The 71,672-nt window shown below is 39.2% G+C and overlaps 2 protein-coding genes across 7 annotated transcripts; one reads left to right on the top strand and one right to left on the bottom strand.

Moving 5' to 3' along the window:
• Positions 1 to 19,714: 19,714 nt before the first annotated feature.
• On the top strand, positions 19,715 to 31,585 carry LOC113025487 (uncharacterized). Of its 4 annotated transcripts, XM_026173279.1 has the most exons (6): positions 19,715 to 19,921; positions 26,971 to 27,881; positions 28,150 to 28,246; positions 28,610 to 28,720; positions 29,169 to 29,335; positions 29,668 to 31,585. In XM_026173279.1, exons 2-6 carry the CDS (start codon positions 27,004 to 27,006, stop codon positions 30,482 to 30,484), a joined length of 2,070 nt encoding a protein of 689 aa, XP_026029064.1. In that variant the 5' UTR covers positions 19,715 to 19,921; positions 26,971 to 27,003; the 3' UTR covers positions 30,485 to 31,585. The 4 variants fall into 4 exon arrangements, with proteins under 4 accessions (XP_026029064.1, XP_026029067.1, XP_026029065.1 ...); XM_026173282.1 differs by lacking the exon at positions 26,971 to 27,881; XM_026173280.1 differs by lacking the exon at positions 26,971 to 27,881 and having other exon boundaries at positions 28,150 to 28,720.
• Positions 31,586 to 32,178: 593 nt separating this feature from the next.
• On the bottom strand, positions 32,179 to 35,883 carry LOC113025488 (uncharacterized). 3 transcript variants are annotated; one of them, XM_026173284.1, is made up of 11 exons: positions 35,738 to 35,798; positions 35,343 to 35,428; positions 35,162 to 35,194; positions 34,976 to 35,065; positions 34,493 to 34,564; positions 34,225 to 34,327; positions 34,093 to 34,145; positions 33,907 to 33,985; positions 33,213 to 33,685; positions 32,820 to 33,013; positions 32,179 to 32,711 (listed from the first exon to the last, which is right to left on the bottom strand). In XM_026173284.1, the coding sequence occupies exons 1-11, from the start codon at positions 35,781 to 35,783 to the stop codon at positions 32,567 to 32,569; spliced, it is 1,374 nt and encodes a 457-aa protein (XP_026029069.1). In that variant the 5' UTR covers positions 35,784 to 35,798; the 3' UTR covers positions 32,179 to 32,566. The 3 variants fall into 3 exon arrangements, with proteins under 3 accessions (XP_026029069.1, XP_026029070.1, XP_026029068.1); XM_026173285.1 differs by lacking the exon at positions 35,343 to 35,428 and having other exon boundaries at positions 35,738 to 35,883; XM_026173283.1 differs by having other exon boundaries at positions 35,343 to 35,805.
• Positions 35,884 to 71,672: the final 35,789 nt, after the last annotated feature.

A 71,672-nucleotide genomic window follows, 5' to 3' on the forward strand; every position in this document is an offset into this window, starting at 1 on the left:
ATCCCCATATCCCTTTACAAGATAATAACGACTTTAGTTAAATCTTGAGTTAGTTGACATCATGAAGTCCTTTTAAAAAATATATTTGGAAGATCTTTATCATGTGTTTACTCATTTACAGTGGAATGTTAACAGTTTATTATCCTATATTTTTGGGGATAATATGTAGAATGTAAATGTTTTAGTGTTAAAAAATGACTTCCATTTTTTTTGACTTCCAAACTTTGTAATTCTTTTTTTTAATGTTATTTTTGTTTTCTTTCCCTTCATGCTATTAATACTCTTTGTTTTTGTTTGCTTGGATACAGATAGGGATTGATTGATTACAATGCTATGCTTCATTGCTATAGAAATGTAAATATTTAGACAGTTGTCTCGGGGTAGATGTTTCAGTGATTTAAATACTGACCAGTAAATAAAATATAACAGAACTTGTCGTTCGTAAGGTTAAAAATAAAAGTAATATTTTCTCCCAGTGGCTCCAACACTTCACATTATTATTCTCAAATACAAAAATGGAGAAACCAGATTGAATCTGCACTTTGTATTCACTGATTCACTTTTACTTTAAAAGTAGACATTTAGACAAGAGCTACAATAATCCAGCTACACCTTTTCTCTGAATATATAGTGATAGAACTGGGAGTTGTAATGTAGAAAATAAGCTAGTATTTACTAGGTCTAGCTCAGGCTCCTTCCCCACCAGAGAGGTGACGTTCCATGTCCCAATCGCTAGTTTCAGTAACCAGTGCATCCAGGGGTCCACCAGGGTCTCCACCTCTGCAGTCACCCAGTAAATGTTGGGCCTACAGGAGGATGCCCATGTCCCTTTTTTGGGCTGTGCCCTGCCGGGACCCAAGGACTAAGACACGGCCACCAGGTGCTCGTCCTCGGGCTCCCTCTCCTGGCCTGGCTCCAGGGTGGGGCACCGGTAACCCTTTCCCAGGCAGGGTGAACTTTTCATTCATAGGGGTGTTTGAATCACTCTTTGTCTGTCTCACCAGGACCAGTTTGCTATGGGAGACCCTAACAGCAACATAGGTGCTGAGACCCATAAGCCCCTCCACCATGATAAGGTCGCAGTTGGTATACAAATATATATATAAAAAAAAAAAAAACATTACATAAAGGATTACATAATTCCCCCTTACAGAATAACTGGACTTCTGTATTAAATGCAATTTTTTTTAAATTAACTTCTGTTGAAACAAGAGTGCTGACAGCATGTAAATGCTAAGCTAGCCAAAAACCTAGAGTGATGCTAAAGCTGAGTAAATGCCAATTACACTGTCAAGTGAGCATTTGTGAGTTGTGGTGAAGCTCGCCGCTGCTGAACTTCATCAGGTAACAAAAAAATAAGCAGTCAGGCTGTATCCTTCGTTTCTACCTGTTGAGGTTTGTGTTTGTGATCGCCCTGAAGTGTCTGACTGCTGGTTTTCTCCTTGGGCTAATTAATTACCGTACTTAAAGGTTTTCTGTGTGATATGTGTAATAGATTACTTTGAGAAATGACCCAACACTGATCACAACAGAGAGAGGAAATACATCCAACATGCACAAACATTTGAGCACACAGTGCGCAAGTAATTTGCACCAATGTAATGCTTTGATATGCTACTTAGTGATGGTGATAACTCTCAAAGCGGAGCTAGTGAGAACCCAATGAGAATGAATAAAAGAACTAATAAGGAATCAAATCGACAAGTAATATCGATAATGGAATTTAATCGCTAAATTCTTATCAATTCCCGTTCCTAGTGGTGATCCTCAACATCGTTCTTAAATGAAAATGTTTTGGCCCTTTTCCCTCATGAATTGCAGCACTTTTAGACACTCAACAGAATGCACAGGTTCTTTTTTTTGTAACGTAATACTTTAGGGAAGCTGGAAGACGGGCTCAAACTTTCTATATGAAGTGAAAATGAAAGCACAGAGAGTCACTTATTTGGCCAAGCAATCTGAGCCATAAAGATCACATTCCCAGGTCCTGGGTTTCTGTCCCTCCCCTGTCAGTAAATACAACAGTAAGTATAACATTTCACACTAACAGAAATTAGGACCAAGGAGAAAAGTAAACATAGGAGAATTTGGGAGCTGGGTATTTTGGAAAAGAAATCCTGTGTTTGTATTAATATTTCACCTCTGGGAAAACTTCTGTCACTGACAATTTAAAGGGCATACAGCCAACATTATGTCAATTTGCCGTTACGCTGGTATTTATGACTTTATTGAATTAGGGCAGAAAGTCTGCGGTGGGTCGAGATGTTTGGGGCAGGAGGGGAGAAGAGGGGGAGGAGAAAAATAATAGAAAGAAAGCAAGTGACCAGTTATGAGTGAAGATGGAAATTCATGACTTATTTTTGTTTCAAATGTGTTTCCATCCACATATGGTCCTTGTTTTGGCCTATATACCCAGAATATCAGAGGTGACCCATGACCCGGCTTCTCAGACTGACATGATTTTGCCTGTCTCGCTCTGAGGTCTCTGTGACCCCCGTGTCCCTGAAGTTCAGGGGTCACCTCCAGGGAGCAGCAAATTAACCCAATGTGTCAGACCTGGTATGACACCATGTTCACCCGAGCCCTGTTGTTTTAATATTCTATTCTGTAACACTTGTATTTGATGTTAACTCGTCCTACTCTGGGACCATTTCCCCTCTTTTAATCTTGCTCATCCCACCCCACCACACAGCAATCAGTTTCTTCTAATTCTTTTCTCTCTTTCTTTTTGCCCTTCTCTGACATCTTCCTTTCTGCTGAAAAGGATCTCTCTGTCTGATCTCCCTCTCCCACCATTACTTTCTCAAACCAAATCCTTCTCTCCCTCTCTGTCTCTCTCTCTGTCTCTCTCTCTGTCTCTCTCTCTGTCTCCCTGCGGTTAAAGACGTTTCAGTTCAGCTGTCACAAATTATGTTCGCCTGCCCAGCTGTCAAAACAGGGGGGTGTCCCTTTCATTCCACCTCACATACTACGAAAGGAGATGGGAGGGAGGAGGGCTTTAATGCTTGTGTTTGGACACAAGCAATTATCTCTAATTATTGTTTTTCTTTTCAGTTTCCCTGTCCCAATGGAGGTCCGACGAGACGAACACGCAATAATCCACTCCAGTCGTCCGGGATCAGTGGGCCTTCGGAGTCCGGGCTCGGTCCTGGGACTCTGTGGCTTTCATCTCAATGTGAGTCAGGAATTGATTCAAACATGGAGTGAAGGGAGAATTAACCCCTGGGACCCAGCTTTCAATGGGCTCAGCTAAGAGATTATATGTGTTGATGGCAGGCTTTTATATGCACTGGCCTTTCAAAACTTCAGCTGTTAAATCAAGGCACCACAGTCAGGATCTTCACCTTTACATCTTCAGTGTATCCATGCCCGCCCCCCTTTCCAACCTGGCACCTTGTACTTCATCTACAAACTGTGTGTGTGTGTGTGTGTGTGTGTGTGTGTGTGTGTGTGTGTGTGTGTGTGTGTGTGTGTAAGAGAGAGAAAGAGGGGATAACGCCTCCAATGACAGCACCTGCAACTTTCGCAAACTATACTGTACATGTTCTCAGCCAAAGGGCTCTCGTCAGACTGCCACTGGGAGTTTATATTCAATGTGCAGCTTCAGATTCCCATGACCATGGAGCCTTTGGGAGTCGAGCTCTTTTTCAGTGTATGTGAAGTTATGCAGAGTACCGCTTAAAAGTAAATGCACACAAACATGACGAGAGGCTCAGAAACACGCATCATCATCCCTGAGATTGTAATTCCTTTGCGTTTGGAGCTGACATCTTTGGTGGTCCACGCAAGCTTCTAAAGGACGGCGAAGGGGGGGGGTTGAAAAACAAGGAAAATCCTGTCCTTCTTCACAGACTCTTGCAACATGTTGCATGCATCCTTTCATTTCAACATGCATGCCAAACCCCAAAGGATGTTTTTGGCAAAACAGAAAACCGCAGGTCTCGAATATGACTGACATATAGGAACGTCAAGCTGAGGAAGAAAACAAATGGTGAGAAAACAAATGAGTTAAAGCAACAGATCGCTGTAAATAACACAAGGTCAAAAATAGCAAGTCTGGACTTATTACCCTTATTTTGCGCATGACCTTTGTCACGTGGTATTGCTCACAATCCGCCAAACACTCCCTGCTGAGACGGTTTGTATGCATACAAAGTGACAAATTAAAGGAAAAACAACTGATGGAAGTCTTGGAAGTCTGCTGGTGGAATGGAATGATAAATGTGAAAAGATGTTCCCTATCTGGTGCTAACTTGTTCGTCCAAATATCTCCCTTTGGTACTCAGACTTGTTGAAATCTGGTGATTTCAAAGGCCAAAACACAGGAGTTACATCATTTTCAGCCTCATCAAACCCGTTAATAACCCTTTGGGAATTTTCATCCAGGAGAAGCAATCACTCCCATCAGGACCAAAGTTATTCATCACAGGAAAAAGATGATTGTTCAGGACTTTGTATTGATCTGAAGTTACTATTCCCTCTTAAGGGAACAAGTGGATGTAACTCATGGCAGTAAATTGCCCTGAAGTGGGTAACAGAGACATCACACTGTACACAATCACACCAGCATCTAAGAGTTTCAGTTGTGTGCCATTTCAGAGCAATGACATGCAGTGTCAAAGTAAAGCCATTCCCATTTCTTTTACACTGAGATAAACATTGCACTTCATTATAGATAATGTTGACCAGAAGACATAAAGCTAGACACTCTAAAGAGCAATTGTTTGAGTTGTTTGTGGCTTTTGATACTGCATTAGGTAGCTACTGCAGTTCACCAACGACACTTATGAGTTGGCCCTGCATCACAAAGCCACTGGCACAGATTTCTATATGAAAAAATTGTAAAAGCTAAATTAAATATGAAATTCTGGCTTAATTCTACACTGGTTGCAATCCATGTTTCTGTACACATAGATTAGGGCTCCACAGTGTGGCGTTAACAGTGATTATGTTATGATATGGTTAATAACAATAATAATGTTTTCTCATATCATTGGATTTCTATATGCCAGTATAAAAACCATATCATTTTCTGCCATGGTTACTGGTGCAGTGTCAAGTACTAGAGTTTTGGTTCTTGCTTTGATTGATAAGAATTGATATCATTTATCATGTTTCTAAGTGTTCACATTGCCTCCGTGTCTCCTCTGTTTTGTTTCTGCATTAGCTTCCATGTCTTCTCTCGTCCTTTCTTATCTATCCCTCACTTGAGGTCTCTCTCCTATTTAACGATAACATTTCATCATTAATTTGTTCCACTTTTATGCACACAATTAATATCTTTACATGTAGTATGTGCTAGTATTGCTAGTATTTGAAACACGACTTGCTTGAAATTTCTGAATTGACAGAAGTATGGGTTTCTATCTCAGATTACTCTATAAAGACAGAAGGTTATGCTGTATCTAAAAACTATGATGACAAACCCAAACCTCTGGATTTGGCCACAGTATTATGTAAATGTCCAAATGTAATGTATATTAACAGACCACCAACGTAAGTATATACTGTGTATTTGCACATGTAGGAGTGAACGCTGCTTTTAGTGTGGAATAATTTTGCCTGTGAAAGTCATCTGTATTACTGGAAACCACTAAAGTGAGCTCGACCTCATCAAGATATGAGCTTTCCATGTGTTTTATAGACTGAGACCCAAATCCATCCGTTGGGTTTTTCCTTGCTGAGCAAAATTGACATTCATGGAGCGAATGGCTGATAGACACTTATGAGGCAACAAATTTTTTGATGAAATTCTCTCCTTTTTTATGTAGATCCTGATAAATCATGCTTTTTTTTTAGTGGCTACTTTGGGGAAGTAGGAAAAAAGTGACAAAAGAAAATGCAGTCTGTGATCGCCTTATTAAGGTTATATGCTAAACATGCTCACAAACACAGCCTATTGACACATTCCACACACAGAGCAATATTAACTTTGACTTTAAGTCATATTTGTCGCAACCCCATTAGCTTAAGCAATAACTCTACATTTCGAGGCCAAAAGCAAGACAAGTGTTACAGACATTTATGTTAAAATTCCAAATTTTATACCAGGAAGTAAAGTGCTATTAATTTTTTTTTCTTTCTAAAGCTTAGCATTTGCATTATTAGGAATATATCCTCACAGTAGGACACCTATGCAGGCTGCCCTATTTGGTAGCTTTAAGCTAAGCTTCACCCTTTTTCTGCTGTCATTTATTCTACTCATTCAAGACATTTGCACTCTATTTTTGAGAGTGAAATTTAAATATTTTATTTGTATGTTAGGTAACACTACTTAGCAGGTATCCATATCTAGGAGATGCACCTATAATATGAATCTACTTTGCAAGCGAGGCCTGTTAGCATTAGCCGATAAGTTAGCACTCCACCTTCTTATAACAGTTCTAAGATTACCCTTGGCTTTGAAAAAACAAAGAAAGAAACCACCAGTATGTTCAGTTTCAAGGCTTCTTAATGCGATATGACGTTCCAATTGGTTATGCCACAGAGACAATGTTCATCTTTTATATACAGTCTATAGAGAACATTTGACTTTATCAAATTTTAGTGTAGCTACTGCTCTTTGATGTTGCTAAGATAGAGGCAGTGGGTTTGTCTTTTTTCTTTTGCTGAGAAAAAAAAGATGTAAAACTGTGTAGAGCTGAAGGAATCTGCACTGCTTGAAAGGGGAACAACTGAGGATTCTTTTTTTCATGTTTGCCAATCAAGATGCCTCACACATATGGCCGTTCCTTAAGGTCATAATTGACCCATGTGATTCTGAGGTTGGTGCTGTTATGTCCCCCCCACCCCACCCTCCACCCACGTCATCACATTGTTCCAAAGGTGGCACCTCTTGGCCAGTGTCACATCCACCCCCCTTGCCTCTCCCTCCTCTAATTCTTCTCTCCTATGGTCTGATCCACTCTTTTTTTGTGTCCCCTGTCTATAGCACAGACATTACATGGCAAATCTCTATTGTCCGGCCTCGGGCTCTGTGTAATCTCTCTTGTCAAAGGGAATATTCAGCGATTAGTCCCCTGCGAATTACAAGGGGCGATCAGCATGTCTGTTTAGCCCTCATTAACTGCAAACAGGGCTTCATCAGAACCACCCACATTACAAGGACCTTCAACCTCTCACCCCTGACACCTGGAACTTTCACATCTTAGCTCCCAGACCGTAGATTTCTTTCTGACACTCTTCTTTTTTTGTGTCTTCTTGAGGCATCAGTGTGAGACGGTGCAATTGGCAGTTTGAAAGGAGATAAAAGTTCCTTCTGCCAAAGACCTGCATCCTTCCAGAAACTGGCATCTAAGTGGCATCATGAAGAAACGAGCAGGTTGTGCCTGTAGTTGCAACACTAGCAGCCGTTTCCCCCCCTTTTAGAACTGCTTTGACAGTGTTATGAGAACACTAGGTAAAGTGTCATTCAGCAACTTGACATAAGGGCTCCGTGTCGTGTTATCTCAGGACCACCCATCCTTGACATATGTTGGACAAACAGAAGAGTTTTATAGGAGTAATATCTAGCAGATGGGGGTCAGCCACTGAGGAGGGCACATCAGAATGGGGTCACCTATGATGCTGGTCAACTGGTCATTTCTCCCATTCCATTAACCACCTGCGATCGGTATGTTTTGTCAGCTTTTCCCAAGTTTTAGGTTTCAATTGCTGTGCTTTGAAATCAAACACGCCCACCCCACACACACCCAGAAACAAAGCTTTCTCTGACAAACACATATAAACATTGTGCATGTGTGTGTACAATGAAGCCCACGCTCATACATACGCACACACACTTATACACACAGACTGCAAAAAATATTTTTCATGCATTAAACACATCATTAATGCAAAATTTGCAACCTAGTAGTAAACTAGTATAAAACCTACTGATAAGACAGTCATTGATAAGTACTTTGTAGTCATGATAGTAGAATGAGTGCAAGTAGTACAGATTATACACAACATATATAAACAGGAGATAAAGGATATAAAAAGGTCCAAAGGAGGACTCTAACTTTAATTAATATTTCACCTTCCAGTAAAACCTTTCTAAGAGATGACGTAGCATGCAGTTTGGATCCCTTGACTTTTAATTTGTAGCACCATAAGTTAAGCAACAGTTGATAGCATCAGCAATTAGATTACCATAAAATATTGATACAGACATTAATTTCTTCCTCAAAGAGCACAGGCAGGACGTTTGTACTTTTCTTACTACTGAGAAACTGTGATTTAGTTGAGTCTATGGCCTGATCAGAGTCTATGCAGGCCGCACACATGAAAGCTACAGTACTTGCTTGCAGTGAATTCACAAGACAATTACCTGCAGTATTCTCCCACAGGTGCAATTGAACATTTTAAAGTATTTTCACTAGTATAATTAACAGTAAAGCAGGTTATCACTACCATCAGGAAGTATCTTAAACAGTCTCGTGCTCCCGTGCTTGTGTAGCTACAGTGTTTTGGTTGCAATTTAAATAATGTCCTGACATTAACATTTAGTGCAAAGCCCCATTGTGTCTAAGCACAGCTTTAGTGAGAGCTTCTAGCATAGCTGTACACTCTTGTGACATTCTTATCTTAGAAACATTATCTTTCAAAAGCATCTCTTTTTGATGGAACTAAAAAGTTTGTAATTTCCTTCTGAAACAATCTTTTCTGGTGGAAAAGATTTCTTTTACTGAAAGCCTGTAAAAAGACTGTAACACAATGCAGAACAATGTATTTCTGGTCAATGTATAAAACGATACCCTTCACTTGTCAGGTTTTATACAGTGCTGGCATTTTGTTTTCAAATTTTGAGTGAAGACAAGAGAAATGTACCTAGAAATTAAAAATTTACAAGGTTAACATTAAGATCATTCTATATAAACCTACTCTAAACCTCAATGTGATGATCTCCTTTGCGCAAGCACTTGGTGATAGTGGGAAGGAAAAACTCCCTTTTAACAGGAAGACATTTCTGGCAGAACCAGGCTCAGCGATGGAGTCAGTCTTAAATGTTCTAACATTCTAGTCTCAGTTTTAGCTACATTCAGTTGTGTTTTTTCTTAAATACGTACAGATATTACTTCAACAAAATGATTCACTGAGACTTTTGTTAGAATTAACTGAACTGCTTTTCATTATGCTTTCACTGATGAGTTTAAGTGGAGGGCGTAAAATTTATTCCAAGTTTGTTCTTGTAAATGCCACTAACAATGCCAACATTTAATCTTTCATGCTGAAGATATTAATTTGCTGTCAGCAAGCATGGGGCCATCTGCCCCTGCTGCTTCATTATGTAATACTCTTTAAAAAGAAAAAGCCATTTTCAGCATGTTCCTTTAATTATGGGTTTCTTTGTTGCGATGTCCTCAGCGGAGATGAAACCGTATCAGGGAACAACCAATCAATAAAAATCCCTTGGTTACTATTAAAGTGACTAGTAGTGCTTAATCCATATGCACATGTCAGTAGGTCTTTTACTCTTATTTTTGCGGTCTTAACCAAACTTAAAGGTTAGAGCTTTTAAACAATTGGAGGCTTTGCTGTAACAAATTGAAACAGAGGCTACTGAGCAACTTATATTTCTCTGGTGCCAAACACAACAGTTAACATTCATCAGATTACGTTTGATTAATTGCATATAGTTTGTATTTATTTTGTATGGCTATGATTATTGCTGCTCTAACCTTCTGTGCGTATGACGAGCAGAATTAATGTGCGAGCAAGATGATGCTTTTGCTGCACTCATTGAGCATGTCAGCACATTTGGCTTGTTTGTGTTGGTTTACTAACTTTTGACTGGTCCAACTGGAGTTTTTTTGCATACTAGTAGCTGATACAATGGCTGGAAAAAAGGGTATCCAGGTCTTAAACTCTCTCCATGACACTGCTGCAATTTTCCAAAATGTTTTTATCCCTTCCATCTGTCCATAATTGTAGCTTTCGTACATGTATACCGAACAAACTAGTAAGCCCTGGATTTATTCTGATGACAATAACCAATAAAGTTATCTTGAGTTTTTCCATGTCCTTGTTCAAATGACTCACAGCAAAGTTGTTGATGCCTTTAGTAGATAGATAAGGTTGTGAAATATTCGAAGCCCCAATCAGTGTCATCTCTTGGCTCGGAAACATCTTCATCTGCATCACAGTTGCAGTACTGTGTGATGAATGATATCACCTTTGGCTTGGTTAATCTTCTGGAGCTCATTTTTTGAGAATGTCTCTCAGAAACATGTTGCACATAAAAAATTTGAAAAACAGCTTCTGAAGTAGAAGAATTTATAACCGCCCATCTGCTTTACACACACATATGTGCTCGAAAACACTTGGCCGTGTTACAACTGCATCTGGGGGTTTTTCACAGTTGTTGTATTTACAGAGCATCACTTTTTCGCCATAGCTATAGATCATGTTCTTCGCAACCTGCTCTCCCAATTCATCACATACTGATGTTTTGTTAGGACTTGTAGACATCCCATTGTAGCTCACTGGTTATCCTTTTTTACAAGAGATTTTCAATATGTTGAGCAGTCTGATAGAGTCAATTTGAGGCTAAAAGAAATAGCATGAGACCATGGGCAGGTTTACTGTCACTGTAATTAAAGGGGCATAGGTAAAGTTTACCTTTTCATGTATGCTAAATGTGTAAAGATTGTGTACTTAAACCTAAAACTTAATTTTCCCTTCAAACCTAACTAATCAAAGAGCTGGAAAAAAGGCAAAGTCAACATTGAAAACAATGTGCTGTTAGGTAGGGTTTTCTGAACAAGCAGCCATGAAAGAATTTGAGTCTAGGTTTTCAGGACAGACTGTATATAAAAGGTGTATGAAGCCCCTATGTTGTCTTTGAATGATTTAAGGCGCCTGGTTCTGAAGCCTCAAGTTGAGCAGTTTGAGTGTCATCATCTTGTTGAAACTTGACGAGACGAGCAAGACGAAGCCAACAACTTCTCGCTCTTATTGTGATTTCTCAGTCATAACCCTAAAGCATACTCTGATTTACTGTCTGTTTTACAATAAACTGGGCCATAATTTACTAAATGAATGCCATGCTGTGTTAAACAGGACTTGAAACTAAAGATTCAGAAAATAAATTCACCAGGATTGAGTTTACTGGAGTCATAAATCAAGTTTATAGTAGGCTTATTTTCTCATAGACAGCTATACAATCTAACTTCTACAACCACAGGAGTCGACCCCTGCTGGACACTAGATAAAATACAGATTTAAGGCACTTGCACAGTGGCCTGAATTTTCACAACTGAAGGTTCACACACACACACACACACACACACACACACACACACACACACACACACACACACACACACACACACAGTTACAATAACAGTATATATGTATCTATATATTTTTTTCAAAATTGTGATGTAATAAATGTAGCACATCTGTCATGAAACATGCAACAGATTGTATCAGCACTGTACACACAATTCAGATTAAAATGTTTACATTTATGATACACAAAAATTTAAAATGCTGAATTTTCTCAAAGCAATCTGCAGCATGAGTGATTAGCAGGCAACATAATGAAAGCAAAGAGTCACCTATTCTGATACGCAACAGTATGAAGCGTATACGATTTTTTTCATCAGAGAAAACAAAAATCTGTGTCAGTATTTATCTACGTGTGTGGCTGGGTTAAAAGCCGATTGCAACAATTTGGGTGCTCTGCTCATGAGAACTTAGTTGAGAACCATAGCCTCACTGCGTGCATCGCATGTAAGACCACACTTGAAGCCCTTGCCCCAGCCCAAATCTCTGCTCTGCTCTATATCGATTATTCCCATAAAATGTTATTATGACGCTAATTGTCCTCCTGTACTTCACATCAGGTTTCCAGCATATGAAAGTCAATAAAATGTGGTATTTGTGGGCTTGAGGATAAATCCACTTCAATATAAATGATCTAACATCCCCTTCATTTATTACCTAGATTGTACGGTGTTCACTACTGAAATATCAGCATGATTTGTGTGAACATTTTAAAGCCTTCTGGCTTAAAAAATGATCGATTTTACCCCCATAGCAAGGGCGTGTGAGAGTCTCTTTAAGCCAAATGCGCGCAAAGTAATGGTTGTGGTGCAGCATAAGTAGTTAATGCTCACTTATCTGAGCACGATAAAAGTAGATAAAAGTGTCGATTATTATGTCGAAGTATTATTTAAAAGGCAGCATGCAGGCGTATGGTGAGTGGCTAAAAAGATAAAAGTAATAATCACTAAGAACTATCATCTGTTTGATTAACGGTGAAAGTACTACACTAACTTATTGAAGAATTTTGCAACATCCTTTGTTGAAAAAACTGAACGTTTTAGTATTTAGGAAGCCAGATCTGCTGTGTGCCTCCCTGATCAAGACATTGGATGGTAAACAGTTCCAGCCTCGTCCCGGAGCTCAAGATTGTTGCAGTAAAAATGGCACGGAGAATGTGAGCTGTGAGCGCCCCAGCTGAGAGCCACTGTAGATGAGAGATGTCAGATGTAGGGCGCAAACCGCAGAGTGTGGGACCATGTGGGGCAGACCACCCATGAGCGTGCCTCCCCCATTTTCCCCTGGCTGCATCTGGAAGAGACACAATGCCGGAGCATGGGAATCCAGCTCCTGCCATTAGCCGTGGAACTGGTCCTTAAACTGTGGGGATATATTTGGTTTAGCACATGAGGAGAGGCTGCCTCGACTTTCGGCGTGCACACTGGGTTTTAGGTTGTACTTGTGTTTAATGCCGCTCTGAGCCTTTATTTGTTGAAGGAAAGTCCCCTGAGAGTTGGTGGCATGTGATATTGAGACTGATGCAACCTTGAAGACAGATAGGAGGTAAAATATTACTGGTTTTAGGACAAAAATGCCCGAGTTAAATGAGAGAGCTTTAATTCTAAATGTGATTGGCACTACTGCTTACTACTCTAACCCTTGCACGTTAGACCTCAGCACCGAGTTACACATTTGAATCAAATGTTTTAAACGTGAGCTTTATCGAGTAACCAGATGACATAAATAGATAGCAAATGATTTGCTGCAACCGAACCTTTATCATCCTCACCTAGCACCACTTTCAGCTGTGTTTAAGAAAAAAAAGAAGACTTTTGTTAAACACTTTGGAACACAAACCTGAAGCATTCGGCTGGGATGTTTAGGTTAAGTAACCCCCTGGGTTAATAAACTAAACAAAGGTAAACCGTGCAAAATGGCTGCAATGAAAGCCAGGCTAAGTAAACGAAGCAGAGTTTACAAGATACAAGAGGCTGGGACTGCATGCGTGAAACGTTAACGCGAAACAGGTGATGAATGTGTTTTTACTCTAATAAAGAGACTCCGAGGGAGAATCCGGGTGAAGAAAAGATTATTGGGGGAAAAAAATCACATCATAAACCCACGTGTAGGGATGTTTTTATGCACTTGTAGCATATCCACATGTCCTGCCCTGGACTAATATTTCAATAATAGCCCGTAGATGTTATCTGTGCCATATCATTTCATCAAATACTAAAGCTTTTGGTGTAAGTCTGGGTTCAGTTTTGCGGATTACTTTATGTCCGATCGCTAAATTGCTCACTAAGTCTCAGATGGGCATTTGGAGCATGAAGTGTCCAGGCACAACTTCTGGGAGCCGCTCTCAGTAAAAAGCTTGCAGCTGGTAGTTTTTTCCTTGATTTATATCTTATCTGAGAGATTATCTGTCAAGTCTTTGGAGAGTTTGTCTTCACTTTAGTTGAGTTATTGCGTTCAGGTTTTATCCTTTTTCAGTTTCGGTTGCCGAGGGGGGTGGGGGCAAATACAGAGCGTGGAGCAACTCCAGAAAAAATATGAACCCCAAGAACAACAAAAGGGTTCTTTTTAACTTCTTCAAACCACATCTCCCAATAAAAGCTGAACAAACATACCCTGCCACTTGCGAGCGGCTGCTGTCCAGCGAGTTTCACAGGAGAAAAAAAAAAAAGGGGGGGGGGGCTCGCTTTCCAAAGGAGGGGGCTTATGGGTCTAATGAAAACTTCACCTTAACTGAAATAATAAAAAGCACACCACCCAAACACTGATGATTTGTTCTTTTTTTTCTGTAGTGTTTTCTCTGGGCCTCCGCTCATCACTCTCAAAGCAAGTTTAAACATTTTCGTTTTAGCCCGTGTTTTGTGGTCTGTTGATTCTTTGAGGGGAATACCGTGATGTCCATTTAGAAGATGTCGATTGCGCCACGAGCTACAGTAAACCGCATTTGTTGTCGGATGACTGATGGCTGCGAGAGGGGCTCAAAGCCTTGGAACAAACCGGGGACAGCTATCCCCCGAGCGCCTCCTTGGGAAGACAAAGCGGGTTTAGCGGAGGTATGAAACGGAGTGGGCTGTGAATGGTTACTGTTCAATTTGTATTTGGTTCCCCGCTGGTCACAGAGCTGAGATCAGAGCCGAAAGTGAAAACACATGGCGAGGGTCAGGGATCAGAGGACCGCCACACACAAGGCAGAAAAGAAGGGAAAAGGCAATGGGAACTTGTGTGAAGAAATGGATTGAATAAACAGAGTCTACAATCGCCTGCACCATATTATCCTATAATTTACACTGCATGGGAGCTTGGAAAACGTGGGCTGTTAAAGACGACCGTTGGTTTTCCACTGAAAAGTGGCATTCTGCGCCTCACGCCAATCAAAAAGCCAGGCATTATAGTCCCAGACAGGTTTTGAGTTCTTTTAGGCCTAATGTGTTTGTTTTCAATATCCCAGGGAAATGATTGCATCAGCAGAAAGCAATGCCTTCAGAAGTATCCGGCCTTTTGAAGTATCCAGCAGCAAAGCATACATTTAATTACATAATAACTCTGGAAATTGTATTTGTGCAATAAATAGTGCAGATTAAATATGGAAATAGAGATTTGGCTACAAAAAAAAGACCATACCATGACAAAACAAACTTCGGAGAGTGGCAAGGCCAAGAAAATAAGTAGAGATGAAGAATTAGACTGTTACTTTGGCCCAGGACTCAGCATCAGCTTTCCTCCCTCGACCCTGATGAATGTCAGCTCACTTCTTCCACCTCGCTTTAATTACTCTCCCCGCACCCTCCGTCCCCCCCCCCCAACATAGCACAGAACGAGCTCAGCAGGCAGTGAAAACAGTTCTCGAGTCTCTTGAAAGATGTCCTATTTTTTTCTTTTTTTCTGGAAGAACGCTGTTGCCAATTATTGCACATCAAAGCGCTTTTGCTCTGAATGCAATCATTCATCTTTCGGCCAACAGCTGGCCAAGAAGAACACATTATCACAGTTCAAGATCCTCTATATGGCAAAAAAGGCTGAGCAGAACGAAACGTGACGTCAGTGTTTGCAAAGAAACAGCTCGTCTGCTTTTATTAACCCTTGGAGATCCTTAAAAAAGACATCCACCTTGGTCCCTAATGGACATAAATGTCCCTAAGGACCTCTGAGGGTTAATTGTTGTGATTTAATTGCGCGGACAGAAAGAGGGAAACTCGCATTAGATGGCCAAACATTGGGCTTGCGCTGAGGCCTGGATGAAAAGGGAGTGTTGAGAAATGTTAGCAAAATATCATTAAACAATAGAAGAAAATCAGTTATTCTGCCACGCATTTTTGCATTCTGTGCTATTTAAGGCAGATCAACAATGTCCCCTTTATATTTCCTTTTTCCAAATTTCCACCCTCTCCACTGTGGAACTAGTTCAAAATGCTAATTGGAGACAGTGATGTCCTGTTTGAGGATGGAGCAGATTATTATGGCCTCTCATCTGTTTGGTTTGATGGGCATTGGTGGAGGTTATCCAGCCTTTGAATCTCACTGCTTATTTATCCAACAGCTGGGCAAATACCCACAGCCCTTCTGCATTAGGGCTCATTTTTAAACATTTATAGAAGACAGGGTCCAGTGTTTATGCCTCCATCTTCCTTCACATCTGCACTTAATATTATTTTGCAGACTTTGCGCAGAACAAGGGCTCAATCCTTTGTTATGACAGGAAGATATTTTGAACTTTTTGAGGATTAATACTGTTTGCTTTCCTGTTCACTCCCCTCAAAACAGCTCCAGGGTTCCAATAGGTTAGAGCCGAAATCCGTAACTGAATTTGGCAAGCCCAGCCGATGGGATATTGTTTTCAATTCATCTGCCACTTGCATTACTCAGCTGGGATACATTGCCTCTTTTTATCAGTCCCTTTTCTTCATTTTCCCTCCATCATGCTTATATTTTCCAGTTCACGTTCAGTGGAAATATGCATAGTTCCAGCTACGAGCAAATTTAGTGTCCATTTATAACTATAATGAAATCTACTTAGTCTCTTTCATAATCCGATCAATTTGTCATTATTGAAATTTATACTCCAGATGTTAACCTTTTCTTAGAAACAACTCTAGTTCCTGTTTTATTTTATAATGCACACAATCCATAGAAGGAGTTCAGTGAACACATAACCTTTGCACTGGGATAACTTGATAGTTTTAAATTATTTCTCACATGGAAACAGGAAGCAAATACAGCCCTACCATATCGTCGCTCTGAGGTCATCATCAGTGACAGCATCAAGCCTAGCCCTGAACCCTAACCCTAAGCGTATGTTTTAAAGACAAGCAACAACTTTTTTTTTTAAAGAAACACTGTAAATAGATTTTGATGTGTGTCATTTAGAAAGAATATTTTCTGTGCCCCATTTTTGTTTATTGCCAAGACCTGAAAGAGCATTTTATTTTTAAAGAAAAAAAAAGACATATACTCTGATAGGATTTATCACTGATGATGACTTGAACCCGAGAGATTAAAAATTGTATGTTTGGCTGACCTGCTCATCTACCCCGACCTCCTCCCTGAGCAGACGGTCACCTTGTAAAAACTTTGACACTTCAGACACTTGCTAAAATGACTAAGCATAATTAACATTTCACAAAAACATAAATTAATATGAAAGTAGAAATACTTGGACGACCTAAAGAGCTGATCAGAGCTTGATTGATTAAACTGAACTTCAGCTGTGAGCTAATAACTGCAGTTTTCTTGGCGTCTAATGTGCCACTGGGCGCGCCACTGAAATAGCTACACTGATACAGTGTAGCAGTAGTAAGAGAGAGAGAGGCTGACTGAAAACACTGGAAAATATTAAATATTAAGCCTTGACTCTTTCGAAACAGAAAAATACATTGAGAAACCTGAGGACTGGATATTTATATATTTTACTCAAAATGGGGCCATGAATTACATAATGAATATAAATCTCTACTGAAGAACTGAACCCATAGATGTCATAATCACAGGACAGACTGGCACAAAAGCAGTGAGCGAAGTTGAGAGAGAGAGAGAGAGAGAGAGAGAGGAAGCACAAGACAGCAGGCCTGTGAGGACTATGACAATAAATAGGTATAAATAAATCAAGTAAGTAGGATCCTTTTTCATGAACTTCTATGTAAAGAAATCATCCTCTGCTGGCCATAAGAAAAAAAGCGCTTTCATATCACTTTCTCAAGTCTGTACTTTAAGTCCAACTGCCAGTGTTACATGTTTTTGGATGTTACTCCCACATTGATGGGTGCATCATACATCCAGCTTGCTTACCTGCTTCTCATGCAATTCATTTTTTGCAAAACTTTTTCTTAAGTATGAAATGCATTTTCTTTGTAAGAAAGCAGTAGAAACACAACCGGTAAATAAACAATCAGCAAGTGCAAAATGGATGTAAAATATGAAATAAGGTCACTGGCAGTGGCAATCCAGTTTCACCCCGCTTGTTTGAGTGTTTGTTTTAGTCCACTGTCATTGCTCTGATGAGAGTCCTTTCTAGCAGAAAGCTAAATGTTTTCATTTAGCAGCCCACTGTACGCCACTTTCCGAGTATCACCTGGTGGATATCAAATTGAAGCTAACAGCAGTGTCAGCACTGGCTTTACACTTGTTAAGAGGAACATGACTCAAAATGAATGCTGCTGTTTAAAAAGACCTATTAGGTTCATGATGATCTTATGGAAATGCTGATATGTTGCTGTTTCGATATATTACAGTAACGTGTGGCACTGGATGCTCTTTTTTTTAACATTATGGATGACAGGCCTACATTTAGTTGGCATCTATCATAGCAGAGCACCTTGCACAAACACCAACCAGAGGCCAAAATAACTGGCAACAGATATAACTGCATCAGAGGGAGAGGTACAAACTTTGATGACCCACTTGGTTGTTTTTTTTCTGGGTCAGTATTCACGATGGAGTGTTTCAGCACATGGCAACAGTGATTTAAAACCCATGTGGTAGCGGTGGGCTCTGACTCTTTCAGCAGGGACCAATCACAAAGATGCCGTACTCATTTTGATATGGTTAATTCAAAACATTGTTTAGCTGTAAAACTGAACTGACGATTTATCAGTTTTATTGAACTTTAATTCTTTTTTCTTTAATGAGTGGGGCTGGCTCTCATTTTGAGGTTGCACACACTTAACATGAAAATTTGGAATAATTCTGTGGAGAAAGAGAGAATTTGGGGAGGAAGAACTGAGAAACCAGTTTAAACTCTTGGCTGGAGGAACCATGGAAGCTGCAACTGTAGCTCAACTGTACATCTTTTTATAGTCCAGGGCTGGAGGAGTGCACTCCATGGTGATGTGTTAATTTTCCTTCATTCAAAGCAACACAACAATTATACATATAAAGTTGATTTGCTTTGTGCAGCTGAGGACTAACAAAAACACCTTTGTTAATTCTGGCCTTTAACCTTTTCAAGACCAAACTTATTACTCCAGACCTGAAACGCTTTTTCCAGTCGTCCCAGTTGTCCAACACTTGGAATGTGAGTAAAATAACGGGGCTTGCTAGATGAAAACCTTTTTCTGATTTAGAGATAGCAAATGAAAATTTGTTAAAGTACAGGTGAAAGAATTCTGTGACAAAATACCCGATCGGAGTAATTATTTCGGAAATGTGGGTGAGATAGCTCATAAAATATGGAAGCATGCAAGGAAATATGATGCCTAGAAGGATGAGGCTCATTTAGCAGTCTTTGTAAAGCTAGCGTATTTAACATGCCAAAATCCAAAGGAGCAGTTGAGTTCAAAATGCCCTTCTTGTATTTAGAAGAGCAATTGTCCTAAAGCTAAGGCATATTTAAAGCCCACACCACTACAGCATCTCAGCTAAGGCTAACTGCTAACCTACTGGAGCAGTCAATACATGCAAAAGAGGGGAAGTGTGGCTAACCAGAAAGCTAACGGGTAAAGCTACAGACCAAAGCTGGAGTAGTAACATTAGGCCTGGTTTTCTTGAGTCAGAATAACTTTTCAGAATAACTTGACAAACTTTTTTCTGTCTGTTTTGTGCCACTAAAGCTAAAACCCATTACCTGCCACTTAGGATTTATATATTTAAAGTAAAATAACAGATATATACTGTATTCTCTATAAAAACTTGATCATCGCTATAGTGTTTTAGCAAATGTTACTTAAACCAGAGTAACCACTGGGGCTACTTTCAGCCTCGGGATTTGATTTCAGCATACCTCTGAGATCCACAAAAAGAGAACTCCAGGCCTGTGATTGTAGAAATTAAGATCTATGTAACCGTGACTGGTAGTGTGCCTAATATACGTTTTTATTCTTTTTTTTGGCACAGAGCAAAAGGTAAAGCTTTCGACACAGGGATTCAGTGCATTGAAGGGATACACTGATATATCCTTTAACTTCAGGACATGAATATTTCTTAAACCACTGTGAACATTTTGGACGATCTGATTTCCTCGTGTCAGCATTGTTCCTACATCATCATAATTAATGTTGTTCCAGGTTCAACATTGCAAGTGACCAATCACCTTCTTGTGACGTCATTCCTTTGCGACTTCGAAATACCCGCCTTCGAGTATTTCGAAATACAAGTGAAGAAGCGAAAAACCGCCGCCTGTCCGCCGAATTTGAAGTCAATTTAGGATACTTTCCTTTAATAAACGGTAAGCATTATACATATGTTCCTCACTTGGCTTGCTGTTTGCTTGCTAGCGATAGGCTACTTGACCACAGCATTAGCTAACCAGTGTTCTCTAGACCAGCGTTCCCCAACTTTACTGGTGTCAAGCCAGCCTCCAATTCGAGACTTGCAGTCAAGCCAGCCTCCAGTTTGTTTTACGTTCCCTGTGTATTCAAAGTATTACGGGAATGGATGTGGAAACCGGATTTCAAAATAAAAGCCAACTTCGAGTGAATTAACAGATATGTTAAGAACATAATAACATATAATTTAGGCTTTTTTTTTTTTTTTACAAACTCTAATGTTAGATCTATATGACACAGCCTTGTACCCTAATTGTGCCCTGTCACTATCAAGGCCATCTTATTTTGGATTTCAAAGTAAAAGCCCTGTGAATCTTCATTTTTGAACTACTCTTTCAATGACTTAATAATGCTCTTAAAAGCAAAAGTCGTATTTCCAAATACTATTTGAACTTTATATCAACACTTTCCAACCACAGTCTTTTTACAGTGATACCATATCAATATCAAGTCAGTCTGATTTTGCCTTTCATAGTAATGGCCCTTTGAAATTGTCCATAATTGACTTAATCTTCTAACGATTCAAAATGCTCTAAAATGAAAAATTCTTGTTTCCACAGGGTAATTCCACCTTAGATCAACAGTATACAGCCCCACAGTGATACCATATCAATATCAAGTCATTCTGATTATGCCTTCCAAAATAAAAGCCTTTTTAAATTGTCCATAATTGACCTAACTTTCAGTGATTTCAAAATGTTTTAAAATGGAAATTTCCTGTTTCCACAGGGTAATTCCACTCCAGATCAACAGTATACAACCTCACGATGTTACCATATCAATATCAAAACATTCTGATATTGCTTTAAAAAATAAAAGCATTTTCAAACTGCCCATATCTGAGTTGCTCCTGGAACAATTTCAAAATGCTCTAAAATGGCACATTCCTGTTTCCACAGGGTAATTCCACTTTAGATCAACAGTATACAGCCCCACAGTGATACCATATCAATATCAAGTCATTCTGATTTTGCTCTCAAAAATAAAAGCCTTTTCAAATTGTCCATAATTGACTTAACTTTCAGTGATTTCAAAATGCTCTAAAAAGGAAAATTCCTGTTTCCACAGGGTAATTCCACCTTAGATCAACAGTATACAGCCCCACAGTGATACCATATCAATGTCAAGTCATTCTGATTTTGCCTTCCAAAGTAAAAGCCTTTTGAAATTGTCCACAATTGACCTAACTTTCAGTGATTTCAAAATGCTCTAAAATGGAAAATTCCTGTTTCCACAGGGTAATTCCACCTTAGATCAACAGTATACAGCCCCACAGTGATACCATATCAATATCAAGTCATTCTGATTATGCCTTCCAAAATAAATGCCCTTTCAAATTGAGCATATATACGACCTACTTTTTTTAACGATTTCAAAATGTTCTTAAAAAGAATTTTGCTGTTTCCACAGGATAATTTCACTTTAGTTCAACAGTATACAACCTCACGATGTTACCATATCAATATCAAGTCATTCTGATTTTGCTTTCAAAAATAAAAGCATTTTCAAACTGCCCATATCTGACTTGATCCTGGAACAATTTCAAAATGCTCTAAAATGGAAATTTCCTGTTTCCACAGGATAATTCCACCTTAGATCAACAGTATACAGCCCCACAGTGATACCATATCAATATCAAGTCATTCTGATTATGCCTTCCAAAATAAATGCCCTTTCAAATTGAGCATATATACGACCTACTTTTTTAACGATTTCAAAATGTTCTTAAACAGAATTTTGCTGTTTCCACAGGATAATTTCACTTTAGTTCAACAGTATACAACCTCACGATGTTACCATATCAATATCAAGTCATTCTGATTTTGCTTTCAAAAATAAAAGCATTTTCAAACTGCCCATATCTGACTTGATCCTGGAACAATTTCAAAATGCTCTAAAATGGAAAATTCCTGTTTCCACAGGGTAATTCCACCTTAGATCAACAGTATACAGCCCCACAGTGATACCATATCAATATCAAGTCATTCTGATTATGCCTTCCAAAATAAATGCCCTTTCAAATTGAGCATATATACGACCTACTTTTTTAACGATTTCAAAATGTTCTTAAAAAGAATTTTGCTGTTTCCACAGGATAATTTCACTTTAGGTCAACAGTATACAACCTCACGATGTTACCATATCAATATCAAGTCATTCTGATTATGCCTTCCAAAATAAAAGACTTTTCAAATTGCCAAGATACGACCTACTCTTTTAAAGATTTCAAAATGCTCTAAAAGTGAAAATTGCTGTTTCCACAGGATAATTTCACTTTAGGTCAACAGTATACAACCTCACGATGTTACCACATCAATATCAAGTCATTCTGATTTTGCTTTCAAAAATAAAAGCATTTTCAAACTGCCCATATCTGACTTGATCCTGGAACAATTTCAAAATGCTCTAAAATGGAAATTTCCTGTTTCCACAGGGTAATTCCACTTTAGATCAACAGTATACAGCCCCACAGTGATACCATATTAATATCAAGTCATTCTGATTTTGCCTTCCAAAGTAAAAGCCTTTTCAAATTGTCCACAATTGACCTAACTTTCAGTGATTTCAAAATGCTCTAAAATGGAAATTTCGTGTTTCCACAGGATAATTCCACTCCAGATCAACAGTATACAGCCCCACAGTGATACCATATTAATATCAAGTCATTCTGATTATGCCTTCCAAAATAAAAGACTTTTCAAATTGCCAAGATACGACCTACTCTTTTAAAGATTTCAAAATGCTCTAAAAGTGAAAATTGCTGTTTCCACAGGATAATTTCACTTTAGGTCAACAGTATACAACCTGACGATGTTACCACATCAATATCAAGTCATTCTGATTTTGCCTTCCAAAATAAAAGACTTTTCAAATTGCCAAGATACGACCTACTCTTTTAAAGATTTCAAAATGCTCTAAAAGTGAAAATTGCTGTTTCCACAGGATAATTTCACTTTAGGTCAACAGTATACAACCTCACGATGTTACCATATCAATTTCAAGTAATTCTGATTATGCCTTCCAAAATAATGGCCTGTTGAAAATGCCCATAATTTACCTAACTTTCAGTGATTTCAGAATGCTCTAAAAAGGAAGATTTCAGTTTCCACAGGGTAATTCCACTTTAGATCAACAGTATACAACCTCACGATGTTACCATGTGAATTTCAAGTCAGTCTGATTTTGCTTTTCAAAATAAAAGCTTTTTCAATTTGCCCATATATGACTTACTCATGGAGCGAATTCAAAATGCTCTAAGATGGAAAATTGCTGTTTCCACAGCATAATTCCACTTTAGATCAATAGTATCCAACCCCACAGTGATACCATATCAATATCAAATCAGTCTGATGTTGCCTTCCAAAATAAAAGACTTTTCAAATTGCCGATATACGACCTACTCTTTTAAAGAATTCAGAACGCTCTAAAAATGAAACTTGCTCTTTCCACAGGATGAATCCATGTTAGATCAAAAGTGTACATCCACACCATGGTACTACTTCAATTTCAAGTCACTCTGATTTTGCCTTCCAAAATAAAAGTATTTTCAAATTGCCCGTAGACGACCTACTCGTTTAACGATTTCAAAATGCTCTTAAATTGAAAGATGCTGTTTCCACAGACTTAAAATATAAACGTACTATCAATTACAACCTAGTGGCAATTTCAGCTTCCTTTTACATCATCTTTATGATTCAATTCTGTCATAATCAATTGAGTCTGATTTTGCTTTTCAAAATGAAAACCCAATATGTGTTGAAACAGCAATTTTCATTTTTAAAACATTCTGAAATAATTGAAAGAGTATATCACATATGGACAAATTCGACGGGCCATTAATTTGAAAGGCGAAATCAGACCAACATGAAATTTACATGGTTTTACTGTCGGGTTGGATACTGTTGATCTAAAGTGGAATTATCCTGTGGAAACAGCATCTTTCAATTTAAGAGCATTTTGAAATCGTTAAACGAGTAGGTCGTCTACGGGCAATTTGAAAATACTTTTATTTTGGAAGGCAAAATCAGAGTGACTTGATCTTAACATCGTATCTCTGTGGGGTTGTATACTGTTGATTTAAAGTGAAATTATTCTGTGGAAACAGAAAATTTCCTTTTTAGAGCATTCCGAAATCACTGAAAGTTAGGTAAGTTATTGGCATTTTCAACAGGCCATTATTTTGGAAGGCAAAATCAGAATGACTTGAAATTGAAGTAGTACCATGGTGTGGATGTACACTTTTGATCTAACATGGATTCATCCTGTGGAAAGAGCAAGTTTCATTTTTAGAGCGTTCTGAATTCTTTAAAAGAGTAGGTCGTATATCGGCAATTTGAAAAGTCTTTTATTTTGGAAGGCAACATCAGACTGATTTGATATTGATATGGTATCACTGTGGGGTTGGATACTATTGATCTAAAGTGGAATTATGCTGTGGAAACAGCAATTTTCCATCTTAGAGCATTTTGAATTCGCTCCAAGAGTAAGTCATATATGGGCAAATTGAAAAAGCTTTTATTTTGAAAAGCAAAATCAGACTGACTTGAAATTGACATGGTAACATCGTGAGGTTGTATACTGTTGATCTAAAGTGGAATTACCCTGTGGAAACTGAAATCTTCCTTTTTAGAGCATTCTGAAATCACTGAAAGTTAGGTAAATTATGGGCATTTTCAACAGGCCATTATTTTGGAAGGCATAATCAGAATTACTTGAAATTGATATGGTAACATCGTGAGGTTGTATACTGTTGACCTAAAGTGAAATTATCCTGTGGAAACAGCAATTTTCACTTTTAGAGCATTTTGAAATCTTTAAAAGAGTAGGTCGTATCTTGGCAATTTGAAAAGTCTTTTATTTTGGAAGGCAAAATCAGAATGACTTGATATTGATATGGTATCACTGTGGGGCTGTATACTGTTGATCTGGAGTAGAATTATCCTGTGGAAACACGAAATTTCCATTTTAGAGCATTTTGAAATCACTGAAAGTTAGGTCAATTGTGGACAATTTGAAAAGGCTTTTACTTTGGAAGGCAAAATCAGAATGACTTGATATTAATATGGTATCACTGTGGGGCTGTATACTGTTGATCTAAAGTGGAATTACCCTGTGGAAACAGGAAATTTCCATTTTAGAGCATTTTGAAATCACTGAAAGTTAGGTCAATTATGGACAATTTAAAAAGTCTTTTATTTTGGAAGGCATAATCAGAATGACTTGATATTGATATGGTATCACTGTGGGGCTGTATACTGTTGATCTAAGGTGGAGTTACCCTGTGGAAACAAGAATTTTTCATTTTAGAGCATTTTGAATCGTTAGAAGATTAAGTCAATTATGGACAATTTCAAAGGGCCATTACTATGAAAGGCAAAATCAGACTGACTTGATATTGATATGGTATCACTGTAAAAAGACTGTGGTTGGAAAGTGTTGATATAAAGTTCAAATAGTATTTGGAAATACGACTTTTGCTTTTAAGAGCATTATTAAGTCATTGAAAGAGTAGTTCAAAAATGAAGATTCACAGGGCTTTTACTTTGAAATCCAAAATAAGATGGCCTTGATAGTGACAGGGCACAATTAGGGTACAAGGCTGTGTCATATAGATCTAACATTAGAGTTTGTAAAAAAAAAAAAAAGCCTAAATTATATGTTATTATGTTCTTAACATATCTGTTAATTCACTCGAAGTTGGCTTTTATTTTGAAATCCGGTTTCCACATCCATTCCCGTACTACTTTGAATACACAGGGAACGTAAAACAAACTGGAGGCTGGCTTGACTGCAAGTCTCGAATTGGAGGCTGGCTTGACACAAGTCCAACTTTTTGGGTGTTTCGTGGCCCGGGGGTTGGGTCAGGCAAAATTGCAGTAGCTTCCCTGATCATTTTACAAACATAAGTGAAGAGAATCTGGACTAAAAGGCCTAGACTTATGGTTGTGTGCTGAATCTATGAATCAAACTATCACCTGGAAACATAATTAACTGGTCCATAGCTGTGAAACTGGACATGAGTTCTTGATTCTATGGAGATTAACAGTAATCCAGAAATTTACAAATTTGTCCTGGTACATCGCGTAAATGTTGTCCCTGAGACATCGCGTAAATGTTGTCCCTGAGACATCGCGTAAATGTTGTCCCTGAGACATCGCGTAAATGTTGTCCCTGGGACATCGCGTAAATGTTGTCCCTGGGACATCGCGTAAATGTTGTCCCAGGGACATCGCGTAGATGTTGTCCCTGGGACATCGCGTAAATGTTGTCCCTGAGACATCGCGTAAATGTTGTCCCAGGGACATCGCGTAGATGTTGTCCCTGGGACATCGCGTAAATGTTGTCCCTGAGACATCGCGTAAATGTTGTCCCTGGGACATCGCGTAAATGTTGTCCCTGGGACATCGCGTAAATGTTGTCCCTGAGACATCGCGTAAATGTTGTCCCAGGGACATCGCGTAGATGTTGTCCCTGGGACATCGCGTAAATGTTGTCCCTGAGACATCGCGTAAATGTTGTCCCTGGGACATCGCGTAAATGTTGTCCCAGGGACATCGCGTAGATGTTGTCCCTGAGACATCGCGTAGATGTTGTCCCTGGGACATCGCGTAAATGTTGTCCCTGAGACATCGCGTAGATGTTGTCCCTGGGACATCGCGTAAATGTTGTCCCTGAGACATCGCGTAAATGTTGTCCCTGGGACATCGCGTAAATGTTGTCCCTGGGACATCGTGTAGATGTTGTCCCTGGGACATCATGTTAAAGTTGCCAGAGACATACCATATGAAAGTTTAGCTTCTTTTAGCCCCTGTTTGTTTTATATTATTTTATATATATTTTTTTTTTAATATTATATTTAATATTTACATTGTATTGCAAAAAACCCCACAACAAGTTAAAATGAATTAATGAATATTGACTAATTAAACCTTCGTTATTTTTCCACCAGAAATGGACGACATAATTAGAAGAAGTGTTCTGAATGACGAAAAAAAAAAGAACTGGAAAAGACACACAACTTTGTGTGCATGTGTCACAATGCCAGGAGGACCCATTCAGTGTTGTGTTAGAAAAATTGAACTCATTAACCCTTCATGGACATTATAAATGTTTAAATGTTGCCTCAGGTAAAGACAGGAAAAGAGACTATTACAAATTCAACTGCATCAGAGCTGGGAAAAAAAGTCGAAACAGCTACAGAGCAGTGGGCTGTAAGGCCTATGTTTCATTTAAAGTACTCAAATGTTGGAAAGACCACACAGTCATCGTGCAGCGTACATATGATAAGCATGATGGGCATGATCCTTCGGACCCAAAAGACGCACATTTCAACAATATTTCCAGTGATTTGAGGAGGAAGATTGAGGAACTGCTTTCCCTTGGAACTAAGCCAGCCATCATACTAACCGAATGTCATAAATGGGCCAAAGAACATGGACACAGAGATCTTCACAACAGAGAGCATTTTGTCACACCACGTGACATTGACAGTGTTAGAACCTGCATGATGAGGAAGAAGCACTTTAACTGTGGACACAGTCAAAGTGTACATACCTTACTTAATGGAAAACATCAAGAACATGTTCTCTTCTATCAACCATACACATCTGACCAAGAACTAATGATTGTTTTGCAGACACCTGTAATGAAATCAAACATGGAGAACTATGCAAAACAGTTAGTATTTGTTGACACCACGCACTGCGTTAACCAGTATTCATTTCCCTTATTCACACTTGTTGTAAGAGATGATCATGGGCATGGAGTCCCTGTGGCCTATGCTATTGTCAGCAACGAAAGTCAGAAAACCCTGGAAACTGTTCTTGGAATAGTTTGTGAGCATTTCCCAACTTCCCCGAGGTAAATAATACATTGACAGCTATTGATTTTGAAATAATTCCTTTTCAAAAAAGTTATAACATGCCAGAATCTAATGCTATAGCTGCAGCATGGGCTGCAAAAAACTTTCCTTTCCAGTTGTTAAAGTTATTCCTATAGGTTGTATGCAGTATTTTATATATCTACTTGTGAGTTGAAATGTTTAATTTGGCATTGAAGTGGTGCTTTGAGATAGCAAAAACATTTTCATACTGTTTAATCTCATTTAGTGTTTTCTTTTTTTCTGTAGAGCATTTATGGTTGACAAAGACTTTGCGGAAATAAATGCTTTGCAGAAGGTTTTTCCAGAGTCAGCTATCCTTCTATGCTGGTACCATGTCTTGCAGGTAAACCACATTGTTTTCTTTTCACGTTGTCTAAGATGCACCTGAAACACATTTTTACAACAGGGTCCTGTTGTCATGATTTGCCTCATTGTGATATTCACCTACTCAGGTTAATGAATATAAAGGGATAAAATGTTGAGTGACTATGTCCATCCATTTAAGACCACAGTGCACTCATCTTCTGGTGGCTGCTTCCCAAAGCTCTTTTTGACATTTAAAAATATGTTTGCCTGGTTGATTTCTGTAATGCACAGGTCCTCTTGTCCAGTGTTATTTTTGGACGTCAGCTTTCTTTTATGCTTTTTGTACAGCTGCTCCTCTGTCTCTCTCTCCAGATTAACTTTTTTTCTCTTACATTCACAGGCTGTTAATCGATGGCTTTCAAAATCAGAGTCCGGGGTCCATGGGCTTTCTAACACCCAAAAGAGAAATGAAATCATTTCTTTCTTTTGTAAGCTGAAAGCTTGCACATCTGTAAGTGTAATTTGTCTATTTCACATTTTGATTTCTTGATTACACTAAGAGCATAATAACTTTCAGTTGCTAAAAAAAGTTACAGAGAGATACAAAATAGATTTTTGAAACAATTTCTAAAACTGGCTTCTTATCTTGCTTATCAAAACAAGTACTTAAGCTGTGCAGAACATCATTGTGTCACCCACTGTGCAGTAGAACTTGTGAGTGGGATTCTTTCACAGACAGATGCTGAAACCAAATATGCTTATAGGTTTAGTGTTCCTTCTTAGCCATTGTAAGGGAAGAAATAATTGCTTCTTAATACAAAAACACGACATATTATTAATAACTTAAAATTCTTAATGTTATTCAATAAAAGGAAAAGGGCTTCAATACATAATATTAAAGATTTCAATAGGTCTGTTAAATGGATTGAAATATATTCTGTTGCATCCAATTCTCTTAGGAGGACGACTTTAAAGCCACATCAGCAGAGTTCTGCCAGACATTTAAGCAATACCCTTTGGTGTGCCAGTATTTTCAGAAGCACTGGGAAGGCATTGGCCACATGTGGTGTGACTACGGCCGTCGCTTCAGTCACGCTCGTTCTGAAACAAACAATGTGATTGAAAGGTATGATTTATTATTTTGACCTCATTCAATTGTATTGCTGAAAAAAAGATATTATGCTTTAATCCAAGAGGCTAAACTGAGTAGGTTCGTCATGTCATTGCCAGAACAGGTTTTAGGCAAATCCTTTAAATTCTAGCAGCGTTTTTTATGTTATCACAACAAAAAACAGAGTAGGTGGATTTGCCTAAATCAGCTAAACCGGCATAGAGCATTCCTTTATAAAAGACGTGTGCAATAGGTATTCCAATTTTTAAAAAAATAATACAGTCTTGATTAAAACTTTAAATTCCTTCAATTACAGTTACTAATCATTTCAAATAACTGTTTTTCAGATTTTTCCACCGCCTGAAATACCAGTTTTTATCTGGCTACAAGAATAGGCGTCTGGATGATCTGATTGAAGTGCTCCTAGGGAAGGCCGACGACTACTTGTCAGTCATAAAAACCCTGCAAGATGTGGGCCGCATGAAAAACAGGTTTGCTGACACCTTGTCTCAAGTTTCAGACTCTGCTTCAAGACTGATGGAAAGTGGTTGGGCTCTTAAAATTACAGTCAAGAACAGCCATGGAGTTAATGCATATCAAGTCCCATCTGAGTCAAGAGAAGACATGGTGTATGATGTCTGCCCTGTTGAGTCCTACTGCAACTGTACATATGGCTTACGAGGACTTCTTTGCAAGCATCTAGTGTTACTTGCAAAATTAGCAGAGGCTGACAATGACATCTATCCAAACATGGAAACAGACATTTCTACCTTGGCAAGAATTGCAGTGAAAGAAAGGCATTACTTTGTACACTGTGAGGACTTGAAAGTGATAAAAATGCCAAGTTTGTTTGGAAATCTGTGTTTTTTTGCATCGGCTGCGACACTTCAGTGCACTTGTTGTACGTTCTCTCACTATAACACATGTGCTTGCCTGAAGGTGGCTTGTAGCCATTTTAAACAAATGAAAAACTCTCTGAAAAGTCCTCTATCAACTTTGAATGACACTCCTGTAGTTGAAAGCACAGACAAAAAATGCACAGAAGATGCAGTTGGAAAACTAAATGCTGTTTTAGACACAGTTAAACAGTGGGCATTCATTCCAGAGGGTATTACTCCAATGATAGATGAACTGCATACAAATATCTTAAAAGTAGGCAAGTAGGCAAAAGTATATGCCAGTACGAAATAAAGACGACAGATAATGCACGCAAAATTAGGCCATTGTATTCTAGCAAGAAACGTTCGGCCAGCATCGACATTCCAACAGTCTGTGAAAATGAATGTGAACAGTCGATAACCACTGAAAGAGAGACATCCTCTGGAGAAAATGAAAACCTTTTGGAATACAAAACAAAAAAGAGAAGAGTTAAAGCTAAGTATATGCACAAGTAGACTTTTGTGTGACATTTCAAAGGGACTGCATCCATTACTTCTGTTTATTGAAACCTAAAGCTGAATAGCTGTCTTAACTTTCTGCCAAGGAACAGTTGAAAAGAAATTGTTTGGTCTCTCAAGCAGTTGTTATTTATGTGTGTTATTCATTACTTTGGCTTGGTTGCTGTTTTTGATACAAATTCATCTGTGCCCATTGTAATATTTTCATATGTTACTATTTTTATATTGCTATGCATTATAAATAAAGGATTACTTATTACTATTAAAGGTCTGCATTTGTAATTGTTGGTATTATTTATAAAATATGCGCTCTTAAGTTTTTTGCTCCATAAAACGATACCTGTCACTTTTTGGACATAGAGTATCAGCTGTTGAGAATCCTGGCTCATACAAAATAGAAGTAAAAGGTTTCAACATCCAGCCTTTTTATGATTAAATACAAAGTGTAATAACAGAGTTATTGGGGTGTGATTTTGTTAATAGTTAGTCTTAAGTATAAGTTTAATAGTAATGAGTAAGAAAATATAGCCAGAATAATGGAATGAGACTAACACCTGACCTCACACTGAGATTTGGTATGAAGTGGCATGTTTGTGCTAATGCTGACATTGGGGCTCAGAGTTCCTCTGTGTGTATATATTTGTGAACGTTAACTTGGCTAATGTCCAAGGGTTTGACTGCTTTCCTGTTGGATTGTATCACAAAGAACAGGGATAAGAGCACCAGTGGCCGTGCACACCCTCATCTCTCTCCTTCACCCGATCATTAGTGTTGGAAACCGGCATTAGCTCAGAGTAGATTAGACTTCAGTATAGTGCAAGTGATTTGATTTTATGATTATTTGATTCAGTTTTTTCTGTGTTCAAGCTCAATTACTTTAATAAAATATGTTGAATTCAAACAAATAAATAAACAAATAAACTGTGGACATTACCCTTTTAAACCTTTCTGAAACAAGACAGGTAAAAACCAGTGTATAAAAGTTTACATAGGTATAAATAGCTCTAACACTTTACTCCAGCCTGGCGTCCACACATGTGGACATCACATTTTGGGTTATTTAGACCAAAATACTAAATCTTGATCAACAAGTGCCTGATATACAGTTATGAGGACATTATACTGCAACTGTTCTATCGAAATTTCAAATTAATGTCCTCATATGTGGCTCTCATTTTTCTCAGAAACAAAAATTAGGTAAAAAAAACAAAACCTGGTAATTCTTTCTTTTTACATTCATCGGGTTCCAATCGGCCCAAATATCAAAGAGAAATTAAAAATGCATGCCATGGAAGATTTCGGGTCTTAGGGGGTTAAAATGACCAGACCCCTCCGGCCTGTTTTCCAGGCCACTAAATTAAACCCAGTCAATTACCAATTGAACAGAATAAAAACCTACGAGGTCCAATAATAGTCCAAAAGTCCAAATCTTTAATAGAAAAGACAGGCAGAATTCAAACAAACAATAATCCAAACGAGGAGCATATATACACACTGGAAAGTAAATAATTATAAGTTATTAAATCAGACTAATTAAATACAGTAAAACTAATAAGGGAAGACGAACACACGGGAAATAAAAATAACAGTGTAAACATACCAAAACTCAAAATAAAACAGGAAAGCTACTACAAACCGAGTGTGACACAATTACATTCATATTGAAACATATGTGATAATTTTCTTTCTTTGTAGCATTTTTAAGATATGTGTTAGAACAGTCATTATGCTGTTTGGATTAGGAACCAATCATTTTTGCCAAATAGTTAACACAAACTTAGAACAACAATGAACAATTTTCAAGATTCTGATTTACAGAACAAACAAAAGTCACAAAAGGTTTCATTATTTAAGAAACAAGATCAAGTTTTTCACACAGGAATGAAATGACAGAATCCAGTGCAGCGGGGCCAAAGGTGTGTGTCAGCAAACTGAAGGTTGAGGAATCAGTCAGCTCATGTTTAAGATTGTGTTGGATTTTGAGAAGAGTCTGTCTGTTATTAGAAAGTAAGATTAACAATGTTACACCAATAACCCAAATACGGGGAAATGACAAATAATACCAAAAAAGATACAACTTTCATATTGTTTTACTAACTTACTTTGTCATATCAGCACTTGAATGGTCGATGCCTTTACAGACCATGTCTGTTGTGACATCGCAGGCCAATCTTCCGGCAAACCCGAGGGCTAGCTCCCCAGCCTCCTCTTCACTCAGAACACTAAACACTGTTACTTTAGTTTTGGCCTTCTTAGGCCTGTCAAGAATCATTGCGGGCAGTTTGGCTTTACGGCCCTAAAAAAGAAAAAGTGCAAACACCAAAAGAGCAGAGAGAGACACACACGCGCGCACAAAGTTAAATGCTTTTGTTTACATGGTGTAATTGTGTATGTGTTGCAGCAAATGCACAATTTCCAGCCACATTGTCACTTCATTGATACGAGTAACCCGGATTTATTTCAGGTGACATCAAAATCACGAAATGTATACCTACCCCAATCAAACCTCTGAAAACATGAACTGACATGTTCTCTGCGTTGATTCTGCGCTTGATCTCGTCTTCTGTTATTGTGTAGGTTTTCTTTTTTGAGCTTGGTACAGATAAGCGACCATGCACTCTGTAAACTGTACTAGTTCCTTCTGAATCAGTTTGGAATTCTGTATCTGCATCGATCCTGTCAACATCATCAGCAGCAGCATTATCTGTACTCAGACTTGTGCCGTATACTTCTGTTTCTTTTTCTTTGTCTTCAGTCTGTGTACCTTCATCTCTGACTGTCAGTCTTCCTATCTCACTGTTACTTGTCGATTTGCTGCAGATGTTCTCTCCCTTAGGAACTTTTCCTTTGTCATTCGCTGCCTGATGCTTTCCCTGATGACATTCTTCACTGGCTACTTCTATTGCTCCTCCTGTATAGCCACCCACTATGCTGCACAACTCCTTTCCCTCTGCTGTGCTGCACTGTGCTGTTACATAAAGAAGAATGATATAAACAGCACTATATCAATTTAATTGTGAAGAGAAATCCCCACAATACGACACAGTTATGTCTAAAATAGTTTTGTGTAAAAACTGGATCTTGAAACGTCCACTTTAATAACACAGTCCTGGTGTGCAAAGGCAAAATTACGAAAAAAAAATTCACTTTAAACATTTTTGGACGTTGTTTAGTTATATTGTGACTTACTCTCACAGAAGATACAGATGCCACAAACAGACTTTGAACAACGCATGTGCTTGTATGCACCACATTTCTGGCACTGCACCTGTGAATTAAAAAAAAAAAAAGAAGAAGAAATAAACAAACAAAAAACAAATGAACAAAGTCCATTAAATAAACAATCTATATGGCTAAGGACATGTCATAGTGTACCCGGTCTTTGGCTGCAATCACACACCAGCACTGACTGCACTTCCTAGTTCGATCTGCAAAATATAATTTGTTTAAGTACAAGTTACATTTTCCAATGTTAGAGAAAAAGAAGGCAGCTAATTTTATCTTTACCTATTGAGGAAAATAAGTAGTGGCAAAGTCGGGACCTGAGCTTTGTGATTTCAGTGTTGTACTCCTCCACTTGTGTTTTACCGTCAATGAGAGATTGGGCAAACTAATAATTGACGAAGAAAAAAAAAAAAAAAAAAGAACAAAAAGAATTAGATTAACAAAGAAATGTTTGTTTGTTTTTATGGTAGGCTTGGGCCTTGAGAATTCCTAATGAGGGACACTGAAAAGTATCATGCACTAGAGAGAGTGCAAAATCTGTGCAACTTACAAACAAGGTCCAGTGGCTGCCGTTTTCCAGACAGGCTCCAATCAATTTCTCATACATCTGAAAGATGTTTTTCTGGAAATAAAAATAATGTGACAAGTATGTTTTTCTGTCAAGAATGACACTGCAAAACTGCAAAAGCTTGTCAGGTGAGACTTGTAATTAATTCTGCAGATACACAAACATATAGAAAGTGTCATTTTTGGTTTACATTAATTAATTTCTATAGTGTGTACAAAACAAATCAAGACCACAGACTCAACACGCACCACTCAATTTTTGGTGTTCTTTATCAGTTGGCCAAGACAGAAATGTTTTAATCTGTGTGCATTGCTTTTGAACAAGTCTTTACACAGAAAAGGTTTCAGAAAGGTATTTTTCAGGTTCTTCTGACAAGGCTTCAATTTTGGAAAATGCTGTTTGTTTATAGTGGCAACTTATAAACCCTTTGTGATAAGAACATAGTTACCACAGTCCAAGTCATACCTTCAAAAAGTATGCACTTTGTGCTCTTGTGGACCCATCCAAAATTTTTCCAGTGATTTGGCTTGGTATTGGATAAATGTGAGGGAAATTCTATAAAAATAACATAAATACACCTATGTTTTCAAATACATTACAAAAAACGTAAACATGCTATGTCATTATGATCAAACAAGCTTTTCAACATACCTCACACTGCAAATAGATTAGGCCATCTATTACCTTATAAAACAAATAAATAAATACATATAAATAAAAACAGAACTAAGGAACACGATTCATTAAGTAAATTGTACAATAAAGTGTATTTAAAGCAGAATTTAACATTAGTTTTATGACAACATAAAAGGATTTTTATGTCAAGAGGTACCTCATCTGAAATGTTAGTCTGGTCAAACAGGGATTTCAAACTTGAAATACCAATAGAGTTTGGTCCAGCTACTCCCACAAGGTAATCTGTGAGAAAGCATATGCTGTAGTCAACAGATATCATTTTCTTTTTGCATGCTGCAACCATCATCCATTTCAGTCTTCTAGGAGCTTTGTCTGGTTGTAGTTCTTTTTTCTCCTCCTCTCCCCTCATCTATTAATTAAATTGTTTTCTGACCTTCCTAACTGTTTCCGACCTGTCTTCCCAATGTGATGTTTAAGCAATATATGTATGGTCAGAAGGGGGTGAAATTTTCATTGCAGTTGTACGTGTAACATTGCATGTGATAATAAAAGGCTTGATTGGTTGATTATTCAACATGAGTTGACATTTACCTGACATTGTGAAGGAGTCACAGTTTCTGTAAGGGTGTAAGAACATAACATGTGGATTTGTTACACTTCTTTTTCACAAGTTAATAACAATCAATAATTTTCATTCCATTATTTACAAGCTATCACACGATGTCCCTGGGACAACATTTACACGATGTCCCAGGGACAACAATTACACGATGTCCCAGGGACAACAATTACACGATGTCCCAGGGACAACATTTACACGATGTCCCAGGGACAACATCTACACGATGTCCCAGGGACAACAATTACACGATGTTCCAGGGACAACATTTACACAATGTCCCAGGGACAACATTTACGCGATGTCCCTGGGACAACATTTACGCGATGTACCAGGACAAATTTGTAAATTTCTGGATTACTGTTAATCTCCATAGAATCAAGAACTCATGTCCAGTTTCACAGCTATGGACCAGTTAATTATGTTTCCAGGTGATAGTTTGATTCATAGATTCAGCACACACTTCTTCACTTGTATTTCGAAATAATCGAAGGCGGGTATTTCGAAGTCGCAAAGGAATGACGTCACAAGAAGGTGATTGGTCACTTGCAATGTTGAACCTGGAACAACATTAATTATGATGATGTGGGAACAATGCTGACACGAGGAAATCAGATCGTCCGAACATTTTATCCTTTTATTTTGTTTTAACACAATGTAAAGCACATATTATACAATAATGTTGCTTTTTTCACCGCTGACAGATGTAATCCTTTTATGTGATGTAAAACGCTGTCCCATTACAGCACGTTCTTCTTTTTGCGGTTTCATATGTGTGTTTATGTGCATGTTTTTATAAGAGCAGACACAAAGAGCGCAGGACAGACATGCAGTGAATGAAGTGTACTGTAAACTTGCCACAAGTGTTTTAGAAAGTCATATTTCTCTTGCCATTGACCAGCAGCATGTGGTGTTCATAGACAACACATGAGGCGGGACGTAATGGATGCTTTAAGGATAGCTTTTGTCAAGATTGGCTTTTTCGTTCCTTTTAAAAGTTAAAAACACACACACGCACAAAACATTTCCTAAACCATAATTCAAACAGACCACCAGCTAAGTCGAATGAGAGCGTGGGCTACACTCAGTATTTAACTCGCACCAATGTTCCCCTCACATTTTGAATTATAGCATCTGTCAAAAAGTGAAGGAAAGGAATCGAGAAAGCATCTCCACCCATTGTAATGAGCGTCATCCCCACTTTGTTTAACCATAATTGGACGAGACCGATGTCAGATGACCATGTGCAGATTGATCGCATTTAAAACCTTGCTAGGGCATCTTGCTATTTTCAAGTAAGGAGGAGTGTAAATGATTAATTTCCATTTCCAGCAACAAAACAGCATCTGATGATGGTTTGTGTACATGCTGTAGGACTTAACAGCCACTCTGTGAAGTTTTGATTCAATAGTTGTTTGTCACCACTGTTCCAACTAAAAATGTCCTGTTCTTTTTCTTGTGCGCTGCGCTTCCATACGCTGATGCAAAGCTGCAGTCGATTACTTTTTGATGGCCCTTTATACTATCAGCTCGTTGTGCTGGATGTTTGATGATTTTTTTATTTGTACCAACCTGTGAGGCAAACACCAGGCAGCTGAAAACAATTACTGCTGGTGAACATTAGATTCCACAACATTCATTTCCTAGTTGTTTTCATTTTCCCAAGTCATGACCATTAAACCATTAAACATCATAAAATATAGATCTCGAAACAATTCCAACACCAGCAATAACTTCACATGTAATTGTGTCAGAACCTTACCTACCTTAGAGGGCAATACGCTGTCAGAGAATATAACTTAACTAGACCTTGCAGGATATAAAAGCTGATCCATGTCTTCACTGTTTCTCTTTTACATCTGCCCAGCATCAGCCTTCTGTTGTGTTTGCAACTTTAACAAGTCTACAGTACACTTGACACAAAGGTTGTACAGAAAGCTGTGCTCTCTTTGACTGAGGCACCACTGTGACTGCACTAATTTGAAAAGTTAGACAAATAGCATTCAGATGTTTCTTATTTTTGCATACTATAGGCATACCTCCGTGGGACAAAGAAAAAAATATTGCATCTAAACTTGGCGTGCTTGATGTTGTGTGAGTCAACTGGTTGACTATTTCTAAAGTTGTCAAAATGAACAACAAACAGTTTGACCAATTAGATTCCCCGTGAATAGAAATCTCCAGATATGCTTCCAAAGTAATTTTTGCCACATGTTCTCAATATAAACTACAGAGACAGAAAGAGGCCAGTATGGCAGAGATGTATAGTGCAACTTGCAGCTTGATTGAGACTACAAGCAGCCAGCAGGTGAAGTATCATGATCAAGAAAAATACCTATTTAGGAACATTGTACATGAATTCAAATACTTATGTATTCAAATAGTTATAACCTCTCACTGTAATATGCCAACCAATGATGAACTTGGTGATCATCATGAGGTGCATCACACAGGTACATGGAGGGTGGAAACAAGGAGATATATATATATATATATATATATATATATATATATATATATATATATATAGAGAGAGAGAGAGAGAGAGAGAGAGAGAGAGAGAGTTATATTTGCAGTTGGATTTAAAAAACAAAGTGAAAGTCACTCAAAGAGTTGTTCTTGCATAACACACCCACTCAAATTCGCATTTGCATTGCCATTATTGCAGACTGCCACAGTCATTGCTCCAGTAAAATACTTTTTAAAAAACATTTTGAAAGTTTTGGCCTTCTTTGAAACATTTAGTGTCAGTCTGTGTTTTTACTACCAAACAATCACAATGGTTTGAAACTGAGGGTAGCAAAAATAGCTGCTACATATGATTGAGAGATTCATTGCAGTGTATTTTTTTTCACTATATTCCCCTTGCTCATATAGCATGAATTATAAGTAAGTAAAAAGTATAGTAGTTAAGTTTGCTTGAGTCATCTCTCTCTAATTTAGTTTCCTTCATGTTCAAATGGTAGGGGTGGTCTCCTCCCCCCCCTGCTCTCCCAGCACACCTGTGGTTATTGACTAGTATTAGAAAAAAGAGCTTGATTTCATAAGTATACAAAATCGCATCAGATGTCGATGTTATGTGTACAATGGTGTTTGTAAATAGATTTTGCATGTGTTTTTGCTAATGCTTCAAAACAGGAATAACTATGCAGGCTGTTATAGTGAATGGCTGAATGTAATTTGACTATCCAAATTCTGATTCACAGGAAGGCCCACATATTTTACATGTACACTTAGATACAAGATGAGGGCTCTACTTTAATTTATGAGCCAGAAACTTGTATTTTAAAATCAAACTGCTCGTGTATGTATTTTCAAAAGTATTTTGAAATTTTAAAAATTACATTTATTAATGTTTTAATTTTAGATTGCCTTTATTGGTGTCGATGAATTTCCACATGTAGTTTTATTTAGTCAAAGAATCATCATTCGTTCATAGTTTTTTGGAGTTTTATTAAGTATCAACCCTTTTTTTAAAAGACCAAAAACTGGTAAGCATGTTGTTGAACTGTTGTTATGAAAAATTTCACAGCCCTTAATAACTGAACAGTTCTGAGCACTACAGATTACAACTCTAACGATTATTGCTAATGTGGTATCTCCAAAAAATCACAAATTGTGAAGCTTTGTGCTTTCAAATGATTAGATGTTTTTCTGATTTGATGGGCTGATGCTGTTCAGAATCTGGCTGTGGCATTAAAGGGTTAATCCAAAAATAGAGTAAAAGCTGTTGAGAGGAAATGACTGAGGCTATGGGTGACTTATGAAGCATGGGAAAACTGCATTGCTGTTAGTGAGGTCTGTGAAGTAGCCACCTCCCTGCCAAATTTGCTGCCGTGCATACTATTAATATCATGCAGGTTTATGCTGTTACATACTCTTGCCTTGCACATGCTCTGTGTAATGGGGAAAACCACAACTTAAGAGCACTATCACCGGGGTATAATTTTTCTAAATTGTTTTAAAAGCCACATAATGTTAAATGCTTGTATAAATCCAACCAGAACCAGACTCTGAGGGTATTTTAGCACAGCCCTGAGCCTAATTATTATCTTTGAGCCAGTGCAACATAGTGAGTGGGAAACCCCTGTGCCCACCACCCGCATAGAATACCCCAAGAGTCATTTGCACAGGTCGTTTTGTCCTAATGAGAGGTGGGTGGGTGGAAGGTGACACACTTTATTATTCCGTGTGTACGTGGACCACTGCACCCAAACTAAAGAGGGGATGGTGGTCTCTGCCATCAGCAGACATTTGGCTCCAGTGGAGAATAAGCTGGCCGCGTTAGGTGTCAGTGGATGCTAAGTGACTGTGGAGGTCAGTAAACAGACAGCCAGTGTTGGTTAGATCCCTGCTTATCAGAGAATAGAGCCTCCATGGTCACTGATTCCGCCCAAAGAGTCGCCGTGATCCAATTAGAGATGGTTTGTTTGCATGTGTGTTCGTGTGTGTGTGTCTGTCTGTGTGTGTGTGCGCATGTTGTTTCTTTATTTTTGCAAGCTATAAATCCCTTGTAAAGCAATGGCTGCACTTTGATTTCATTTTAAAATAATCAGACGCTGTAAACTGTTCTCATTGTTTCAGCTCGTGCTACGAGATGCAGTGGAGGCAGTTTTCACAGTTAAACAGGAAAATAACAAAAGCACTTGTGTATACCAACCCGACTGAGCTCCGTGGGATCCAAAACACATTTATTTCTCAAACCATCTCTCTGTCAACATTGAGCCGGTCACACAGTAAGCAAAAAAGGCCTGCCAGATTTCTGTGTGTGTTCCTCTCGTCAGATAACCACCTCAGTACCCCGAATGTTCGTGAATGAAGGCCCAGATGTGCGCCACATGCAGATTTCTAGCCGCGGAGGGTGGGAAACATGTTTAAGTGAATGGCTGGTGAGGGAAACTCACATACGACGAAATACATCTCTTCTGGCAGGGTGAAATTGAAAATGGCTAATTAGGCTACAGCAGCTGGCAAAGGAGAAACTTGACAGCCGGGGTGGCCGTACGTAGTCAAACACATCAGTTAGTCCCAGGGATCAGTTTGGCTTCAGTTTCATTGGGTTCTTGTTGCGCTTGAATGGAGAAAAACCCCCAAAACGATTCTTTGGGTTTTAAAGTGGCGAAAATCAACAATGTTTTAGATGAAAATCAACAATGTTTTAGATGAACTGAATCTGGCTGAAAAACTGGAGCTTGAGTGACAGCAGTGGTTGAAAAGTAACTAACATTTAACTAAAGAATAAACTGTTTATCATTGTTTCTATAACACCATCTTTTTCCATGAGTAATTACTTGATAGCGATGGCTCAAAATAACCTTGAGCTGTCTTCCATTTACAGTCTGAAAGAAAAGTTACTCTTTAACAGGTGTAGATGCAACATGGGGGGCATGAGACCGACCTCAAAGAGCAGCCCACAGGCCAGTGGCAGCTCTTGACAATGTTTTATTCAACCTGCTGATGCGACAAGCAAAAAATGTTCTTAACAGCTCAGCGTGAGACAAAGGGAGCATTTCTTCAATATCAACTCTTCTTTTCTAACTATCATACCAGACTTAACCTTCTTAATAATGACAAACCATAAAAAGCTACCAAAAATAAGCTCAGATGGGTAAAACACCTCAAACTTGTTGTTGTGCTCCTCAAACCATCTCATTTTGCTTTGTGGCAGGGTGCATTATCTTGCTGAAAGAGGCAACACCCATCAGGGAGTACCATTTCTATGAAAGGGTATATATGGTCTGCAACAGTGCTTAGGTAAGTAACATCTACATGCATGGCAGGGCCCAAGGTTTCCCAGGAGAACATTGCCCAAAGCATCACACTGCCTCCACCAGCTTGCGCCATCCTTGTGTGTGTTTTCCTGGGTAAGCGATGCACACTCACCTGACCATCCACATCCTGTAAAAAAAGAAAAAAAAAATCCTGATTCGTTGACCACTTCAGACCAAGAACACCCCACAAGAGATTCAATTTTGGAAGATCCTCTGAAGAGTCCTGTAGGCATCAAAATGTGGCCCTTGTCAGATTTGCTGAAAACCTTACACTTGACTATTTTTCCTGCTTCTAACACATCAACTCTGAGAACAAAATGTTCCACACACTAACAGGTGCTATGATGAAGAGATAATCACCTATTGTTGACACCCTAGCTTGGCACTCAGTCATCAAACCTTTGTGAAACTCACAGTAACCTCAATAGTGTTTATTTAGTGAAAAGTTTTAGTTTGCAGCTCACCTCTGTGAGTTTTTCTCTGATTTAATCCCTCAAAGCATCAATTTCTATCAGTAGAGTTAAAGTTGGGTAAATTTTAGCCAAATGAAATAGTCACAGACAGGATGTAGGTAGGAGTGCGTGGTGTGTGTCTAGCTCTATGGAGACGTCTGCATGTCAACGGCCACTAGAAGTAATACAGCAACATTAATCCTGTAACACAAAATAAATACTGCTGTTTTTTTCTCGTATTGATAGCATCAGTTCATTTTTGTGATTCTGTGCAATCAGAAGAAGCTTTCGATTCAAACCTGTCATTTCGTGTCCTATGTTCTTCTTCTAAATAGGTACCTCACCAAAGCCTGCACCTTCTCATCCTGTTCAAGACAACAAAGCCTCACAACAGAGCCAAGCACATTTTCTATGGAAGAATTGTAATTCGAAACACACTTGAAAGCACCCCCACCCCCCCCCCCCCCCCACCAAGCCCAGGGCCTCCCTCCACACCCATTGTCAAATGCTGTGAGACAATTAAGACCACATTAGATCTTTTCGAGTGCTTGTAATTTCATAAGAGAAGCCTTTTTTCACCCCTTTTTGAAAATAAAATGGGGAAACTCGCAGTTCCTCAAGAGCCACTTGGAAAAGACGGGAAACAGATATTAACCCTGCGAGTGATGGTTCTCCAAGAGGCCTCCTCACTCAAAGACTCTCCCTAATATGGCCAGCACCTCCACTACGGGACCACACACACAGAGACACCTGCGGCATCTCACAAAAAACACACATGCAACACACACACACACATGCACCCAGATCAAGGACCCTACATTCAAACATTCAAAGCACTTCCAATGCAGTTGTCTATTTAAAGAAGAAACTGAAATAGATCGCGAATGATTTTACGGTCTTGTATTACTTGAGATGTAAACAAAGACTACAATTACAGCAATTAACTAAAAAATGTTCGTGTTTTCTGTTAAAATAATTAGACACAATCTGTATATTTCATACATTTGCTTCATTTTCCTTGGCTGCTCACACGTTTTAACTTACCTCATGTTGAGCAACCTGTGCCTCTGTGTTTGGCCCCATTCCACCGTGTGAAATGTAAATGATGTATTGTCCTAATTAGATGAAAAAATATGAGTAATCCTCCCAGCATGCACCACTTCTCAGGGGGGTTTATTATTCTAGCTGAAGGTGCTACTCTGTTTTATTTACTTTGATCCTGCATGTTTCGGAGCCTTTGGTAATCAGAGGTAGAAAGTCATTATGTTGTTATCACAACTGCAGCCGCACGGACCGAAGCTTGACACAAGACGTTAACCCGTCTGTAATGGAGAGGCCTTCGCTTGCTCAGCAGCTCGGCCCACACGGCCCGCAGCCTCAGAGGAACATACATCAGAGGGTGAGGACTTCATTACAACCCGCCCCTGAAATGAGATCGGGATCAGTGGAGGTGTGGAGAGTGGCTGCAGGCGGCCCGAGGGGAAAGTGGGAGTCAAAGGAACTCGCTCGCTGGCCTTTGAGGATTGAGCCCCGAAAAATCAAACGGGAATGAGTGATGGTTGTGATTTAGAGCCATTCCTCCTCCCTCAGCCTTTTGCTGTAATCACCACTTTAAATCAACGTGTTTAAAAAGAAATATGCCCAGGGATTTTTTTTTTCATTAGGAGCCCTCCTACAAAAACGGAAAGTCACTCAGCTTTCTTTGTTTTCTCAGTGCATTCTGTCAGTCCACTCTCCCCTTCCCTCCCTCCCTCCCTTTAAGAGTGGCATTGCGTGAGTGCCAGCCATTTCACCTTGACCTGCTTGATTGACCCTGAAGGTGGCAAATGAAAAAATCTCATCAGTGTGAAACGTTGCCATGGTTTCGGCTGAGCTGAGACCCCTGGCTGTGGATAACGGCGACCACGGAGGTTTTCTTTTTATTATTACACCCCTCCCCTCTGCACTGCTTCTCTTTTCTGTTGCTCCATGCACAGCCATGTGGGGCTGCATCACGTCTGCCGGCCTTCTCACACGATCCTAGCACTGTTGCGTGCAGAAGCTGCGCCGAGAGCATAGCATTTTCACCCCACTGCCTTACGCATGAGTAGTCTTGGGAGGGGCTGACTGACAGAGGGAGGAGAGCACGGGGGAGTGAGAGAAGGCGATGATGTAGATTGATGGCAGAGGATGAGACACGAGAACATGGGTCATGTAACTATAGGTGAATATTAGAAAAACAAGCGCATGATTGAAAGATTGGGGATTAAGGCGAGTGACGGAGATGAGGATAGGAAACGAGAGAAGAGCGAAAGGAAAAGAATCTCCGGATGCATTATTCATTTCATACACAGAGAGTGTGTAGAGCACTCTCTAGGGTATCGCTCGCTCTCTCTCACTCTCTGTCTCGCTCTCACACACACGCACACACACACAGATTGGAAGAATAGCCTGGGCACTCAAACCCCAGACAAAACATTGAAAGTGTACACAAATGCCTCCCTTCATCCTTTTCAAACACACCGACCCACACAAAGTCCAACACACAGTTGTGTCCACTTAGTGAAACAATGAGCAGGAACTAATAGCAAATACTTGTGCAGACGAATCTTTTTTTTTTCCATTATGAAATCTGTCATACATCTTTATTTATTTTTTGTCAGATGGGTCAGGTGACATGGAGGATGCCTAATGAGTCATTTGTACCTTTATTTGTCAGTCTTACATGTATTATTCTCATTGTCTTATCAGTCTTGTTGGTGTGTCATCTGTAATTAGCCAGTTTATTAAAAAGATTATGCATTATATTACCTGCCATAGACAAGAATTTGCTACGCTTCTCATTACTCTTTTGCACTTTTGCATTACTCAATAGCACAGCTTTGAAATACATTATCACAAACTACCAATTTACAATACAAACCATGGGTGACAGTCACACACTGAAATAAATCTCTATTCTGATGAGGACATACATACAATTTTATTTTATGGTTTGAGTATAAACACATAGCTGACAACACAAAGCAAAGATGGAAGCCAGCCCGAAGAGACTTCAAAGTGATCGTCACAGTGATTCTGCAGTAGAAACATGAACAGGTGGAAATGGACAATGCTACACTGACTGCTAATCACTGCCTTTGTTACCTGTTGAAGGTGCAGCTCTGGCTGCTGGTTGGTGTCAGCATGCACTCACTCTGGGTTCTTTGTTAGTCTTGCATTAGCATGCTGTCTGTGCAGGTGTTTGCAAAGGCACAATGTTGTGTTTGCAGTTTAAAGCACTTGTTTCTAAACTGGATACAGTTTGTACTTTACCATTACCCCTTTGTCCTTTTATGCAATAAAAATAAAAGCAATATCCCTATGTCCACTCCTCACAATATGTACACTACCCTTTTACTCCTCTCTGCACACAAACTGAAATCAGCAGTTTGTAATGCAAGAGCAGGAAGAGAAGGGCATGTTTTTTTTTGTTTTCTGTCTACCCATAATTGAAGAATCTTTGTAGTACAAGTAACAATGTAATTGTAGCTGTAACATGATTACTAAGTATCACAAAGTCTAAACAACATTCAGACATAAAGACCAGTGAAGAACAATAGACAAAGAAATACAGCTCAGACTTTTCAGTTTTCTGTCTGTTTCAGGTCACCAGTATTTAGATCATCTCTCAGAAGAAGAAAAACAAAGATATGTGAACAAACTGCAAGTTTTGGATGTAGTGCCAGTTATTTAAGCTACTGCAAAGTGTCCTTGTCCTAGCTAGAAATTCATTATGAAGCTGTTGTACATGTACATGAAGGTATTATTTTGCATGGCTTTAATGAATATACTAAACTTACTGTACAAATAAATACCAGCTAATTCTGAGAGGTCAGCTGATTTTTCATGGAATGACCCTCTACGTATTGCTATAGGCTGCAAACTCATGGAGTGGCTCTGTGTTGTACTGATAGACAGCATAAAGTTTGTCTTTCTTACTATGACTGCCCCCACTGGTTTGTGAAGTCCCATTCTGAAGTCTGAAGGTGAACACCTTAACCACTGTCATCTTGGTGTTTTGAAACTGGAGGTGATGAGCAAAGGAGTGGGCCGACTGTTAAACCACGCAGTCATTGGCTGCCAGTCTGCCAGTCACATGTTGTTAGCCATTGAACACACACCTGATAATGATCTTTTCTGAAACTCAAAATTAGCAAAGTTTACAAAATTGCCTTAAAGTGTCAGTCAGTATGTCGTGAAATGAGTGACTGACCCATGAACTTCATCCAAAAAAATGTTTACAGTCACACAGTCGTTTTCCCACAGCTGCAAGCCACAGGTATCGCCCCCTGCTGACTACTGAAAATAATGCAGGTTATGAGGACCCTGCCTCTTTTGGCAGCTGGGCTGGCAGGTTGTTTTTGAATGTTTTGTGTTGCAGGTACTCAGTAGCTGTGGTATTATAGTGATCAGTGATTAGGCCCAGTGTTCCCCAGCAGAAAAGCTCACTCCACTTGCTCCCTCGGAGAGGAGAACAGCTCTGCTACTGATTGCCATGTGCTGTAGAACTATTTTGGTTTTTCTTTTTACCCAAACAACACCTCACTCACCACACTAGAACACATGCAAACATACCAGCACTACTGACTGACCTATTTTCTCTGGCAACTTTGTTTAGTTCTGCTAATTTCAAATAAAAGCTTTTGTTCTTCGGCTTGATTTATGGTTTCACCTCACGTTAAGCCAGATGTGACAAGGTTTAAGCCATTTCTGTGTTGGTTTTACATTTCAGGCTCGGACGCTACGTCTGTGTGTGATACTATCTGTGAACAACTTTCCAGCATTTTGGCTAAACATCCCTGGTGAAAAATAGCTGGCAGGTGGCAGAACAAACTAGAAAAATACACACACATCCAGATCACAATGGGGTCGGGTGTTTGGCCGAAAACAAGGCAACTATAAATGGAAAAAGTCAAGAGGTTGCAGGTGTCCATGAAAACATAGAAATTGATTGTTTTTTGTCGTGACCATCTGACTTACAGCTACGCCTAGTGATCAATCACCCCCCCCCCCCCCCCCAAAATAAAACCCCAAAACAAACTAGTTTATAGAAAACAAGCAACCAGCTAGCATTTTAAAGTGAACCCAAGTTAAGAAAGCATTAAGAAGCCACTTTTAGACAAATAATTAGCTCTTCTCTATGACAGTGTTTCGGTGTCTGGGTTTCAATGACCCAATTTATCAGAAAGGTGGGGGCTCAACAAATAAATAAGTAAAAAAATACCAGAGTTTATCAGCGTTCCTCAACACATGGTCGATGTCTTTGAGAAGGAGTGTGGTGTTACCAAAGTCCCTCCATCGCTCTAATTGTCGGAGTAAATGAAACACCACGATAAAGGAGTAATTTGGCAGCAAGTTGGAATGTGTGGTTTCTTACATATCCTATTTTCTCCCTTTTTTCTCCTCTTAAGCATTTATTTTCCACCATTCGTACCACTTTCACCCCTTTAGAATAACATTATTATCACAAGCATGAAGAGAGCCACAATTATTCACAGCCCGCTCTTTCTCAAGTTAGGAAATCGCCTTGAAAATTGGGCAGGCCTGCAGAGTGTTTGCCACTTAAGTCCCCAGTCCTGTGCTTTTGAGATGTGTGTGTGTGTGTGTGTGTGTGTGTGTGTGTGTGTGTGTGTGTGTGTGTGTGTGTGTGTGTGTGTGTGTGTGTGTGTGTGTGTTTATACGTGGAAACTCCACTCCATGCACCCTGTCAGATCTCAGACCGTAACATAAACCAATTTTTCAACCTTTCATCGTGTTAAGTAACAATAACAACAATCTAAGGAAAATAAGGGTATTAATAATATCAGAACCAAATGTGGTAAAAATTCAACTTGTGTTTTTTTTTTAGGGATCCCTAAACTTATGAACATTACTTTATACCAACGTGCACCTTTTTAGAGGTAAATGAGATATAGAGTTACTAAAATCCTATTTTGATATTATTGAACTGGTAATTACCCAAATTGCTAGCTGTAGCATTAGAAGAGCACACTCTTAAAGTTCAGTTAGAGCTGGAGTCCAGCTCCAGCTCTGTTTTTTGGGTTGTGCCCCCCCCCCCCCCCCCCCCCCTTTTTTTTTTTTTTTTTGCACTGCTAGGGTAAGGCCTGAGTCCTACTGGCTGCCCTGGCATCCAGATCAATTAATGGTCCGTATTGATGATTTGATCTTTATTTTTAGGGACCTTAGGTTTTAAAACTCTGCTAAGGAGTCAAAGGCCAGAAGGTCTAACAATCTTAGTTTATAAACTGTAGCATTTTATAGTTTTTTGATTGCATTCAGAACCACATTTCTTGATATTTTGAGTATTATCTTAAACTCTTGCTCTCTTCCACAGCATTTCTTTTGTTTTGTCTCTCTCCCTCCTTTTCCATTAGGGCAGATGGCTCCCCCTCCCTGATCCTGGTTCTGCTGCAGGTTTCTTCCTGTTTAAAGGGAGTTTTTCTTTCCCCCTGTTGCCAAGTGCTTGCTCATATAGACATTTCGTTGTTGAGGTTTTGTGTACTGTCTTTACCATACAAATAAAGCTATGATGTGACTGTTGTCATTTTGATTTTGCACTAAATAAATAAATACAACTAATTTAAAATATTATGAGGCAGCACATACAGACAAAAAGCAGAGGTATTAATGGAGACATCACTTAGACCAGGGACAGTGTTCAGATGTTTAATCACACATCAAATCTCTCAGTTATCCTTATATAAAAACGTCAACATTAATTCACAGTGGTTAGTTTTTTGGCTTTAGTTTTTTACTCTTGACCATTAAAAAAATACACTTAAGACATTTCTATTGTAGATGCTGTAAAACAGGAATTATTCTGTAATTTAATTGATTATCTATTACTTTGTTACTTTGGGCAATATGATGCCATTGAAGAGGTCTCTGTCATCACCTTTTCACCAGTTTAGAGTTAAAAGTTCAAAATCTAGGCTCCTTGTCACATCTTTCAAAGCTGTCCTGTTGGCCAGATTGAATCTTTGGTCCCTGGGCCTTATGTTTGACACCCCTGACTTAGTCTTTGACATTTTAGAATTTTAAGTAATGTTTTTTGTTGGGTTTTTTTTTATCATTCTTTCCATTTTTGTCTTTGAAAAGGTTCTTCCACTTCACCGCAGTTTACTAATATTTTTCTGCTCTACTTCCCTTCAGTCATTGGAGTATTGAATGGTGACATATTGACTCTTTGAATTGTATGGTTTTTGAAGCTTGTGATCTCCTTTTATTGTGTACTGTTTGTTTTAAGGTTTGTGTGCTATCTTCAATTAAAAACTGTAATACACAACTTTCAGACCCATTTTTACAAAGCCACTTGCATCGATGAAGCCAGCAGATATTTAACTTGCTGATCAAGTAAAAACAGAGAAGCGGGTGCCTGTGAGAGACTTGGGTCTTCTTGTTTTATTTTCAGTTTTTAGGCTTTCTCTTCACTTGTTTCTAAACTGACATCACATGAAATAAAAGAACAAAGGTGTAAAGACAACTTCCTCAAAAATGCAACACATTTGACATGGTGTGACCTTAATCTGTTGCACCAGCTCTCCCGACCCACAGTCCTGTTTGTTTAAGGTAGTTCTGACACTACAGGACTTCAGATGCACTTTAAGTGCTGTGGTTTAAAAGCAATTCAGTACATGACTTGTGTTAGCCTGAGTAATGCATCACTACAACCTACGTAACTCACACATGCAGTAAACACATTCAGGACTTTTTCATTGAGAACAATTTGACAATTTTAGTATCCTCAACAAATCTCCATTTGTTGAGCAACTTTCTCTATTTTACAAGTCCAAAGACTCTGCTTATACAAAGCTGGCCTCTCGTTGTTTAGAAAAGCGAATTATATTGTATCCCTTAACTTCTGGCACAGTGTCACTTTACCTTGCCTAACAATAAGGAAATGATGTCATAATATACAGAGTGGGGTCAGCTCAGAAACAGTGGACACTGAACAGACTGTTTGTTGACAAATCATAAAACTGAAGTAAGAAAGCAGGACTGGGCTATCACACACACACACACACACACACACACACACACACACACACATACACACACACACGCAGCTAATGGACTGCAGCGCTGTGTGGGCATACAGAACCCAGATGACTCTGTTTCTCTTCCACGTCTGTACTTTATTGCTCTGTATTTACTTATCAATAGCATCTGGTGCTGCAAAGTTTAATCAAAAGTGTTTATTCAGCGTACCAGCACGCAAGTCATTATTATTCGTTAGAGATCATTTTTCATTTTTTACTATAACTTTAACCCTATAATTAAAGAACATTTACAGATTTGCTATTTCATTGTATCCATTTTTACTCTCTTTCAAACACCAAAGCAACAAATAATCCCACATGCTAAAAGAATGCATGCATCATTCAAAACACTCATTTTTGTGCTGTGTGACACTGCCAACATGCTTAGCTCATAGCAGCAGAGGTGTTGCCAGATCATTAAACAAAATTTAATGTTAGACAAATATAATACAAGTAAAAACTATTTGCAGTTACTTATTAAGTTTGTTATTAAGGGGGAAAATATCGAAATCTACATGGTCCTCTGTAAAAAGGTGATTGCCCCCTAAATCTAATTACTGGTTGGGCAACCCTTAGCAGCAACAACTGCAGTCATTTGCAATGACTGGCAATGAGTCTTTTACAGCACTTTGGAGGAATTTTGGCCCAATCATCTTTGCGCGATTGTTTTAATGCAGCCACAATAGAGGGTTCTCAAGCATGAACCACCTTTTTACTTCACCCATTGCATACTGGTGGTGGTCAGAGGGCCCGGTGGCGTCAGTGTTCGGCAGCCTCGCCTCTGTCGGTGGCTGTGGCTACAACGTAGCTTGCCATCACCAGTGTATGAATGGGTGGATGACTGAATGTGTAAAGCGCTTTGGGGTCCTTAGGGACTAGTAAAGCGCTATACAAATACAGGCCATTTACCATCTCAATCGGATTCGGGTCAGGACTTCAGGATGTTTTGGTAGACAGCAGAAGGCATGGTTCCATTTACCACAGCAAGTCCTCCAGGTCCTGAGACAGCAAAACAGCCCAAGACCATCACACTACCACCACCATATTTTACTGTTGGTATGATGTTCATTTTCTTAAATGCTGTGGTGCCTTTATGCCAAATGTAATAGGACACACATTCCAAAAAGTTCAATTTTTGTTTTATCAGTCCACAGAGTATTTTCTCAAAAGTCTTGGGGCTCATCAAGGTGTTTCCTAGTAAAACTGAGGTGAGTCTTTATGTTCCTTTTGCTCTGCAGTGGTTTTTGTCTCGGAACTCTGCCATGCAAGTCATTTTTGCCCCATCTTTTTCTTATGGTGGAGTGATGAAGAGGCAAGTGAGGCCTGCAGTTCTTTGACTTTTGTTTTGGGGTCTTTTGTGACCTTTGAATTGTTGCTGTTTTCTTGAGGTAATTTTGGTCTGCCAGCCACTCCAGGGAAGGTTCACCAATCTTCCGTGTTTTTGCCATGTGTGGATAGTGGCTCTCGCTTAAAACATTTAACTGTGACAAACATACAGAAAACAGAAAACCAGGAAGGGAGAAACGAGAAACAACACAACCTAAGTAATACCTTAATCACACTCACACTCACACACACACACACACACACACTTGAACACACATTGTTCCTTTGGGATCAGAGCTCATTCATGAGTCTTATTATGCCAAGGTTTTCAGGTTTTCCCTTTTGATGTGTCATTGTGTTTCTCAAGCCTTTTAGGTGGTTTTCTTCTTTTCTGAGTAATGTTTCATGATCACCCCACCACCAACATCCCCAGCATACACACAATCACACACATACACACTGACAAGCACGTGCACTCACACACACAGCAGCTCCTCAGTCCCCACACTCCTGCACCGGCCCCAAACACCCACTTCACCTCTAGTATCCCTTATGGCACTAATGATGCCATGTTGTGCATTTGTCTTATTTTCTGAGGCATTCCTCTACCTCTGGACTCACTTGGGCAGGTTCTTTAAGCTATTCAGAGCTGACTGATTCCAGATTTGTGGAGATGAATCACGGTTAGTTGTGCGTGAGAAGAGCCAGCCATTTGTTAATTACTTTCAAGGTTTGTTTGTCTTACTCATCTGTGCTCATGTATGAGGGAGCAGCAGAAACTGAACAGCATGGATACTGGATAAATAGATGTTTCATTTCATTGTTTTCAGCTGGTGAATTTCAGCTTTTAGATTGGTTTTACATCAATTTGGTTCTACTATTTGATGTGTTCGTTCACTATATAATCCTTTAAACTGTTAATTAATTTATGACCTGTCTAACTCAGTTACCTTCCGCTTGTTCTTGCCTTAAACATGAATCTATAGCCCACAACAGTAAACTAGTTTAATTAAACCCAAACTTCACCTGATCCCCACATGTCACAGCTAAACATCTCAGCCGAATCCCACATCGGCTTCCTCCTGATTCCCCATGCAAGATGCATATGCAGATTGCAACATGAGCTCTTGTGAAAATAAAGGCACTTGTGGTGAGGGGTCTGAAAAGTCTCCTGAAGTGGTATACTCTGCGGCCTAATTAACATGCCATAGGTGTTAATTGGCAGCTGGCAGCAGTCAAGGCAGTAGCAGGTGAGCAGCAGTGCTTGTTGAACTTAGATGCACTGAATAGCATAGGGAGCGACTGAAGGTCTACATGGCAGTGATTTGCAAATCAATGCCCATGGCTGGAGGTTAATTTGGATGTGGAGAAGTCTGACATCATGTTCCCAACCCCATTCAAGAGGTTAAAGCAGCATTTTCCCTTCTCCTTCTCCTTCTTTTCCTTCTTCTTCTTTGTTTCACAACTGCAGAATTTCATTAACATTATAATCTGATCATTTTCTGAACACAGTAATAAGAGTTTTCATAATCACCTTTCATTATGTAGTTCACATTTTAATGTTGAGCAGTGCCACATGTTCACTTTTAATTAAAAAAGCTGTGATTTAGAAACAAATGTATCACATAAACTTAATTTTCTTCTGTGATGTAATCTACCTGCTAAAAATGTAAAGGAATAGCTGCAAAAGGTCAATAAAGGCCTTCATGCTACACCATTCTGGCACTGCAGTGAAGCAGGGTGTGATTAGACTTCCATTATTAATGGGAGGCAATAATAAATACATGCGGATTATCGGAAATTTACTTTAGGTAAATACGGAGCCATCTGTTAGGTGTTAAACCCATTAATTGCAGGTTCCCACATTACTGCAATTAGCCAGCACAAACAAAAGTGTAGCCTGTTTTTGCTCTCAAAATGGCCTTTCATTCATTTTCTTGCATCAGCAGTCTTATGGCCCGATTTAATGAGATTTAGCTAATTTTGGGGAACTGTGCAAATCAATATGAAAAATCTCTCAAAAAATAATGTCAGTCAAAAATATACAGAGTTGATAGAAGATAGAAGAGATTTTAATCATAATGCACCCGCTGGTTTAAGGGTGTCGATCTAAGAAGCTTCAGAGACTCAGCTTTTCCCCACGAGGAGCAGGAAAAGTGGCTCTGCCTCTCGGTATCCTCCTCTCGGCCCTCGGGGCAGCTGTGGCCCACATTCATGGTCTCCACATCATAGTTCACACCGAGCTACAAGAACACGACCAGTCAGTGAGGAGGCAGAGCAAAAAACGACCTGCAACCATACACAAATATTGCGTGCAGCGACAGCTCTGAGCCAATAGGCATGCGTGAGATAAAGCCTGCAACCAGACTGAGCCCACCTATGTCGTGACTGTCTTATTAGTCCGTGACTATTAACTTTATTGTCACATTTTAATTTTAAATTATTATTATTATTATTATTATTATTTAAATGATATATCTAAATATCTACATATTTTTGATTTTATTGCACGCGCAACCCCAAAATGAAAATAACATATTTGGAAGAATATCATTACGTAATAATGTTTAAAAAGGTTTAGCAGAAAAGTAAAAAAAAAAAAAAGAAAAAGTTTCTCCGCTGGACACAAGACCTGCAGTTTATTTTTAGTACAAATACAAGTCCAAGTAGCAAGTGTACACTTGATTATTGGATTAAATCCCAAATAAATCCAAAATCTCACCTCGTGCACAATAATAAAAAACATCAATCAGTCAATAATTTTTCTAACGTTACCAAAAGCAACAACAATAAAACTCCACTGGAAAAAAAAAAGTTCCTCTGTCGAAAATCTCATTTCTGCTCCTTCAGTCTGGCAGACTTGGAGCCGTACTTTTCTGTTTGTTTTCGAACCTTTTGCAAGTCTTTGATCTGATGAGAGAGAGAAAATGTGAGTCGCATGTAGTGTGTTTGGCAGTGAAGGAAAGGAGAACTGCTTCCTTCGCTTTGGGGCAAAACACACTCGTCCCTTTCATCAATTAGCCTACCTCCCACCACGACTCAGCCCCACATGAAGCCCTCCACCCAACACACACCTCCACCCAACCACCACCCCCAAAACATATTCACTTCAGACTACGGCAAAACAAAACATCCATTTTTAAACAGATTTTTCATCAGCTTGACTGTTCGGCATTAATATTTTACTGGTGACGGTATAAAGCCAAGCAACACAGTTTAGACCCATGAGTCACATATGGCTGCTTCTGGGCGCGTGAGCCTGAATGGAGGGGGAAGAAAAAAATGAATTTCGTAGATTTATTAAATTACAAAGGTGTGTTTGTTTTTTTGTTTTTTTTGTTTTTTGTTTTTTGCCAATCCCTTTGCCCTAAAAGCATTGCTTCTTTTTTTTTCTTTTTCGTTTTTTCTTTTTTGTTTTTTCCTCCCTCACTGGCCATTATGAATAATTAGGGCACAAACACACAATCCTGATTAAGGGACACAGGAAAGGTCTTCTGTATGCTAAGGAGCTGGTGCCCATGCCAAACTGTAAACCGTAAGCAGCTGTAAGCGATTAATAATTAATATACAGGTCGCGCATGGGCGATGCTGGCTGCATTTCCGGGATGAGTGTTTGCCCGGGAAAGCCAATGACTTAAAAAAAAAAAAAGGAAAAACAAAAAACAAACAAAAAACCCAGTGTCAATCAAATAATAGCATAGCCTGTTGTATTATTTTGTTGTTTCACGTAAAAAGGCAAAAGAAAGAAGTGCTTAAAATAGCTGTGTACTGTTATTCTACAGTTTCTCATTATCAATATATCAAAATATTCTATTCAGCTACATTCATTGTGCCCCAGAATCAAATGAGTGAAGTTACAAGTAGGGCCTAAACTCAAAGCTACTTTCTCCGCTTTGAAAAGTAGCAGAGACATGTATGATGTCGTGTGGTCAAATCAAGGAAAATATGTTCACTTGTTTTAAAATAATGTAAAATAAAGTATTACTGCTAAATTTTTGGACGATTTAAAACTTTATTTAAACAGTTTTTGTTTGAAGAACACAACAAATCAAACATTTCCCGAGCAGGGTACAGCTGCTCTTTTCACCTTTCCATATACTGTCCACAGGGAGGATATGAATTTTCACAATAAAATCTTTTTTTTTTTTTAATAGCAATTGTGATGCTAAAAGTACACACAGCCTTTCTTAAAGCGACCCTTTGGATATAAAACATTGCAGCCCTGCAAGGACAGGCAACACCCTACGTTTACGATTAATTCCACGAAAATAATCCATGAAAAGGCATCACAGCTTGGCTCCAGTCCGGCAAGAGCTGCTAAACTCCTTCTAATCAGGCCAGTTTGCAGAGTTTGAACTGGAAGAGCTCCAGTCAGCAGGTTTACCCCAGTTGAACTAAAAGAGCACTGTGACCGCTTCACCTCTGTAAATTCAGCAAATTAAGAAAAACATCACTGAATTACGTAGAAAACTTACACACTTTTAATAGTAGGATTTGGATTTATAGAAATTAAATTATGTAAATACTGAATTTTTTTTGAAATAACTCTAATCAAGGCATTGAATCGTTACATTAAAACTAAGAGTGTGTCATTTGAAAAAAAATAATCATTCTTAGAATTAAATGCTTTCATTTCAGGAATTAAATGCTTTCATTTCAGAGTACAGCCTTAAAATTGTTCCGTAATTATACGGTTTGTAATGCGGAGAAGGAAAAAAACGAAAAAAGAAAAACTTTTATCACCAGTGTCACCAGGTGTCTCTTGACAGAAGGCAGTGATGTGCCGTGATTTTCAGTGATTTGTCAAACACTTGTTTCCAATTTCTGAAACACATAAAGTGACAGCGACAGCCTTCGCTCGGTGTATTTGCCCTCTTCGTCTTAAATAAAGTTTTAGAGGTGGGTGAGAGGTTAAAATAACTCGTAAAGTGAACGTTTTCGATGCGCGCACACCCACAGAAGTCCAGAGAGGAGGATTTTTTCCCCCTTTTTGCTCTTTCCCTCGGTGGATGCATGCTGATTTTAAGTTTTAAAGCCTGTGACAAAGCATGAAGGAAATTCCATTTTCCCTGTGGGAGTCCACGGGTGCCCGCTCACAGAGAAGCGATCTGCTGGAGGGTTTTTTTTGCGAGTAGAAATGTTCCCAAGATTGTTATCGGTGAAATGATCCCATCGATGCGGTCCTGGTTAACAGATGACTTCAGCAGTGATCTGATAGGCCGAGCCGGGCCACTCCGCTGAAAAAGATAAGGTGCGTTTGGGACGTGTTTGTTTCTGTGTTTAGTCAGATTTAATGGCAACATAAACGTATCTTGAAACCCCATAATGAATGGCCATTAGGACTACAAAGGTTTTCCAAATGGTGCGCTTTCAAGGGCATATTTTAGTGTCATATCAAAATTACAACTCGAGTAAACCAATTTTCTCCACACGGGAATAAACACAGACTCAAGTGAACCGCAAAGATCAAGCTGGAGAAATATCACAAAGTGTTTCCCAAACTGCAGCAGACTTCTCGAGCAATTAAGGGCGTTTGGCTTTGAATGGTAAAGGAAATAGCTTTCCTTGCTGTTAAATGTCACCAGAAACGCGCCTGAGGCATAAAGTGACCACTTTGTTTTTGTTTTGTGTGCTCAAATCCCTCCTCGAAGCTTCCTGCGCTGGCTGATGGGACTCAGAGCGCGCTCAAAGTAGCTCATTTCATTAATAAATAACTGGCTGACTTAAGGTGGGAATTGCTATTAGAAGTTTGGCACAGTTTTGGCAGTTTTTTTTTCATGTTATTTTTAGGTTATAGCGTCAAGATGCATTTCAGTTCTTTGAACTTTGACCCAAAAGGGCCAAACGGGTCACCCTTTTCCTTTCCTCTCAGCCCTGATTAAAACCACACAAATTCAGCTTAAAATCACTTCACTGCCTCATCAGAGACATACTGTAATAATGCAACAAGCTGACAGCTCAGATAGGTGGAAAGCAATGAGATAGACCCATATGCATAAACACAACAGTGTTATTATCATTATTATTTCTTGTTAGGCATTCAGAAACCTCTTTAGGCCGTTTTAGATCAGCTTTATTGACCAAAGCATGTGCACACATACAGGGAACTGGGCTCAGGCTATTTCTTTGCTCTAATGTTTTGGTATAAAATATGGAATAACTACGGGATGGGTAGCTAGTTGTTATATACAAGGTGAGGATTGAGGAATGAGGATTAAATATATTGGAACAAACTTGGATTTAAAGATTGGTGTCTGCAGGAATCCCCTCAGGTTAGAGAGATAGCTGTGTTTGGAGGACCTTCTTAGCAGTCTTTGCCTCACTGCCCTTTGACCCCCAAACAACCCTCTTTAGTGAAGGAGCGTAATCCACCTAAGATGGATTTGAGCAAACAGTGTAATCCACAACACTTAGCCGTTTGTATGCCGTCTCACTGGCGTTATGCTCCCCCCTGCCCTTGCTGTTATGACTGCGTTGCTGTAAGTGAGAGGGCTTTCTCTCTTCACAGAGGAGCCAGTGAACTGTATCTGTGCTGCTCTGGTGATCCCGTGCATTGTAATTTTACTGCGCAAACTGCGACCGTGCTGTCTTCTGGCTCTGTTTTGCTTCAGTACAGCTGTGTTTGTGGCCCTCGCACCTCTGCCCTCGCCCGCCTCCCCACCGTCCTCCTCCTCCTTTTCCTTAAAAAAGTTCATCAATATTTTGCTAGACCTTTGACTTGACCCGCACAATTAAACAATGGGATTTTGGGTACACTAAATGGCCTGGCTTTGCTACAGAGGGCAGACTAATGAGAGGATGTCGTCTTTAGTTTATGGTTCAGTCCAGAAAGCAGCGGAGCGGAAAAACAACCCGACGTTCCATTGAGCTGCCTCACGCAAACTTCTCAGAGCGGGGGCACTTTGACTCAGGCTGGGTTTTCCAGTGTCGTTTACCTTCATTCATTCATGCAGCCCGGCACCCTCCACCTTCATCTTTTCTCCACCAGCTTAAGCATACTCTGCTCTCTGATGTTTCTTTTTTTTAAAACCTAAGAGATGTAGGAGAGTACAGGCACTATTGCTGTGCATGTGCTATCTTATAAGTGTGTGTGAGAGAGAGAGAGAGAGAGAGAGAAAAGGAAGGTGAGTTAGAGCAGGGCTGTTTCTTGTATGTTTAGCTGTGTTATTGATGTACTTTTCCCTCGGTCTTGCCAGTGTTGCTTTTTTCAGTCTCTCAGCTGGAGTAACAACTAACTGCAGAGCCACTTTTTATTAAAAGCTCTGACTGTGGCTCTTTTCTCGACCAGCAGTCGCACAGGTATTAAAAAACACTGCATGTGAGTACGTTTACTGTAAAATTGCCCTGTGTTTAAACCCAGTTCACCCAGTTTCAAAACTATTGCACCACCGATCACATTCCTCCATGTTTCAGACGTGAACATGGCAGCTTTTCACTACTCCATATTATTTAACATCTATAGTTTCTAATGCGTTTTAAAGATTAGGGTTGTATATATTAAACACAATATGAGCTCATAAAATATGATGTAACGTTGTGAATTATAGCCCTTGCTTTTTCTCTGGTGAGATCGCTATTTTTGAAGGATTTTTAGAGTGCTAAAGCGCAATAGTATTTTTTTTTCTTGACTACTCAGTAATCTGTAGAAGATTCCCATTGGGGTTTTTTTTACAACTCATTTAAGAGTTCTGACCCCCAGGTTGGAAACCATTACCTTTTTATGAAGTAGTTAAAATTAACACCAAATGGTCATCAAAGTTAACACTTATATGTATGATCATTTTAGATTATACAACACTGACTTGAACAACCTAGGAAACAAGGACTCTGAAGTGAAAGCTTAAGTTACTCTCTGTTGCAACATGTGGGGAAGGGGAAGGTTTTATATACTACAAATGTTGAAAAATCTACGAATATATTTGTTAAAAACATTCAAAATATAAATACCAGATAAAAGTTGCACTTGCTCAGTGAAAGGTACTTAAATGGCTTTCAGGCTAGTTGACGTCACAAAGTGCTCTTGTAGAGATTAAATCTGAGCTCTCACGTACAGCATCCATTTGTAAACAACACTAAGTTATATTTTTGTCTGTATTTGTATAAAACTGTTTCAAAGTGCATAGGCCTTCTTGTTTCCCGGTAATGTGCTTATTGTTTAGTATAATGTTAAAGTTTGGAATCGAGCGACGCAGCTGCAATACTGTGCTCTGATGGTTTTCAAGGATGAAGCTGAGCAGGCACCGCTCTGCACCCAAATGATTTATTAGTGCATCATCTGTATATTTATGTAGCCTAATGTCACTGAATCTATCACTGCCACACTAATGTCACAATAGAGCGGTGTGTGTTACTGTTATACATCTAAATGTCAGTCATATTTTTTCTAAAGCCCCCGCCCCCAAAACACTTCCGCCCTATGGTTTGCATGCATGCTCTCCATCTCCATCCTCTGGTTCAATCTTTCGAGGAACCTCCTCCCAGAGAAACAGACTCGATATCTTTCGCTCTAATAATCTCTCACAAATGCTCTGTGTGGCTTCAGTGTCCCTGTGTGCTCAATGCACGAGATGTCTCATATGGGACTCACTATATAACCACACAGTCAAATAAACATAACACGCACGCACACACACACACACACACACACACACACACACACACACACACACACACACACACACACACACACACACACACACACACACACACATGTCTACACAGCACCTTAGCTGCGCTCCTTCGCCAGAAACGTTATCTTTACATTATCATCTTGACATCTCAGTATTAGCTCTGCCACGTCTTTCATGATATCCAGATACATTTGCACATCTTCCTAATGGGCCTGAAGGTACCGTGCTTTATTCATGTCATGATAAAAGCCCTGGAATTACTCACCTGGTGTGTTAGCTGAGGGCACACACACTGCATGAGAAACAGTGGCGACAAAAGACTGAGATGAATGGGTTTTGGAGAGGAGGAGCCGCTATCTCAAAAAGAGTAGGGTGGTGTCACAGAGATGGGGTGTGTGTGTGTATGGGTGTTTGAGATGAAAATAGACAAAACACATTATGGGTATTATGTGATTTTGTGCTAATGGGAGCTTGGAAGACCTGTCTGTCTTGGAGTGAGAAGGGGTGGGGGCACGGTGCTGACTCGTGAGCTCTCTCAAAGCGAGCGTCCTAGAGGAGTTGCACACTTCTCGGCAACAAAGCTCAGAGGACAGCATGTACACCAACATAACTGATGGAGTCCCGATGAGAGGAATAACAAGAGCATTAAGCATGTATTAGGGGGAAAAAAGCTGTCAAAAATAAGGAAACACATCATTTGGCAAACCTCAAGAGTTCAGAGTGGATCATTTGCCGGTGGCTCAGTGTGCTCACTGGCATTTTTCCCAAGCCGCGGGTTCATTACCGCTGAATCAGTTACAGCAGACTGACACCCAGACCTCAATTCATACACCTCCCCTTTTTGTGTGCCAAGATGGCTGGAAATCTCGCTTAAATGAATCAGGCAGCTTACAGTCCTGTGACTCCAGATGCAGGAAAAACACACCTAAATGCTTAACCCGCTTTTGCTCTTGTCAGTCACTTTTATTAAACAGTCATTTGAGAAGTTCACATTCACCCACCTTAAAAAAAGGGACATCAACATATCACTGTTATGTCAGATGCTGAAAAAAATATATCAAAGTGTATGTTTTGGGTTATAGGTTACTGCACTTTTTGTACAGGACCTAAATCTGTGGACACTCCAAGAAATAACACAGCACACACTGGGTTTTTCTCTTTCCCTCTTTTTCTCCAGTCTTGTGGTGAGATAATGATGTACTAACCAAAGCTGCAGGTGTTCGCTTCTACTACTGTCTACTGTTGATGAAACATGATGTTTTATTCAGTTCTCAGCAAGAAACCAAATATTCATGTTTCCCAGTTAGTACATTTTAATACATTAAAGTGAATGCTTGCTGGAAGCACCAATGCAATGTACAAAATTAACCGGACTGCGAAGCAACAGCAAAATCTGCGTCATAATAATGTCTCATAGATGAAAACATATGCCGCTGTGGCCCTTTGGAGGCAAAATGATTGAGAGCTACAATTGAAAGAGGAAGTGAAGAAGGTCAAAATGTGATCTTTATTTTATTTTTTTTTAAGCGTCCTCACCTCTGCTATTAGCCAGTGGTAGTTTCTTAACCGTTTTGGTCTCAAATCAAAAGCCTGTTCAGTTGAGTTCCCCTAGTCCAAATTGAATTAGACTAAAATTACAGCATGAGGTCATGGCTCCTTGGCAATGGACTCAACAACTGAGGAAAAAAAGGGGGTTAGCAAAAAAAAAAAAAGATTTAAAAAACCTTTGAAGAGCATGGTTTGGTATAGAACTAATCATAAAAAATAAAGAAAATTATATTTACTGAAGTATGTCAAAGCATGTTAAAGCCAGAAACCTCAAAGTGGGAGGACTATAGCAGGAATTTTATGGAAGCAGCCAGTTTAGGCATTCTTGTGATATTCCCAAGGAACTAAAGATAGCAGGGCCATAAAGTACACATAAAAGCTTGCGCGCAACAAAGGCATACGTGCAGAGGGCCTTATGAGTTAAAGTTTGTACAGATAGGTGCCTAAAATATCAGATGTGTTACATTGTTTTTACAGTGATGGCCACGGGCCCTTAAATTATGTGATCTTCAAAATGATTGTGGTTTTGCATAAACAGTATATTGTGAGGATGGCAGCAGGCAGGAAAGAGGAGAAGAAAATTCATCACTGTTCTCACATTGGTGTAAAAGCAGCGTACGATGGTGGAAGGCTTGTGTTTTTTCATTGTGCTGTGCCTGAGTTTTAAAAGCATTTAAGTGCAGGTTCCTTTACTTTGCTTGTGGTTTGCCTTTGTCCAACAGCCTCACTTATGGGGATTTTAAAATAAACATCCTGGGGCATCACTCACCACAACACCTTCATATGCAGGAGGCTCTCTGGAGGATGATGTAGTCCTTCACTGGCTTTTAAGAGCCAGTGTTGGATGTTGAAGTGTGGCGCTGCTCCTGCTTTCTTTCAGGCAGTCCAGGGCTACATTCAACTCAAATTTAAAACAGCAACAACAGGTAGGCCTTTTGTTACCTGAACATTGCAATGTTAACAGATTTATTAATTACATCGAACAAGTATACATAAAAGCCTATAGTCCATTGTTGCAAATTAATTCATGAACAGGTTCTTTGGCATTTAAAAAAAATGTTTTTAAATGTTTTTAAAACATTTTTATTGATCACTTTAATAACAGTATGGGGTGGGGAAAAGAACAAGAAAAACAACAACAACAAAACCAACAAAAAAAGCCCAGCATGACAGTGAAAGTGTCAATCACAAAAAACAAACAAGAAATGGCGTGCCCACCATACCGATCTACTCCACCCACTCTAGCCCAGCCCAGAGGTACCCTATTCCTGTCCATTTGGGTTGAAAGAAAAAAAGAACATCAATGAAATACAAAATAATTAAACAAATAGAAAAAAATAAGTAAATAAATAAACAAACAAACTCCAGGCCTCGACGGCCGGTGTCTTGCAGGTTTTAGATGTGCCCATGATCCAAAACAGCTGATTTAAATGGCCAAATTACCTCCTTAACATGTCTTAAGGTTCTCCACAGGCCTGGTAATGAACTAATCATTTGATTCAGGTGTGTTGACCCAGGGTGATATGTAAAACCTGGCGGACACCGGCCCTCGAGAGCTGGAGTTTGACGGGTCTGGTATATAGTCTACTGGTTGGCCTTTGCAGCAAGGGCATGAAGAGCCCATCTAAAGAAAGATTTTTGCCAGACCTGCATTGGTTAAATGTGGTCTCATTACAATTTTAAGTTGTATCAACCTGGCGCACAGGGATGATGAGCGTACTAACTTTATTACTGTCTCCCAAATATCATCTGTTATTTCTCTTCCAACGTTGATCTCCCACAATCTCCTAACATCCTGTAAGGAATCATGAGTGATAGTGCATATACTGTTATAAAGAATGGAAATCAAACCCTTGTGATATGAGGGTGTGAGGGTGTGGTCGATAATATTAATAATATCAGAGTTGGGATGCTTTGAAATAAATAAATGAATTTTGGTAACACTATCATTTCGATTAGATCAATTCGGCCTTGGATTGAGGAAGCTTGGCCCATCTACTCATATCTTTTTTACATTTTTCAAATAAGATGCCAAATTGTTTTGTGAAGAGGGAAGCGAAGCCAGGTGTGATCTCAACTCCAAGATATCTGAAGCCCTTCCTAACAGTTCTAAAGCGGAAATAGTAATTTGAGACATGCTTTGATTGAGGGGGAACATTTCACTTTTCTCAAAATTTATTTTGTCTCCAGAGAGTTTCCTTAATTGGGCTAATGTGTTGAGAATTGCTGGGTATGACTTCAATGGGTCTGCAACATCTAAGATGATTTTATCTGCCTAAGGAGATAATTTATGCAAGAGGCCCCCACATTCTATACCCAGGTAGTCCTTTGATTGTCGAAAGGCAGTGGCAAAAGGTTCGATGGCATTTTCAAAAAGTAAAGGAGATAGGCTAAACCCCTGACATGCACCTCTTGTAAAGAGAAATATTTAGATTGTTGCCCATTGATAATTACTGTGGCGACAGGCTGGGTATAGAGCAGCTTTATCCAGGAGTTAAAAGAATCTTTAAAACCCAACACTTTCAGGGTAAAAATTAAATATTACCACTTGACATGATGAAACACATTTTCAGCATCTAGTAATATAACTATTTCTGGGGAATAGGATGGAGATGAGTAAACAATATTAAAAAGATTTCTAAGATTTGAACTAGATTTGAAAATAAAACCTGTTTCAAAATCTTGAATAAGATTTTATAATCTATGTTCAGTAGTGAAACTGGCTGATAGGAAGCACACTGGACTGGTTTTATACCTGCTTTTGGTAGGCGTGTAATAGCAGCCTGTTGTAAGGTAGGTGAGAAGATGTCCTTATGACAGAAATTCATTGAACATGGCTTGTAACAGTGGGCATAATTCTCATCCAAATTTCTTGAAGAAATCTGATGTATAACTGTCTGGACCAGGAGTTTTGCTTCATTTTAGGGATTTAATAGTCTCTGAGTTAGAAATCTCACCTCCCAATGGATTATTATATTCAGATGGAAGACGAGGAAGGCTAAAGTTATCAAAGGAATGGTGCAGCTGAGAGAGAGTCATCAGATTCAGAGCTGCATAACGTGTTGTAATATTGTTTGAAAGTTTTGTTAATTTCCACTGGGTTTATGAGAGGAACGCCTGTTTGGCTATAAATTTTAGGAATAAATGAGAAGACTGGACTTTTTGTACAATTATGTGCAATGAAAATATTTATAATTCTAGCATATTGGATAAGGGCTTCAAGTTTACACCATGATCCTTCTAGCATGATGTTAAGCACACAGTTAAAGTCACCACCTATTATCAAGTTTTAACTATTATCGATGGGAGTCAAACAGCTTGTTGAAAAAGTTACAGTCATCAGTTTTGGTGTACACATTGACAAATCTCCTGTTTGTATCAGCAACCACCACTTTTACTTGGATTGAGATGTATTTAAATGAGGATAGCTGTTCCACTGGCTTTAGCATTGAACTGTGAATGAAATATCTATTTCTGTTTCTCACAGGAAAGCTATGTTTGAATTTACTTGTTGTAAATATGTGATTCTGTCTTTTTACCCAACTTCAGCATTTTCAAGTTGAACATGCACTTTGATTACACGTGCTAAGATGATAACAGCAAATTCAACTTACCTGGTTATTCCAGTCTATAAAACCTGCCCATTGTGTTTAGCTGGTCTCTTTCTTCAGTCCCCTTAATTTCTAATCTGTCTAACTTCATGTATTGAGCAGAATTCTAATTGTGAAATTGTGACAACTGGGGGCTCATCCAGGATGCTCAAATTCATTAGACAGCTTGTAGGAGCTGAGCTGAACTTTTGCTACCTAAGGACTGCAATCTTAACAGATAAACAGAATTTTGTTCTGACACACCTAGTCAGTAGGAAAAAAACATATATCAAAGCATGGTGTCCACTGTTCCAAATTAATTGACTGAAAAGTTCTTCAGAATTTTTAGATTGAACATACACCTTGACAATATTTGCTGAGAGGGTAGCAGAGGGTAGCTTGCCTGGGTCTCCCAGTGTATACGAGCTGGCCAGTGTGTTTACTTTGTGTCTTACTTCAGCCACCTCACTTCTCTTTTACCTAAGTTAATATATTCATCGAAATTCTATTTGTGAAAAATGGGGGCACATCCGGAATAATTAAGTTCCTGAGACAACTCTGAGTTAAACTAAGCCCAACATTCATGGCAACAACTTGATGCAACCTACTCTTTGCTACAAAGCAATGGACAATGGGTTAATTGCTTTATTTATTGTAGGAACTTCTGCTATGTGATTAGCAGAGCTTTGTTGTTGGGTGGTCAGATTGTTTTATTGCTCTGACAACCTGGCAATAAGCCTACAACACAGCAACATGCACAAATGCACCTAGTGTGTAAAATGTTAGCATATATGCATACAGCAGGTGAAATAAATACAGTACTGTGCAATAAAGTACGTGGGAAAAGGCCACGAATAAGCAGATGGAAAGTTTAAAGAGGCAACTGCAAAATCTGTCTTCTTTAACTTCAAGTTTAGTTGGAGAAACAGCCAGTAGACCACAGACAAAATGTCCTTGGGGGCTTTGCCGGGTAATTGTAAGTAAGATAATTTAAAAATTGACTTTAAACCAAAGTGGAAGCCAATGAGGCTGACTAATGTGAGCGTGCTCTTTTGGTAGTTTTTAGAAGACTTCTCTTCAGTGGCAGCTACACTCTTCAGTACACACCGGACAAGCAACCTCCCCCAGAGATCACCCCCAAAATCCATTACAGCATGTCCTTTACACTTACACTGTACTGGACCTATGACCAATACCTGATATGAGCTTGACACTAAATGGAAAAACACCGTTTTTCAGTTTTACTTTTTTTTTTTTTCAGCCATTACAGCTGAAGTAGATATGTTTTAATTAGTGTGTGTTTACTCTGTGTGGGCAGAAGTGTTCTTGTCAAAGTGAAGTTAAATCAGTCAGTGCAGCACAGTGAGGTGCAGCACTGGAGAAAAAAAAGTAAGATGTTACCATTCACGACAGGCTTTTCTGTTTCTACCCACAGCTTTTGCACTTTGTCCATCTGTGCTGCTCTTGCAAATGATATTATAGTCATCAGTGAACTACCGACATAACTAGACATCCTACTTTATAAGTAGTAGCCCTTAAATTTTCATGACGTCAAATCCTATTTTTTTTATACCATTAGTGATCATAATCTTTTTTTTTACTCTGTTTATTTACATTAGTAATATAATTACCTCTCCATAGATTAGCGTTTCTTGGTAGGAGAAGTCTGGGTCTTGTGCTCTAGATTTAGAAGGAGCAGATACACTGAGCTGTAAAATGAAGAACTACAGGCAACACATTACCCACCAGCAACTCCTCAGTAATACCCACTTCCTTTTACTATGTCTGCTACTGTGAGAAAAAACTACACAAGCTTTGTGATCACTTTTGACTAGCTTTTTTCTTAAAGGAGCGTGAGCATGTTGACCTGTAAACAGGTACACCCTCCATTCCCCCAGTGATGCTGGGTATTTGTGCTAGTATTAAACTGCACTCTGGGTCACCAAAGTCCCGCAGAATCAAGACTAAAACACTAAAGTTTTCAAAAGCATTTGGTCTTCAGGACCTCAGTTTATACAATAAAGTCTGTTTTACAATAAAGCTGTTAAATTATGAGATCCCTACACTTTTTGTCTCATTGTGTTCCATGGGTGGGACTCATTACTCTTTGGAAATATATTGAAATGTCAAATGGAGCATTGTAACATGTGCTTAATGTTGTGAAAGGATCTATTTTAACTCAAACCATGTTCTTCCCCTCAATCTAACAATCTTGCTGCCTAAAAGCATCCACGTTAAAAAGGAACTGAAACAACTTACAGTAAATGTTTGTACCTCTCATACCATTTATATGCTGCTATTATTTACTCATGGACATGCCCCTTCTCACATCTTTCTTACACAAAGTATTTCTATTAATTATGCAAAACTCTAGTCAACATTATATTGAAGAACCAAGAAACAAACACAGTGCAAATTGTGGACAGAAGCTCACAGGCTAAAAAAAGAGGTGGGTCAGAAGAGGGGGATGATCCGATTGTTTATTGCAATATTTCCACATTTTCAGCCTAAAGACCATCATGAATTTGAAGATTCTTTCCCTTAAGACATCACCCACCTTGTTCCTCTCTTTGTCTAATCCTGCACGTACAACTTTAATGATCTCAGCTGTAAAAACAGAACACGTACGCATCTCCTCCTCCTTGCCCTGTCCTACAGCGGGTCCCTGGAGGCCAGTTTTGGTGAGGGGGAGTTTGCAGGGATTTTAGGGTGGGGGGGGGGATCCAGATGCGTGGTTCCAAGGAAGCTAAATAACTTCAAGGTTCACTTGGTTAAGCGCCGTAAGACATACTTCAGCACTTCCTCGCTTTCTCCCTCTTGCTCTCTGTGGGTGCGCCTCAACTGTATGTTTCTCTAAGGCAGTGTGAGAGAGTGAAAGTTTGTGTTATTCTTCAGTGCATATCAATCCTTCTGCATTTATGCGGCCAAAAGGTTTCTCGTTGAAGGAAAGAAAACCCAGAATCAGGTGCATGGTAACACCATTTTAGGGAAAGAAGAAGAAAAACAAACACATAGAGAAGAGTTGAATAGAAATGCTATTGTGTATGAGTGTGAGCGGAGCAGTTAAACGCTTCCATTGCTCTCGCTTTCTCGCTCCTCCTGCCCCTCAGGCTCCATAAAATGGCAGTGGATAGCAGTCTGTCCCTGCGGAGCATCACTAGGATAAACACACACTCATGAATGGCCTGCATTGAGCCAGGGCTGGAAGGAGATGCAGGGGAATATAGAGGTCACAAGAGGACCCCTCCTACTGGGGAGAGGTCACCACAGTGACCGCCCTCATAGCACCACCACGCAGAAAGCCAAAAACCAGGAGGATAAATTCTTTGGTGAACACCTTCAATGCCATCAAGCCTGGTTCCCTCCAGCCCTCCCTCCTGCATCCCTAAAGAGAGAATTGATAGCCATACGAATCCCCCAGCTCTGCTACTGAGAGACTGATTATTTGTTTAGACTGGGAAAGTCATTAAGTATTAACGACAGAGTATCAATCTGTCAGGCTGTTTAACAGCCAGCTTGTGCTACACTGAAAGAGAACTGAGCTAAAAACAATGAAGATTCTCCTATGTGTCGCTAAATAAAGTGGATTGTGATTAAATGATGAATTGCTTTCTTCAGCGAGATCAAGAACAAACGTGCAGTTTATAGTCAGCTGCTAACATGGAGGTAATGTGGCAGGAGAAGATGAATGTGTTTGACAACTGAAACTTCAGGCTTATTTTGTTTGCGTTCCCATACTTCCTGTTTTAGCCTGGGCAGAACTGCCGCTCAAGTTTTTGTGCTGCTTGACTGATACCGTGCACTCTCAAATCTGTATGGACACGGGAGTGTAAAGAATTATATTAGCTCCAGAGGTGCTGACAGGATTTCTCTTTTTAGGCTAGCTGTTTCCCCCGCTTCTCATAGAGTTTCTGTCTCATGTGAATTAAGTTAAATTCAGTTAAAGCTTCAAACAGCCAGACACTATATAATAATTTGAGATGTTCTAAAAGTCTATATAACACTGTTTTATAGGCCACTGAATGCAACATCACAACTTGGGTAATGACTAAAAAGCCCAAATGTTTTATTAGAATTTTTAGTATGGTGCCATGAAAAACTATTTGCCCTCTTCCTGATGCTGATTTTGCATATTCAAATCATTATAACATTATTCAAAGATAACCTGTTTGGATGGAAAATGTGTTTAGAAAGGCATTTCTCTAGGCTTTGAGAGCCCGGTGGACAGCAAAATGTCTTTTTTGCAGACATTATCTGCAAATAGAGGGAACAGCGGTGAAACTTCACAGGAGTGGCTGACCTACCAAAACTCCTCCCAGAGCACATTAGTGATTCATTCAGGAGGTCACAAAAGAACCCAAAACAACATCTAAAGAGCTTCAGGCTTCTCTTGTCTCAGTTATGGTCAGTGTTCATGATTCAACGATAGGAAAGAGACTGGGCAAAAATGGCATCCATCAGGAGAGTTCAAGGAAATAAAACTCTGCTGACCAAAAAGAACACAAAGGCTCGTCTCACATTTGCCAAAAAACATCTTGATGATCCCCAAGACTTTAAGGAAAGTATTCTATGGACTGATGAGACAAAAGTTGAACTTTTGGGAAGGTTTGTGTCCTGTTATATCTGACATAAAACTATAAAAAGAACATCATACCAACAGTTAAACACAGTGGTGATAGTGGTGTTTCAGGACCTGGACGATTTGCAGTAATTGATGGAACCATGAATTGTGCTCTCTAAAAAAAATCCTGAAAGAGAATGTCTGGTATAGGTTTGTGCCTTCAAGCTCAAAGCCGCTTGGCTTATGCAGCAGGATAATGATCCAGACACACCAACAAATCCACCTCTGAATGGATTCAAAAAACAAAATTAAGGTTTTGGAGTGACCTGCTCAAGTCCAAACTTCAATTAGGTTAAGATGCTTTGTCATAACCTTAAACAGGCCATTCAAAACCATTTGAAACCCTCCAATGCAACTGAATTGAATTCTGCAAAGAACAGTGGAACAAAATTCCTCCCCAGTGATGTGAAAGCCTCATTACCAGTTATCGCAAATGTTCAATTGCAGTTCTTGCTGCCAAGGGTGACACAACCAGTTATTAAGTTTAGCAAGCAATTACTTTTTCACATTTGCCCAGATCGGTTGGGAAAACTTCTTTCCATTAATAAATAAAATTGCCTTTTAAATACAGCATTTTGTATTTACTCTGGTAATCTTTGCCTAATGTTGAAATTTGCTTGACGGTCTTAAACATTTAAGTGTGACAAATATAAAAAAGACTAAAAAAATCAAGAAGAGGGCAAATACTTTTTTCGTGGCACTGTAGGTCATAGATGCACAAAGTTTGCTGCAGCTGCTTAACACGTGACGATGAGCATGATGTCACATTTTGACAACAAGTAGACTGCCCAAAATTTCACTAACTTAACAGAGAAATGGCCTTTTCTATATTTTAAAGAACCAGTTCCAGCTCTATCTTTACCTCATGGCTGATTGTTAATACAACTTTCTGATTTCTGCATAAGAAAGCCATTTATGCATTTTAATAGCCTGAAATGTAAACTCCAGTCTAAAACTACCCAGTTTAAGGGTGGCCAAAGACGGTGTGAGAGAACTGATGAAGTATGTTGAGGAGAAGGAGCCCCACGGCTGAATAATGACCAGCGTTTAGATGCAAAGATTTATATATGCTTGTTATGTGACGTCCTACTGCCATCCAACCAGCGCTGTATTTCACCCCCTCTCATCAGTACACAGTAACTCTATCCCTTCTGGTGACGGGCAGAGAAATGGAAGCATGCTGATCTGTGTAACATATGTGCTCGTGCTGGGTGGAGACCCCGTCCTGGACCCCCTACTGCCTTGTTCCACCTGAGTGCAGAGTGACGAGAGAGGATGGAGAGATCAAAAAGAGGAGACCGGAGCAGCCAATGAATCAATTAGGCTACTGTGAAAACGGCAAGAGAGGCCACAGCTGTTAGAGCTGCTGCTACTGCTGAATCTCGCCTCCATGCCGTATGCTTCAGTGTCATTCTGGGCTCTTTAAAACTAGAATAAAGCTGCACTTTTTATTACTTAATGCATCATGGGTTCCTTCAGATGACCTTCAGGACATGAAATAAGATGCTTTTATTCTTTTTAAAGCCATTTTTCTGTCTCACTTCTAATCACATTTCCAAACTATTTTTATCTGTCACCTGGTTTCTTTGCTTTTACAGCAAGAGCTCACCATGTAATCCAGTTTTGTTTAAAGTTTCCACATATATTATTGTTAGATGTTTGAGTTGGCTACACGAGCTGCAGAGCTGTACATGAATCAGTAAAAAATAAACAGTCACTGAAGACCATCCAGGGCATCGTTTGAGGAACTGCCTCAGGCCAAAGAAACAAATACAGACGTCAGATGTTGTTTTCTTAGGCTTCACATACAATAGACCATAATTAGTGAAACGTTGCATATGTTCAGCAAAGCCCACCCGAAATATTATTAGAGGAAGATGAGGACATGTCACAGTGTTTATATTATGCA

The sequence above is a fragment of the Astatotilapia calliptera genome, chromosome 7 (assembly GCF_900246225.1).
Source record: "Astatotilapia calliptera chromosome 7, fAstCal1.2, whole genome shotgun sequence".
In the NCBI taxonomy this organism is placed as follows: domain Eukaryota; kingdom Metazoa; phylum Chordata; class Actinopteri; order Cichliformes; family Cichlidae; genus Astatotilapia; species Astatotilapia calliptera.

What these genes read in the sequence shown, in the direction of transcription:
- LOC113025487 (XM_026173279.1), top strand. Translation starts at nt 27,004, where the DNA reads ATGACGAAAAAAAAAAGAACTGGAAAAGACACACAACTTTGTGTGCAT. An exon ending in GCTGGTACCATGTCTTGCAG is followed by an intron (nt 28,247 to 28,609) that starts GTAAACCACATT and finishes TTACATTCACAG; the next exon opens with GCTGTTAATCGATGGCTTTC. An exon ending in AGCTGAAAGCTTGCACATCT is followed by an intron (nt 28,721 to 29,168) that starts GTAAGTGTAATT and finishes CAATTCTCTTAG; the next exon opens with GAGGACGACTTTAAAGCCAC.
- LOC113025488 (XM_026173283.1), bottom strand. Translation starts at nt 35,555, where the DNA reads ATGAGGGGAGAGGAGGAGAAAAAAGAACTACAACCAGACAAAGCTCCT. An exon ending in CTACTTATTTTCCTCAATAG is followed by an intron (nt 34,146 to 34,224) that starts GTAAAGATAAAA and finishes TATATTTTGCAG; the next exon opens with ATCGAACTAGGAAGTGCAGT. An exon ending in CATCTGTATCTTCTGTGAGA is followed by an intron (nt 33,686 to 33,906) that starts GTAAGTCACAAT and finishes TTTATGTAACAG; the next exon opens with CACAGTGCAGCACAGCAGAG.